Source organism: Arachis stenosperma, chromosome 8 (assembly GCF_014773155.1).
Source record: "Arachis stenosperma cultivar V10309 chromosome 8, arast.V10309.gnm1.PFL2, whole genome shotgun sequence".
In the NCBI taxonomy this organism is placed as follows: domain Eukaryota; kingdom Viridiplantae; phylum Streptophyta; class Magnoliopsida; order Fabales; family Fabaceae; genus Arachis; species Arachis stenosperma.
The window spans coordinates 38,239,083-38,311,171 of NC_080384.1; the positions used below are offsets into that span (position 1 = coordinate 38,239,083).

The 72,089-nt window shown below is 33.9% G+C and overlaps 5 protein-coding genes and 1 long non-coding RNA gene across 7 annotated transcripts; 2 read left to right on the forward strand and 4 right to left on the reverse strand.

Annotated features, from left to right (window-relative positions):
- The first annotated feature begins 1,672 nt into the window (after positions 1-1,672).
- LOC130945949 (uncharacterized) lies at positions 1,673-2,878 on the forward strand. Its single transcript, XM_057874636.1, has one exon. The coding sequence runs from the start codon at positions 1,673-1,675 to the stop codon at positions 2,876-2,878; it is 1,206 nt and encodes a 401-aa protein (XP_057730619.1).
- Positions 2,879-22,287: 19,409 nt separating this feature from the next.
- Positions 22,288-25,650, reverse strand: LOC130944525 (G-type lectin S-receptor-like serine/threonine-protein kinase At4g27290). Its single transcript, XM_057872874.1, has 7 exons — positions 24,316-25,650; positions 24,118-24,240; positions 23,899-24,029; positions 23,601-23,811; positions 23,262-23,499; positions 23,019-23,169; positions 22,288-22,923 (listed from the first exon to the last, which is right to left on the reverse strand). Exons 1-7 carry the CDS (start codon positions 25,586-25,588, stop codon positions 22,633-22,635), a joined length of 2,418 nt encoding a protein of 805 aa, XP_057728857.1. The 5' UTR covers positions 25,589-25,650; the 3' UTR covers positions 22,288-22,632.
- Positions 25,651-41,438: 15,788 nt separating this feature from the next.
- Positions 41,439-45,269, reverse strand: LOC130946762 (BURP domain protein RD22-like). Its single transcript, XM_057875607.1, has 4 exons — positions 45,022-45,269; positions 44,278-44,374; positions 42,977-43,205; positions 41,439-42,228 (listed from the first exon to the last, which is right to left on the reverse strand). Exons 1-4 carry the CDS (start codon positions 45,061-45,063, stop codon positions 41,709-41,711), a joined length of 888 nt encoding a protein of 295 aa, XP_057731590.1. The 5' UTR covers positions 45,064-45,269; the 3' UTR covers positions 41,439-41,708.
- A 923-nt stretch (positions 45,270-46,192) lies between these two features.
- LOC130945229 (uncharacterized) lies at positions 46,193-48,982 on the reverse strand. Its single transcript, XR_009072196.1, has 7 exons — positions 48,673-48,982; positions 48,199-48,260; positions 47,993-48,100; positions 47,828-47,889; positions 47,240-47,277; positions 47,026-47,150; positions 46,193-46,377 (listed from the first exon to the last, which is right to left on the reverse strand). It is a non-coding gene; the product is annotated as an uncharacterized LOC130945229 (long non-coding RNA).
- Positions 48,983-56,553: 7,571 nt separating this feature from the next.
- LOC130943582 (cysteine-rich receptor-like protein kinase 44) lies at positions 56,554-59,977 on the forward strand. Of its 2 annotated transcripts, XM_057871513.1 has the most exons (7): positions 56,554-57,276; positions 57,354-57,485; positions 57,927-58,087; positions 58,191-58,401; positions 58,689-58,926; positions 59,029-59,179; positions 59,480-59,977. In XM_057871513.1, the coding sequence occupies exons 1-7, from the start codon at positions 56,694-56,696 to the stop codon at positions 59,765-59,767; spliced, it is 1,764 nt and encodes a 587-aa protein (XP_057727496.1). In that variant the 5' UTR covers positions 56,554-56,693; the 3' UTR covers positions 59,768-59,977. The 2 variants fall into 2 exon arrangements, with proteins under 2 accessions (XP_057727496.1, XP_057727497.1); XM_057871514.1 differs by lacking the exon at positions 59,029-59,179 and having other exon boundaries at positions 58,689-58,810.
- A 10,147-nt stretch (positions 59,978-70,124) lies between these two features.
- On the reverse strand, positions 70,125-71,849 carry LOC130944326 (G-type lectin S-receptor-like serine/threonine-protein kinase SD1-1). The gene is made up of 4 exons (XM_057872604.1): positions 71,230-71,849; positions 70,869-71,005; positions 70,486-70,605; positions 70,125-70,392 (listed from the first exon to the last, which is right to left on the reverse strand). The coding sequence occupies exons 1-4, from the start codon at positions 71,348-71,350 to the stop codon at positions 70,306-70,308; spliced, it is 465 nt and encodes a 154-aa protein (XP_057728587.1). The 5' UTR covers positions 71,351-71,849; the 3' UTR covers positions 70,125-70,305.
- Positions 71,850-72,089: the final 240 nt, after the last annotated feature.

Consider the following 72,089-nt stretch of genomic DNA (forward strand, 5'->3'; position numbering starts at 1 on the left):
AGTAGATATCGGTAAACCAAAGCATAACTCGGAACGCAGGGACAAGGGATCGTGGCGAGACCCAGTCGAAACCCCAACCGCCAAAGGAGTCATAAACTACATTTCAGGAGGGTTCGCAGGGGGAGGAATGACGAACACAGCAAGGAAGCGAAGTTACAGGACCATGCTGACGATGGAAGGAACCCGACAAAACTTCCAAAAGCCAACACCCTCAGCCGCCATCAACTTCGGCGCCAGTGACTTCAAATCAAGAGCGCCTAACCTAGATGACCCAGTCGTAATCTCGGTTAGCATGAGACCATTAACCGTGAAGAAAGTGTTGCTCGACCCAGGAAGCAGCGCCGATGTCCTGTTCTATTCCACATTCAAGAAGATACAGCTGAGCGACAACTCACTACAACCATCAGGAGGGGAGCTGGCAGGTTTTTCGGGTGAAAGAGTCCCCATATCAGGCTATGTCTGGATAAGAACAACATTAGGCGAGCCACCAAACTCCAAATCCCTAGACATTCAATTCCTAGTAGTCGACTGCGCCAGCCCCTACAACATCATTTTGGGACGCCCCTCTTTGAACTCCTTCGGAGCCATCGTCTCCACTGTTCACTTGTGCGTCAAATTTTCCTTGCAGGATAACACAATATCAACGGTTCATGCCGATCACAAAGAAGCCAGGCAATGCTACAATGCAAGTTTGCTGAGGCCCGCAAAAGACACAATCCCGAGAATAAACTTGGTGTATAATTCAGAAAATATCCCGCGACTGACCGACATGGATCCGAGAGATGACTACGACCGGCCTTCCCCGACGGACGATTTGGAAAAGGTAGAACTACATACAGATAATCAATACACTAACATTGGATCAGCTTTTTCTGCAGGAAGAAAGCAACTTTTGAAGGACATTCTGAAAGACAACGCTGACTTATTTGCTTGGACACCAGCCGACATGCCTGTGATCGATCCAAACTTCATCTGCCACAAGCTAGCAATTAATCCGAACGCCCGACCTATACGGCAGAAAAAACGAAACTTGGGAACTGAAAGAAGGACCGCAGCAGCAATAGAAACCCAGAAACTTCTCGATGCAGGTTTTATCAGAGAAGTCCGATTCTCTTCGTGACTGGCCAACGTGGTCATGGTAAAGAAGAACACGGGAAGCTGGCGAATGTGTGTAGATTTTACAGACCTGAACAAAGCTTGCCCAAAGGACTCATATCCTCTGCCAAACATTGACAGACTCGTGGATGATACCTCAGGATACAAAGTGCTAAGCTTTATGGACGCCTACTCAGGATATAATCAGATCCAAATGCACCCAGACGACGAAGATAAAACAACATTCATAACCGACCAAGGTAATTTCTGCTATAAGGTAATGCCTTTTAGACTGAAAAATGCAGGTGCCACTTATCAGAGACTAATGGACAAAGTATTCAAAGACCAAATCGGAAGAAATATTGAGATCTATGTCGATGACATGGTCGTCAAATCCAGCTCGGAAGAACAGCACGAAGCTGACTTAAAAGAAGTTTTCCAACAACTACGAACACATAACATGAGGCTCAATCCCGAAAAATGCGCGTTTGGAGTAAAACAAGGAAAATTCCTCGATTTTCTATTAACAAAACGAGGTATAGAAGCCAACCCCGAAAAATGCTGAGCCATATTAAACATGCGGTCACCAACAACAATTAAGGAGGTCCAGCGACTAACAGGACGCTTGGCCGCGTTATCAAGATTCCTACCAGCTGCAGCAACAAGATCTTATCATTTCTTCAAAAAAATAAAGAAGTCGGAAAAGTTCACATGGACTACTGATTGCGAAAGAGCATTTTCCGAGTTCAAACAAATACTCGCATCACCACCTATATTACAGAAACCCGAGCAAGGTAAACCTCTGCTACTTTTTCTTTCAATTTCAGCTAACACTATCAGCTCTGTCCTCGTAACAGATACAGGGAATGAGCAGCACCCGGTATACTTCGTGAGCAAAGTCCTACAAGGCGCCGAGCTCAGATACCCGACGATAGAGAAACTAGCACTTGGTTTGATAATGATAGCTCGTCGCCTAAGACATTACTTTCAGATGCACCCGATCATAGTACGCACGGGGCACCCTTTACGACAAATACTCTCAAAACCAGATTTGGCAGGACGGATGACGAAATGGGCGATTGAGCTCTCAGAATTTGACATATCATATCAGTCAAGAGGCTCACCTAAGGCCCAGAGACTAGCCGATTTTGTAGCCGAATTCACATGCAAGAGTGAACAAAACAAAAATTGGGAGTTATATGTAGATGGCGCGTCAAATGAAAACGGATGCGGAGTAGGAATCCTTCTAAAGGACGATGAAGGAGTACAGGCCGAGCAGTCGATCAAGTTCCTCTTCCAAACAACAAACAATCAAGCCGAATATGAAGCTTTGCTGGCTGGATTACGATTGGCCAAGGAAGTCGGAATCTCGTCTCTGACCGTGCACTGTGATTCACTGCTAGTGGTACAACAGGTAAGCGGCCAATTCCAGGTACGAGACAAACTCTTAGAAAAATATCTAAGCTCGGTGAAAACCCTAGTACAGTCTTTCCAAAAATTCGAAATACTACACATACCTAGGGAAGAAAATTGCAGAGCTGATATTCTGTCAAAACTAGCCACGCATAGGTTAACAGAACAAACGGAAAAGCTTAATCATATTACGTTAACAGAAACTAGTTTAGATACAAAATCTGTCTTTAGCATATCACAGGAAGAAGACTGGAGAAATGTATTCGTCAACTACATAAGGAGCGGAGACATACTAGAAGGAGAGGAGCCGAGGTCATTTAGATACAAAGCGGCTCAATATACTCTGCTGGGAACCGAGTTATACAAATGAGGAATTTCTAGGCCGCTTTTGAAATGTCTCGGACCGGTAGAAGCGAAAACCGTCTTAAACGAACTACACGACGGAATCTGCGGAAATCACACTGGAAGTAGAAGCCTAGTCACAAGAACCTTACGAGCCGGCTATTACTGGCCGACAATGAGGAAGGATTGTAACAACAAAGTACAACACTGCGATGCGTGCCAACGGTGCGGACCACTCATCCACAACCCAGCCGAACTACTGCACGCGTCAAACATCAGCTGGTCGTTCCACAAGTGGGGAATGGATATACTCGGCCCGTTCCCTATATCTACGGGACAGATAAAATTTTTACTAGTGGCCATCGACTATTTTATGAAATGGGTTGAAGCACAGCCCCTAGCAAAGATCACAGCCGAAAAGGTACAAAATTTCATTTGGAAAATGATAATATGCAGATTCAGTTTACCTAGGGAAATCATATCCGACAATGGCAGGCAATTCATTGATAAAAAAATTGCATCATACCTTACAGATTTGCACATTAAACATCATTTTTCCTCTGTCGAGCACCCTCAAACTAACGGGCTCGCAGAAGCTGCTAACAAAGTTATTTTGCAGGCATTAAAAAAGAAACTGACAGATGCTAAAGGTCGGTGGGCTGAGCTCATACCAGAAGTAATATGGAGCTATAACACAACGCCACATACAACGACGAATGCAAGCCCATTCCGACTAGTATATGGAGCAAAATACATGAAAAACAACATGGGCCATAAACATGCATTCCAAAAAACATACAAAAGCCGACAAACAAGGTTGGAAACGAAGTTCAAAATATCCCAACACAAAGCTACAATAAATAAGACTTAAGAGTTCTTTTTAAGGGGGAGGAACACTCTCATCCTGGTCTTCGACACCCTCATCATCGGCAAGACGGCCATTAACTACAATCTTTGCGACATTCAAACGCCCGACGTCAAACTCGGGGGCGAACAGTAAGACTTGGCTGACAGCACGGTCAAATCCAGCCAAAAACATGTCCATCTTCTCCTCTTCAAGCTCGTTAAGACGAGCAGTCATCTCACCCTTAACTCTATCATTCTCCTTAAAATCAGCCTGGAGCACCCTGATTTGCTCCTGAAGACGTCCCACTTCGTCTTCCCTTTCTTTCTTCAGCAACTTGATCTGTTCCTTCAGGTCCCCTACTTCATCTTCCATCACTTTCATCTTAGCAGTGACATCACTTACAGCTTTTTCCTTCTCTCTTAACAAAAGCTCAGACGAAGCAGCCTTATCCACCAGGACCTGCTGCTCCGAACTTAACAACTCCGTAGTACGACCAACACAAAGAAGCCGAGAAGCAACAACCTAGAAAAAGAAGAGTAATTTCAGCCAACTAACAAGTATACAACAAACAAACAGAAAAACCAAAATTACATACCTGAATGAACTTGCCCAACCCCTCTAAACCCACACGACGAGTGAGCGCCATATCCCCAGGAAACTGGGAAACGCGATCAGCAAGCTCGGCCAAGGGAAATTGATCGCTCCAAAGCGAATGAGGGTTTGCACCAGGAAGAAAGCCATGCAGCCGACGCTGACGATCAAAAACAGATTTCACAGCAACGTTTTGATCACCCTCAGAAATCACTTCCAGTGAATTCTCCGACGCAGTTTTCCTTCTCTTTGGTGATGGAGGGACCTGCGCAGAGGAGAATGCAGCATCTTCGACAACATCTTTTACCCCAGAAACATTCCCACCCCTATCACCTTTCTTCTTCAAAAAAGCTTGGAACTTGGCAGGATTCAGATTGGGCATCTTACTACCTGAAATAATACGAAAGTTAGTAGACATATCACAGGACAACACAAAAATTCGCACAAATAACAGTACCTATATATAATTTCAGCCCTTCAAAATCATTTTCCGCATCGAATTTCAATAAATCAGGAATAGGCAAACATCCCCCAGCAGCAAAATTCTCAATTAAAAACTCCAACAGACAGTCCTCTTCCTCGCTCATATCGTCAGCCTCAAGAATTTGCAAAGGCTCCGAACACCAATAGAGAGGGAACTTTTCTATCATCTCTTCATCAAGGAAAAACGGATATACAGTCTCCAGAGCACGAATTTTTACAAACATAGAGTTGAAGTTTTTAAAAGAGGACTTGTAGAGTAAAAAGAGGGAGCGACCAGGAAAACTACTTAGAAAAACCCAGAGACCCTTCCGCACCCCTTTTGATTGGAAAAGAGAAAAGAAAACATTCAGTGAAGGAACAACATTCAAGAAATTCATAACAACTTCAAACGCACGCAGGAAGGCCCACGAGTTCGGGTGTAACTGTGAAGGAGCACAGTTAAGCTGAATCAACACTTTACACTCAAAATCTGAAAATGAAAACTTCACATGAAGCTCAGATAAACACGGAACGTACATGTAAAAATAACCCCAGTCCCCCCTCCTCTCACAAACCCTATCCTGACTAAAACACGGAAGAAATTCGAAACTAACATCAGACCCAGGTCTCACAAAATTAGCAGGAACCAAACCCTGAACCGACTCTTGACTACAATAGGAGGATGCCCGAGTCTTTACGTCGTCATTAACCCAGTGATAGGGATTCTCCTTATCCTCCTCGACAACCTTCAATTTCTCTTTTTCTTTTTTCTTAACCATTTTTTCAGAAAAAAAGTTGAACTTCGAAAAGAAAAAATGCAACAAGAAGACAAGGAGACTAACCTCTTGAAGACATGGTACCTAATTCACCAAAAACCCTTTTTTGCAAAACACCTGAAGACTCGTGTTTGACAATAATCAATTACAACCCACTACTTTAGTGGGAAAATATCAAATTATTCAGTTACGAGAAGGAAACGGGAAAGTTTGCACATTGGTGAACGAGCGCATTAATCACGGCCCAGTTAACCAAGTGACAAACAATCACTTTTTCCAACAAAATATAAAAGCGGGAGCTTCAGAATGCACTGTCAAAAAAAAAAAAAAACGGTTGAATTTTCATTTGTTAGCCTAAGCTTGTACGATCGTTGAGCTTGGGGGCTTGGCTATTCAGCCCTTCTGCACTGAGGTATATCTTCAGGAAAGCTCAACTTGCCGTATACACCAAGTCAAGCTTGGGGGCTGTGTACTGCACCCAAGAATCTCGGTCACGTCCGAGATATACCTGTGTACTGCACCCAAGAATCTCGGTCACGTCCGAGATATACCTCGACGCAACAGCAAGATATCGAAAACCGCCCATATACTCGAATCACGGGGCCAACGTATTTACCAGCAAGTCCGGATCAATCCACTCACGGAGATCTCGAAAAAGGCTGACCGAAAAGGCTCCGCACTGGGCCTATAAATCCGAAAAGGAGACGTTGAGCAAACACAACACATTCTCCTATCTTATAAGAATTACTCGACCTCGTCCTGTGCTACTCATCTCCAATTTACATCTATAGTTTTAGTAGTACTTTATTTATCACTGACTTGGGCGTCGGAGTCCTTTTTGCAGGTACCACGCTCGGGTCCGGGTTCGCAAGAGTAACGTTGGCTCGGAGTTAACGTCGGCTCAGGAACTCCTATAGTGATACCAGACCGACGTATAGATCAAGCGCAATATCCTTGCCAGAACAGTATACATATTTATATATTATTGAGATATAAATATTTATAAGTGTTTTAAATTTTTACTTCGCAAATTTTGAGATAGAAACTAATTTTAAAATTAGAGCGATCTGCATTTTTCTAAATTTTTTTACTTTTGTCGTTAAATTGTGGTACAAGCAATTTAGTAATTTGTTTCTCCACTTGAGTTTAGAAAAGTTAATACTTGTACAGATAAATTAATAATATTTGGTCATAATCTACAATTAAGATGTCATTTATTTTTTCTCTTTTTTCTTGTATTGTTTTATATTTTTATGCTGATTTATCTTATTATTTATATAATAACTAATTTAAATAACTAATTTTTTATATGTATATAATATTTTTATTTTTAATGATGATACTATTTGGTTCTCCTAAAATTTTGATCAAAATTAAAAACTATATTTAAAATTAAGGGCTGGCTATATCAAATAATTTTAATTAGGTTTTTTAAAAAGTGAAGACTCTCGGATGCGTTATTTTTATGTAAAATTATTAGTCGAGAATTATTAGATGATTTAACATGTTTGATAAAATTATTATTTAATAATTTTCAACTAACAACTTCACATGAAAACAAATGTATATAAATTTTCACCTTTTCAAGAATTGTCAAACTTTTATAGCCGTCATATTGCTATAATGATTTTTTCTTAAGACATGCCGCTATAATGAAGCTGTGTTCCATTCGAATTGGATCAATGTATATGTGGGTCTCTAAAACTCATATCCGTTTCAATTTTAAGAGTAACCTAACCGCTCTCCTCTGCTCGGTTATCGCCTTTAAGTGATAACAACCCTAACAATAAAGACTAATTCTCCACTTTACAAGAGAAATAAGTGATATGCATATTATATTATTAATAAAAGTAAAATACCACCATAGTAAAGAACAGTGACAAAACCACCTTGTCCAGTGACATCACGACAGTAACTACCACACATGATAGTATTACAACAATGTAAACCACCAAACACTGTGATTCTCATAGTGATGAGAACTATTAATAGTAGGGTGTCATTGAGGTCCTATACACAATGTACGCATTTTGCACAAACATTTAACATAAACAAGGTACTACAATGCAAAAATAAAGAAAAAGCAAGGAGAAAAATGCTAACCAAAGATAAAATAGGTAAGAAAACTAGTGAAGTGACGAAAAGTAGACGGCAGAAGCAAAGGTTGCGATAAAAGTTTAGGAGATAAAAAGCAAAGTTTGCAAAGTAAAGAAATTTGGAAAAAATGCGAGGGAGAAAAAGAAGAAACGAGGGAAAAGACTATTTATAAAACTAAATAAGCTAAGGAGAGGGAGGGACATTAAGGTAAAATCTTTGTTGTAAATAGTTTTAAATGTTGACATAATAACTAATTAAAATCGAAAAGACATGGGAGACACTAAAGCGACATACGTCTCTTTAAAATCACGTAGAGTCTTAGCTTGATCACATCTCTGACAATACGAACTCATCGACGGCATACATATCGCTACTTGACCAACTTGCTACCCCGAGCTCTTACCTAAAGATCAAAATTCGAGTAAGGACAGTATTCATAACTGAATCTACACAACACTGATTCAGTTCATTCTCTCTTCGACATGTAGGATACAGTTATGATTGGGCCTACCTAAGTATGTCCAACAGCGCCAAATACACTATAGAAATTCTGTTTCACTCGAATCGAATCAACATAGATGCGGGTCCCAAAACCCGTATCCGGCCTACTTTGGGGAGTAAGCTAAGCGCTCATTCTCCTTAAACATAGTGGATAACTCCTCACTTTGCAGGAGAGTAACCGTCCATGATATTCAATAGTTATCTATTGGGTTGGATACGCAAGATTCTCATTCTCAAGTTCCACTCAACATAGAAATTAGAGTATTCGGTACCTCTTCTAGCTAATAGCTAGTAAGCCCATTTTGACCAAATTTCTTTTGATTTAACACAATGAAAGATGCAATGATTGATTGTTTCTGAAAATTGTAGACACATCTTCAGCAGGTAGGTTGAATCGATGGGATGCGATGATGAAGCTTTTGTAGCACTGGAAATTTTTCATGGAAGCCCTTCTAGAGAAAAATCTTAATTTTTGCTGGAATTTTCAGCTTCCACAATTCTTGCCACAAATTTCGTTGCCTCATAATCTCTGGGCAAAATTCAATGGGAGGATGCGCGTGAACCCATAAGTCACATAGTATCCAGTACTCACTTCATACAAACCACTTTTATTAAGGGCTGAATAAATTTTATCTTCTCCACCCCTAATTGTTGTTAGCATACGCTGACTAGTGCCCTAAGAAAAAATACTTCTAATTAGAGTTTGATTCCACTGACCATTAGAAAGTATTAAATCTTTGACTATTAATAGTGGTTGATTCTGTAGATTAGAATTTTCAGATGAAAAAACAACATAAGGATGTGGAGGAGCAAGCCAAGGATCACTAAAGATTCGGATACTGGACCCATCACCAATTCGCCAAATCAGACTTTTCTCAATAACTTTACGCCCATCCAATATGCTACGCCATCCCCACGAAAGTATTGTTCCGATATCTGCATTAATTATAGAACTGTATCGAAAATATTTATTTTTGAGGAGTCTAGATAGGAGTTATTGTGGCTGAGAGACAACTTTCCAACATTGTTTTGCTAATAGTATCAAATTTTGAGCCCCTAGATCTTTAAAACTTAGTCCATCTTCCAATTTTGGTCGTATCATAATATCCCAATTAACCTATGTCATTTTTCACTCTATACCTTTTTTACTCCATCAAAATTAAAAGAATATATTGTGAATCTCCTCGATTAAAATATCAGGAAGACGAAAAATATAGATGTTAAATTTTCTATTTTTTAATCAATTTACACATACCTCCTTGAAAAGGTAAAGATAATTTTTTTACTATGATCAATTTCTTTCAAAGATAAAATTTTATTAATTAATTTTAATAAAAAATAAGATAATTTTTTTAATACAGATATAAAAATATAATAATATATTAACTATTAATCTTTTTTAGTCTTATCTTTTAATAATAGATTCATATAAATACAATTAATTATTTTAAAATAATAATTTATTTTATTTTTGATATTGTACTTAATAAATAAATTAAATAACTAAAATCATATATTTAATAAAAAATATAATTTTATATTTAAAATATTAAAAATATATTTTAAAAATAAACCAACTAAATATATTTCTATTATTTTCAACGTTTAAAAATTATTCCTCTTTTCATAAACTAATTGCATATTTTAAGACGTGAAAAATTGAAAATAAAAATTATTTTAAAAAAATAAAAATAAAAAACAAAAATAAAAAATATTTTCGCAAACTAATTATTAAGATATTTATCAAGTAAGAAGTTTAATGATTAATATTTTGAATATAAAGTGAATGATTCTTCTGAGCAAGCAAATTTTATTTCGATCTTCCAATATCAAATTCGGAAGAGATGCTTAAGAAAACAGATCCTCTTCCATCTGTTACGTTGATATTAATCAGGCACCCTTAACCATCGTTATTTGTTTGTGAGTCTCCTTGTCCACATTGAAGCCAGGTAAGAAATGATGAAAACACTCAACTATAAACTATTAAATGCTTACTGATTTTTGTTAGGGTCCCGACGAATGCTTGATGTTGATGGAACCGCTTGGAAGTCTCTACTGCGTGACTTTTGTATTTGAATTGTGGTTTTGCATTTGTCCACGAAGTCACAGATCGTGATCGACGGATTTAACTGGGAACACTATCCCACACCATAGACCAATCTTCTTTCTTCTTTTTTGACTGCTTCAAACTTCAAACCATACACATTCTTCCTTCTAACAATTTTTTGACTCGTTCAAACTATTCGCATGGGGTTCTCAGGTTATAATAAATACTAGTATAGAGAAATTTATATCAAATGATAATGGTACTTTCATATTTTAAAAAAAAATTTAAATGCATTTGTTAATATAAAATAATTATATATATATATATTTAATTACGTAAATATTTGTACAAAAGAACATATGTAATAATAAATACTAAATGAATTCTTACTATTGACGTGATATCTTTATCCATCGAAAGAAAACATACATTTCAATGTATTTTGAAAACATTTACAATTTTTTATTATATACTTTTGTCTCAAAAAATTTTTAAATTTAGGTGATGGAATTATTATGAAGGTGATGGCATATGTATATAAAATTGTTATAATTAATAGACTGCACTTTTTTGGTATCTAAATGTCAATAATAATAAATATAGAAATATATTTTACCAATTTGCTACTATTCTAGTATTCTCTTCTATCTGTGTTGTAATTTTTGTCTGCTAATTATAGCCAAAATAAAAAAAATACAAATGGTTATATCATTTAAAGCGTAACTTTTTCTTTAATTTTTCTCTTGTTAATAAATGATTGCTAAAGATATCAAGTTTAAAGTTTTACATGGGTAGAGAATAGTTTAAATGAGAAGTATATAATATAGAAGAGCTATATTTACCTATTATTATTACATTAAGAAAAAGAAATTTTAAAAGTAAAAAAAATATAAGTTTAATTACTATTAGTCTTTTGATTTTTATTTTTATTGTGTATGAATTACACTATCTTTAATTAGGGTGAATGTTCTTCCCAATCATCTAATTTTTATTAAAGAACAGATTATAAGACAAGAAAGATAACATGACATACATGTCCCCTTATGAAAACTTAAAAAGGAAGGCTAAGTAGGGAACCCTCTCTCTCTCTTTGATCACATCACATGGTGAGATATAATAATAATAACGGAAAAGCTCTGCATACAAGCCATTAGGGCTTGTATGCTTTACAAGTTTATTAAACAATAAATTTAAAATACGCGCTCCTCCACGTACGTTGATTACACGCGCTATATAATATGCCGCGTATATCTAACTTCCAAATTTAAAATATTTGTTTCCTTCTTCGTTTTCGTTATTTTGAGATTTGGTTGTTCTTCTTCTCGCGCGTCTTCCCTCATTCTTCTCCATCGATCTTTTCCTCTTCTTTTCTCACTGGTATGTTCTTCGTTTACGTTATCTTTTTCTCTCTCTGCAACTCGAGCTTCGTTTTCTCTTTTTTGTTGTTTTCTGAAATCAAAGTTCGAACTCGTTTTGAAGATAATGGATCCTTCAAGCTCAGATTTTGTACTGAATCCAGGCGATGTGGATTATGAATTTGAATCTAACGAAGTTCCTGAGGTTTGATTTACAGTAATTTGTATAGCATTGTGTAGTTTAAAAATTGCTGAACATTGTTTAATTACCTGGAATTTATAGCAGACGCTCGGGTGTAGATCAATTCTTCTTTGGGTGTATTTTAGCTATAAGTGTGGGTGTATATACACTTTACTGGTTTTTTGTTATTTTTAATTGAGTTGTTGTTGTTCAGGTGTATTATATCAGACATGATTGGGTGTTTTTAGTTTTTGATATGGTGTATTCTGCAGCCTGTGTATTGACAGTTTATGGCTTTAAAGGTCATTCTGTAGTTGAGTTGTTTCGGTTTGGGTGTATCATATTAGACATGATTGGGTGTATTTGTATCATATCTATGGGTGTATTCACAGTTCTGACACGGTGTATTGTGCAGCCTCTCTCGGTTGTTGATGACGAGCTTGTTCCGAAGGTCGGAATGACCTTTACGACCCTTGAAGATGCCGGAAAATTTTACAGGAACTACGCCAGGCTGCAGGTTTCTCTACAAGAGTTCGGTGCCAAAATAGGAAGGGAAACGAGATTAAGAATTAACTGATTACATGTAGCAGAGAGGAAAAATGGAAATCTAAAATATCTCCAACCGAGAAGACCAATCCGACAGCCGGTTTAAACTGTCCTGCAAGAATTTATATACACACATTGAAGGATGTCGGTGCTTGGATCATTTCAAAGGTTGTGCTGGATCATTCACACCCCTGCTGTCCAAGCAAAGCAGAAATGCTCAAACAGCACAGGGAACTAAGCATGTCCATTCGTCGTACGATAGAGAATAACGACGAGGCCGGTATCAGACCAAGCAAAACCTACCAATCATTTGCTGCGGCTGCCGGGGGTCACCGCGAGTTAAATTTTATCAAAAAGGACGTGAGGAATTACATTACCAGGGAAGTGCGGAATGTTTTCGAACAAGAAGATGCAAAGGAATTCGGGAAATATTTCTTAAGAATGAAAGAGAAGAATCCGAATTTCTTTTTTGAGCTCTCGAGAGGATCAATCGATTAAGCTGGCTTTTTGGACCGACGCAAGAAGCAGAGCCGCCTTTGAGTATTTCGGAGACGTCATTTCATTCGACACCACCTACAATACAAACAGGTAACAAAATGTCCCTGTTTATGATGCTAAATTAATTTATTTTTACGAATCCGCAGCAGAGGTGTATATTGGCCGTTTCATTGGGTGTATTCGAAGCATTTGTTGGGGTGTACCTAATGATTTTGTATTCTGGACCATGGTAATTCGTTTCAGGTATAATTTGGTCTATGGTTCTTTTGTCGGGGTGAATCACCACGGTCAGTCAACACTTCTCGGATGCTCTTTGATGAAGAACGAAAAAATTGATTCATTCAAATGGTTATTTCAATGCTGGCTTCGTTGCATGGGAGGAAACGCTCCGAAAGCTTTTCTCACCGATCAGTGCGCATCAATGAAAAGGGCTCTAGAGGCCTGTATGCCAACAACAGTTCACCGCTGGTGTATTTGGCACATCATGAAGAAGATTCCAAGCAAATTAAACGGGTACAAGGGACATGCCGATATCGAACAACAAATGAGCCATGTTGTTTGGAACTCTCACAACAAAGACTCATTCGATAGGAATTGGAACGATTTTCTGGTGAATTTTGGTCTTGCGGACAACAAGTGGCTTTCAGGTAATGTGTTTTAAAATCTGCAGCAGAGGTGTAATTGTACGATCTCTCGGGTGTATTTTACTGTGTGTGTTTGGGTATTATGCAGATCTGTACGAAGACCGTCACATATGGGTTCCTATCTATCTGGACCACCACTTCTGGGCAGGGATGAGAAGCACACAAAGGAGCGAGAGCATGCATTCATTTTTTAACAAGTACATCACCCGGAACAGCTCGCTCATTCAGTTCGTCAAACAGTACAATAATTGCCTCGGAAGCAGGGAGCAAGCAGAGAGAGAATCAGATGCTGCAGATTTTCATACGGTCATACCGTGTGCAACCAAATCCTCCATCGAAGCTCAGTTTCAAGATGCGTACACTCACGCAAAGTTTAGGGAAGTCCAAGCCCAATTCAGAGGAAAGGCGAATTGCATCACTAGATTAAAGAATTCCGCTCTAGGCTATTCAGTATACGAAGTCGCAGAACAAGTTTCCAGCTCAATATTCGACAAGTTCGCAGTTACCTACGACTCAGTTGCAGCCGAGGTAAAATGCCAATGCTTATTATTCGAGTCGAGAGGTATACTGTGCCGTCACGCACTAAGCGTGTTAAGCTTCGAACAAGTAAGCCAAGTGTCCCCTAGATACATACTGGAACAATGGAGCAAGAAGGTAAAGAGGCAACACACACACATCAAGAGCAGCCATGACGAGCCACTAATGGAGCCAAGAAGCAAGAGGTTCGACCAATTGGTTTTTTGTTCGCAAAATATTTGCGAATTTGCCTCCGAATTGGAGGAGCTGACTGCAATTCTGCACCGTGCGTACGATAACGTCATGGCCGAGATGGAAGCACTAAAAGGCAAAAGAAAGGGGACATCTTCTTTATCCCACGAAGACGCCAACTTGGAATCCGTTAACGAGCTTCAAAGCCCGCCAAGGATTCGAACAAGAGGACGTCCAAAAAACAGGCTAGGTTCAAAGCTGGAGAAACAGATTGCAAATGCCACAAAGAGAAGAAGACGAAAGTTTTTAAGCGAGGTAAATGTAATGTTCTTTAAATTTGTGGCGATTGAGTTTATTTTTCTAGTTAATAGTTTAGCTAATGCGTGCGTGTTATATTCAGATAAACCTGTTTGATGCTGCATCAGTGGCGCATTCAAGTTGCAGCCAATATCAGGGACAAGTTATAAATTATCAGTTCAGGGTACCAGCAGCAGGGGATAACTCTTTGGGTGTATAGTTATAAAGAGTATGGGTGTAAAATCACTGTTACTTTTGGGTGTATTTTTGTTAATTGACAATTTACATATAGACACATATATAGATACATATAGAACAAAAGCTGTAAAAATTCACAGGTTATGGGCGTATATTTCAGTTGCTGTTTTTTTTTCATATTTTAGTACATGTAATTCATTCATTTTGAATACAGCACAGACAATTGGGTGTATATTTTTATTCAACCTCGGGTGTATTATTAGACTTGCGTTGGGTGTAACAGTTTATAATATGCGTATGCCTTGATTTTTTGCTTTATGTTTTACCACCTGTAATACAGTTTTTGAATACATCACAGACAATTTACCAGCACAGATAGTTTAACTATGGGAAAAAATATACATGGAATAGAAGTTGTTGATAAATGGCAAATATTTACATCATTTGTTCAATTTACAACTACCCAGTTTTCTATATCAGCAGTTAATCTGACAAAACGGACTCAATATACAGAGGATGGCTTCGACAGCCTTATAGCACTACTCTCTAATTGCCCGATCTCTCTGTGTATTCATCTCACTGAATAGTATCCGGGAAGCATACTCCACTCTATAGTGGTCCACCTCCTCTTACAATTAAAAGTATGTTATGTTTAAACAGAAATATTAATTCAGTAAAGTAATACAGTTATATAGTTCTAAAGACAGTTACCTGTGTCCAATTATCCCATTCATACTTCCCCTTTTTAATGTTTTCCGGCTCTATTAACTCAAGCCACTTCATTACGTAGATAGCGCAGTCATAGCTGAAACGAAGAAAATAAATTACAAATCTCATTTAGGAAAGTTTAATGTTCAGAGTCACAATTTATACCTTGTTTTTTGGTCTGAAATTTTAACATATGAGGCTTTAATTCCTTCTCCTTCTCGCCTTTCTCGAGAGGTTTCCCGCCGGCATATGTTATCAATCTTGAAAATACATATCCCTTAAATACCCAAAACAAATCAGTAATACACCCGAATGAATGGACAAGATACACCCAACTGAATATGGAATATACACCCAACTCAACCTTCAAAATAGACCTATCTATTAAAGTAAAGAAGACAGAGGCAACTTACAGTGAATTTATTAATGTCCTTTCTCTCATCGCTTGGAGCTTTTTTGTGTAGCGGGTCAAGTATTTGACATTTCCGCTTTGTTGTATTTATCAGCCATAACCACCAATGTCCCGAGTGGCAAACAGGAGCAAAAATCTGAAGGATTGCCACATTTCAACAGTCTGTTATTTTATTTGGCATATAAGTGAATAAGCGTACTAACAAATTTACGAAACGAAAACTTACATATGGATGCGAACTTAATTTTTTTCTATCTATGAATTCAATGAAACTCGGGTAGGCTTCCACCCTGAATTCTTTGTTCGTTTTCGCGGATATGAATTCCCCCCTTGGGTGATTCGAAAGTGCCATGCTCTGCAAGAATTGCGATACAAGAAATGAAAAACCGAAAATACACAACATACACCCAAATCAAAGCACAAAATACACCCAAATCAAAGCATAAAATACACCCAAAGTTCGTAGAAGTAACACTTACCACAATATCAGGGGGGAGACAGTATATTTGTTCCTGAAACCTCTTTTCATTTTTCTGGTTTAGGATGAGGCAGATGGCAGATACAATCTAGAAATATATGCCGAAATCAATTTTACATTAATAAACGTCGCAGTTGACTTTGGTGTAAAAACATTAATGTTAGTCTAAAATTACCTGAGATTCTATATCACTTTTTGCCTGGAGGGATGCAAGGTGCATTCTGATCAAAATGTATTCTCCTTGGCCAATCAGAGTGCACATCTCCTCATACTCGTTAGTATTGCCATCTGCGTCTTCCTTCAATCTCGTCCCCCAGATGTAGCACTTTTGTTTCATATCATCCAGAATTTGATTTGTTCCCCCAGGAGTTTCAAACTTTGCAGAACTTTCTCCCCCAGTCTCCCTCTGAATTTGTGGACTTTCGTCTTTTCCCTTTGACGCACTGCTTGCTAACTTTTGGACCAAACTGTCCAATTGTTCTAGCATAGTTGCAGTTTCTGGAGATTTTTCCCTTTCTGTCTCCTGCAATATCGGATGATAAGCAAAGATTGATTCTAGTCTAATGAACTTACATTTTTGTTGGAGCTGGGGAAGCTTGGGTGTTGTTTCTTGAAGTTGTTGGGGGTTTCAAGAGTGCTGCACAGTTAAAATTAATCAGGAAGAATATACACCCAAACTGTTTATCAAATATACACCCAAACTCTAAATAAATTACACCCAATATTATTTTCTTACGTTTCTCTAGCCCCTTCAATCTGTAGCATAGGGGTTGGTTCGGAATCTGCGTCAGTGGTTGTTTGCTGGGATGCCGGCACAAAAAGCTGGACCGGGACTCTAAACAAGAATAAAAATGAAAGGTTAACAACGTATTTGAAAATAATAAGGTTATAAGGTTGAAATATTCTTGGAAAACTCACATTGCAAGCGCTTCCGACGGCGTTTGTTCCCTAACAACCATCATATTGGAATCATTCGGAGTCAACCTAAAATACACCCAAAGAAGGTCAAAAAATACACCCGAACAATTCAAAAAGAAGACGGGCTTTGTTTTTTGAGAACTTACATAATTGCAGTTTTTGCTTTTTTTTGCTACCTTTTTTTTCTTGAATAATATAATAAAGGGCTTTTTTTTTCTAAAAAAAATATATACAGAATTAGAAGTAGAAGTTATTAGAAGAACAAAAGTAACGGTTATTTGAAAGAGAAATTACATGCTCTGAGACGGCTGGTTTACACTACTCTGTTCTGTGCGTGCTTGAGAGGAAGGATCATCACTTCTCAAGTTCACAGCCGGTAGTCTAAACAGATTTCATGTTATTCAAACGAAATATACATCCAACTTAGTAAACAAGATACACAACTTGATCACCAAAATACACCCAAATTTATCACAGAATACATCCAAATCATGATAACAAGATTTTATTAAATAATAAAGCTTCTTACTTTTCAGAGGACACATAGCGACCTTCTGTCAATCGCAGGTCAGCTTGGTTGTCCTGCGAAACAAGATACAGTTTTAGCAAACAAAAGGACACCAAATCTCAAATACACAGCCCAGCAAGACATACCCTCTGCAGCAGATTTATGAACGTTTTCCCCTAGCCATTCATCAAGTTCGTCACTCGATATTTCATATCTCTCACTACATTCATAAAATAAGACGTTAACAAAAATAATTACGATGATAGACCGTAGTATAGCTTACGAGGTACTGTACCCGTCAAAGTATTGATCTTCTTCAGGAGGTGAATCCTCCACAACAACTTTTTTCTTTTTTTGTGGTGTTCTGGGTGGAAAAAAAAAACAGTACCAATCAGAAATAAAAAATTAATTTTATCACAGAATTTTATCCAAAGAATTGCTTACTTTTTTGGAGTTGTTTTTGTTTTTTTCTTTTTCTTCTCCTTCTTCCCATGTGATGATTCTTCGCTCCTATAAGTCAATAAAGATACTTCAGTTATACACAAAATCTTTATAAAGAAGCCAAAAGAAAGGAGTAATAATTTCAGGACATTACTCATCACTTGGTTCAGATTCAGATTCTGAGTCAGAATCTGACTCCTCTTGCCTCTGCTTTCTTTTCTTGAGTCCATTCTGGAAGGCAAACAATTGTCATTTAGAACATACTAAAAATACACCCAATGAATTCACGAGATACACCCAACTAAATATACAATATACACCCAACGCAGCAAACGAAACACACCCTGCTTAAAAGCTACATACACCCACGTGGACAAACAAAATACACCCAAACCGAAAAAGAAATTACACCCAAGTATGGTACTTACTTTTTCCCCTTTTTGCCGGGGTGTTTTCTTCCGAATCCTTTGAGTCTTCTGAGCCTCAGACTCAGAGGTAGAAGTGTCACTGTCAGTAGTTCTGTGTCCGAAGACGATGTTGGGCTCGCCTTCCTTTTTTTGTTTTTTTTATTTCTTGTTTTTTTTCTTTTTTTTTTCTTTTTTGTCATTTTTCTCTTGTCTCTGCCAACTTCACAATCCCCTGAAACAGAGATATTTTAGTTAGCACCATTCGGGTAAATAAAATACACCAACTTATTATGATTACTCACCAAAATTTCCTCTCTCTCTGCATTCATTCTTTCCACCAACTGCTCCTTAGTCCAGTTGGTAATCCATGGCTTTGGTGGTCTTTCAACCTGTTCTTGCCTTTGTTTTTGAAAGATGAAAGTAGATTATCATCAGGGCGAAGAGGCAGCCATGATTGCCTTCTTCTTCTTCTCTTGATAGTCTGTTATGCCCTTGATCATGAAGGTCAAACATGCCCCCCCAGTTTCTCCTCTATGCCGTCCATCTTAAAAATTGGGACCAGGTGCACGGGCGATATTTATTTATCGTCGGCAAAAGGAACGCCATCTGTATGTAGAGGATGAATATCCTCTTGAACATCAGGCGTTCCTCTTCGTTGCCAACGCCGATTTTCATCATTTCATCGGTAAGACTTTTAAGGGTCTTACCCTGGAATCTTCTATAAATTATTTTGTCATCATCAGAAAGTTTCTTATAGTCAACTTTCTCAGGAAATAGATCTCCTACAAAAAGGAAGACAACAAAGCATCCAAGTCGGTTCAAATACACCCAAGCATCAGGTTAATATACACCCAAGCAACAACTTAATATTCATCTATAATTTTGAGCTAATTACCTGTTGCATTGATGCCAAGCGCATCACCTATTTTTTTTGGGTTATTTGGAAAGAACCATATCCTGTCTTCAGTTTGTTCTCCCCAAGTTTGAAGTTGTTTGCCAGCTCCCTTAAGAGTTGGTGATCCACCCTCAGTGGTGGGATGTGCATCAACCCACCGAATCCAAGATCCCTCACAATCGCCTTCTTCTCCTCAGTCATGTTTCTGAACTTATCATTCAGGAGATGTGTGGCACATTTAATGTCTTTAGTTTGGTTTCTTGCTGCCATTTTCTCTGAAACTAAAAATACACCCAAAGATATCAGTAATATACACCCATATATATATGACTCAGATACACCCATTGATAACAAAAGATACATCCATTGATAACAGTAAGATACACGCATATATATGAGTCAGATACACCCAAAGATATTCGCAAGATACACCCATTGATAACAGTGAGATAAACCCATAGATATTATTCAGATACACCCAAAGATGTCAAACAAGATACACCCATTGATTACAGTGAGATATACCCATAGATATTATTCAGATACATCCATATAGATATCAGTCAGATATCACTCAACCATGCTTCAATATCAAGCCACATTACAAGGTTAAGCAGTTTACACCCCCGAATCTATGGAATAAACCCCCAAAAATCAACAAAAATAGAAGGAGAACTTAGAATAACAATGTAGAACGACGTAGAACTTAGAAGAATGACGTATAACTTAGAACAGTGTAACAAAGAAGCAAGAGTAATAGTAAACCCTAGAAGAACGATGTAGAAGAAGAAAAGTAAAATATACAGTATTTTAATGGACTTACGTTGAGTATTCTTGGTTTGTTTTTTCTTCAGATTCTTCACAGAGAGGTTGATGGTGTTTTGATGCAGTTTTCGAACTACGATTTCTATATTTTGAAACTTGATTTTCGCTCGAAAATGAGAGGGTTTCGTTGTTTTGAAAGCGCCTTGAGAAATGGAAGAAGTGGAAGAAGTGGAAGAGTCTGCCATACGTAACCGTTCGAATGTTGAGCGCGTGATTTTGACGCGCCATCTTATCTCTCTTCATGCGCGTGATTTCTGTTTGGGCTGGGCCAACTTGTTTGCTTGTAGGCTTGTATGTGTAGCAGGCCCGTAATAATAATTTGTGGGATTGGCCTAGGCGCTTTAACATAATTTGTGGGATTGCTAAGGACCTATTATATCTTCATGAAGATTCACTAGTAAGGATTATACATAGATATCTTAAAGTAAGTAATGTTCTATTAGATAGTGAGATGAATTCAAAAATTTCAGATTTTGGTTTAGCAAGAAGTTTTAGAGAAGATCAAAGTAAAGAGAATACACATAGAGTGGTGGGAACTTTGTAAGTTGAATTCTCATTTACAATTTTTTTATATTCCTTTTTAGTAAAGATCAAAAGTTACTATATAGGTTCACTAATTGATATATAATTTTTGTTTTGTCTACCTAAAGGGGATACATGGCACCTGAATATACTGTTCACGGAAATTTTTCAGTAAAATCTGATATTTTTAGTTTTGACATTTTGCACTTGAGATAATAACCGGAAAGAAAACAAAGACAATTCTATTATCCAAATTCCAAAGTCAATCTATATGGACATGTGAGTTTGATACTTATTCTTCTTATTTTATTTTGGTATTACTCAAATTAAGTTTTTAGTCCTAGTAAAATTCGTGATTTTGTATTCTAATTTCTGCAATTTTCTTTTTTCTTGTAAAGATTACATGATTTTATTTTGATCTTTACCTTTAGTTTATCTATGTTAAAGCTGACATGATGTTAAACGCAATGTATTATTTAGTCTGCTATGGGACATTTAACATTTTATATCACCATCTAATTGAAACAATTAAAGTCACGGATTTTACTAGGAAAGAAAATCTATCTAAGCCTTTTGACTATATCCAACCAAATTGATAACAAGGCTAACGTGTTTGTAATAGGCATGGGATCTGTGGAAACAAGGAATGTCATTAGAATTGGTGGATGAATGGTTGAAGGAGACATGGAATGTGTCTGAAGTGCAACGCTGCATCCACATTAGCCTCTTATGTGCACAACAGCATCCCCAAGATAGGCCAACCATGTCATCAGTGGTTCTCATGCTTGGAACTGAAATTGATTTACCTCAACCCAAACACCCTGCATTTTTCATTGCTGAATCTTCTCAAGGCACAAACTCCACCTCTTGTAAAAACGAATTGAGCGTTACAGAGTTGGAACCTCGATAACAAATTAAACGTCAGATATATATAGAAAGTTGAAAGGTTTGTATCCATTATAAACACTCTTTTTTCTTGCAGTAATGTTAGGGAGACGAAAAATACAGTCTAAACTTGTTTATTAGCATTTATTTATTGTAGGGTGCATTAAAGTTTGGCAGTTTTTGACTAATATTTTTTTGTTACCAAATATTTTTGTTTTTCTTGTTGATGACAACACATGTAAATGTGTAATACGCAACAATACACAGGCTAACAAGGAAGAAAGAAATGAAGGAAAATTACAAGATTGCCAAATTTGGCTCATCATAGTTACTACACAAAGCCATTTAATAATATGCTGTTCTTTTGCCACAATTGAAAATGGACATAATTAATTTATTGACAGAACTTAAATTACTCTTATTTGTTAAAAGAATATTTCTTATTAGAAGAAGAATACTTTCTAATAACAAATAAAACTGGTTCTTAGACATCTCTGGCTAAAATGCTGCTGCAGAAACAGAAAACTAACATGAATGCATCGCAATTGTCTCTCTTCTATCCACGACTTCCATGACTTAAAAAAAAAAGAATCAAATTATTTGTTATGTTTCATTAATTCACAATGATAGTAAGAATCTATTTATAACTAGAAGGTTAGATAGAAAAAAACGAGGCCAAACAGTATTCGTTCCCAATAATGAAACTGTAGCTAGCTTACGGGAGACTAATTATGAAAGACTCCTTTCTCTTATTACTGATACAGTCTACACAGGTAATCATCACCACATTTTACACAGCTTACACAAGCTAACATGGAAGGTGGAAACTCAAGTGCAGTCGATTTCACATGAAGTTAATAATTGAGAGCCGTCAGATGATTTGACTGATTTGACTAAATTTTCATCTAACGGTTCTTAGCTATCAACTTCACGTGAAGTCGACTGCACCTGAATTTTCACCTTTAATAATTTGCTCAATTTTATTACTACATATGTATTATATATGTTACACATTTTTAAGCAGTGCTTTCTAAATTAACGTGCTTCCAAAATGGACATACTTAATTCATTACCAGAAATTAAATTACTCTTATTTAACGAAGAATATTCTCCGACAAACAGAGCTGGTTGTTTTGGTTGAGCCAAGCCAATCTCACTCTCTAACATCATAATCACAAACGACATGCTTGGCCTGTCATGTGGATGCTGTTGAAGACACAGAAAACTAATATGGATGCAACGCAATGCTTCGGAGCCGTTGCAAGATTCTTTTAAGTCTTCACTTATCAAATCTAAAGGCCTCCCTTCAATCCACAAATTCCATGCCTGAAAACAACGCATCAAATTAAGAATCAATAATATCATCAATTCATAGTGGATAGTAGAAGTAGAAATAATAACAGTATATGTGTTCTGCTTACTTGTTCAATAAGATTTGTATTTTGGTTTTGATGTTGGTCTCCTCTATTTTTCTTTCCTGATACTATCTCCAGCAATAAAACACCAAAACTGAAAACGTCTGATTTTACTGAGAAATTTCCATCTATCGCATATTCTGGTGCTATGTATCCACTAATGAATAATATAAGATAATATTAAAAACACAATATTATAGATAATTCTACACTACACAATGGAAATTAAGAAATGGTGAGTATTCGTACTATGTTCCAACAACACAACGTGTAATTTCTGTGGTTTGGTCTCCTCCTAAAATTCGAGCTAAACCAAAATCTGAGATCTTTGGATTCATCTCATCATCAAGTAAAACATTACTTGCCTTAAGATCTCGATGAATAACTCTATATCTTGAATCTTGATGAAGATAAAGAAGTCCTTTCGCTATACCGAGAATGATATTAAATCGTGTATTCCAATCCAAAACCCTTTTTTTCGTTTGATCTAGTAAGATGTACATTCAAGTCAAAATTTGCACATATTCAAAGAAGTTTTACGGCTAATATTAACAATTTTACCATGCATAAAAAATGTAGATTTTGTACCAAATATAAAAAAATCCAAGCTTTTGTTAGGCATATATTCATATATAAGTAATTTCTCTTCATTCTGAATGCAATATCCTTGCAGCTTGACGAGATTACGGTGCTGAAGTTTGGCAATTAATGCAATTTCATTCTTAAATTCCTTGATCCCTTGTCCAGAACCGCTTGAGAGCCTCTTAACTGCTATTCTTTGTCCATTTTCTAATGTTCCCTGCCATTTATCAATTGCAAATTAGCTTAAAGGTTTTCCATTTGCTATTCTAATTTTCTTACAAAAGTAGCTTAGTACGTATGTTACCTTAAATACAGATCCAAATCCACCTTCCCCAAGCTTGTTTTTGTGCGAAAAGTTATCAGTGGAAGAAACTATAACTGATAGGTCATACAATAGGACCTTTGGATCTTCATCTTGTTCTTGCTTGGAACGATCTGTTAATGTTGCCTTAGTCTCTACATTTTACTGTTAATTTTAAAACAAGTTTCTTAATGCTCATAAAAAACAAAACAGAATTTTTACCTTTTAAAATGCTCCTTGTTCGTCCTTTACGGACCAAAAAGAAAACTAAGACCAGGCCACATAATACGCCAATTGTGACTCCCACTGCAATTCCTATCTTGATCTTGCGTCCATTCTTTGTCTCTGTTTAATGTCACAATGCAAACACAAAGATATCGTCACTCTAATATAAAAGATTAAGGGAAATGTATTACATACCTAATTCTGAAGCTGGCACTCTAATATAAAGATCTTGGCCTGCATCTGGTAGAGTCCTCAAATCATTAAGATCACCAAACCACAAAACACAACCACTGCCTTCTCCTCTGATATCCGAATTTGCATAAGCCACGCAAGAACAATTCCTCAGGCATTTGTCTCTGCACTCAACAAGGTTCATGCTCTGATTCAGGTACAAACAATTCGAAGTATCAGGAACTTTCATCTTCACATACTTAACAAACCCATCGCTTTCGCAATTCAGTGGCTTGTCGCGCAAGCAACCTCCTGTATGGTTAGGCCTAAACCCTCTCAAACAATCACAAGCGGACTTGTCCCAATCACAATTGGAATTAGGACCACAAACTCCATATCGCTCGCAAAAGACTCTTGGCAGTGAATTATAAACCAGCCATTCTTGGTCAGAATTACTCCAAACCAAATACAGACGCCTGTAGGTGGCTTGATCCAACACCATCCTCGTGGAAACTGAGTTGTTATTAAGGAGGTAGAATGAGAAGTACACTTCATCCTTGTTGGAGAAGTAAACATATTCAAAGGTCGATGGGTGCTTTCTCGTTGGTTTGCTACCATAGTCCACTCCAATCCATGGTCCAGAGCTGAACTGTTTCATTGATCCTATTCGTTGCATTGGTTCTGGCCACTTAGTCACATCCATTTCCCAATTAAAGGTTCCTGGTGAAGGATCTTTCTTGTTCTTCCACGCCGTTAAGCGCCTAACGAAACCCGTCCTCAAATCCTTACCAAGCTTCATCCCTGGCAAGAGTGTATCACCAGGGTAATCAAAGCTTTGCCATACATAATTCTTTTCTTCATTCTCATCATCATTGTTTTGTTCTCTTAGAACAAGATTCCCTGAATCCAAGAGCTGCAGAACTGGATTCGTTGGTTTTCTTGCTACGCTCACGGACCATACAACATTGTTGTTGTGACTAAGGAGAAGTGCGTTATTTGTTGTGTTGTTTATAATCAATAGAACAAAGTTTGGATTTGTGGCGGGTTTTTCACGATTTGCCACCCATACAATGGTTTGGCCTGGGATTTTTTTGTACCAAATGCCAAGGTAATAATGGTTGGTAGAGTTATCAAGAGCGAAGAAACCAAGTTCAAATTCTCCATTCTTGCAAACTAAGGTCTGGTTCTTACTTAGAGACTGGAAGTGAGTGATGGTATCAGTTTCTGCTTTGATTTTGGAGATTGGAAAGACAAAGCAGAAACATATAATTGGTATAACAATAATGAAGTTTCCCATTGTTCTTTGCAGCTTACAGTGTTGTGATGACCAAGCTAGGGTCGGTGCTGAAATCTACTTTCTATTATTTATCTATTATAATATATAAAAAGAGGGAGAAAAATAGTGTTATGGCTAATGAATCACACGTAAATTATAACTTTCATATAAAATTGTCATCACATATTTACAATAACATAAAAAATATCTATTTTAAAACATATTTTATATTACGATAGAAAATAGTATCTATATAATTAATTTAGTATTAATTTCATAATTTCATATATTAAATTATCTACTTTTAAATAAGGTATAATATAAAACTATTAATTTATATTAATAATCTAAATTCTAATATTATATATTTTATTTAAAAAATAAATCTATTATTTTACAAAAATTAATTAATAAAATTTAATTCATTCTCTCTTTTTATTCTATTTTTATTTATATTTACTATATAAATTAATATTCACTTCACACATTTTTATCTCTTCTCATATAATCATATGTCTCTCTCTTTTTTCTCTATCTTTGCTAATATTTATACAATTATTTAAAAATTTAATTGATGATCACAGCTTTTTTACTTTACTTTGCTAAACAAGTTGTCCCCTATAATTTAATATATGATGTACAATGTTTTTAATTTTTTTTCTATTTTTAATCTAATTCTGTTTATCAATTATATACTGCATTTATCATTTATATATAAATTTTTTTAATAATTTATATTTTTAATATTATTTTAGTAATAATAATAATATTTAAATATATAATTTCATGATTCATAAAAAAATAAATGTTATTTTTAATTATTAAAATATTATATTTATATTTGTATTATATTTAATAGCTTTATTTGTAGGTTAAATTTATTAAATATATGTATTAAGTGACAAACTCTTTTAAACACTAAAATATATAATGTCTTTAAAATTTTATTTAAATTTTAATATTAATTTTTAAGGGTTTTTATTAAATATTTTTTATATATAAAAATTAATTCATTTTAGTTCCACACCACGTGGGTTTAAATTTAGTTATGGTAGTAAAAATTTATAATTAATATTTAAAAATTATTAGATGTAATTTGATAAATTTGACATGTAATGTGTCAAGGGGGATATTTCTTCAACGTCACCTTTAAGGCTTTAACACGTATTATTTCTATCGTAGTAGCGACGGTAACGTATCATATTGGTTACTCTTGGGTCTCCTTATCCTCGAGTCTTATCCTCAAAGACTATATGAACTATTGACCTTGACTACTCTTCATAAATGAAAATTATTACCACAAAGTCACAAACTGTGCTTTCACGGAATTTTTTTAAATAAATACAATAAATATAATATTTACTAATTTTTTTTAAAATAGAGTATTTCTATTTTCACTTATACATTTTGTTATTATTGTAAATGAAATATGTAATAAAACTATTATTTAAAAATAAGATATATGTAATATGATTTCCTCAAGTATCTTATTTACGACAATAATATCATGCCATTAAATAGTATAACTAAAAGAAATATTTGTAATACAGTTTAAATTAATTTAAAAAATAAAATCGATATAATTTATTATTAAATTATTATATTGATTTGAATTTATCTTGTTTACTATAATAATCATTTAAAAAATTCCATACTTTTCTTGAAGTTTTAGAACTAAATAAATATTAGAAGTATGATATAAGAATTTATCTTTAAATATTATTTGCTAAGTAAAAGGTATATAACATTTTTTTTCATATAGTTTAAGATTTAGCCTTTAAAATTTAAAACACTGCATTTTTTTCCAGCACACAGGTTAACATTCATCGGATATAGTTCTGATAGGTGAATATCACTTTTCAGTTAATATGTAATCTAATTCACCTTACAAAATAAGTAAAAACTATTTAAGAAAAAAGTAGATTGCATTTCAAATAAAAATGGACATAAAGTATAATTTTATCTTTATATGTAATTTGACCATTAAAATTGTTAATGAATAATATTTCGAGATATTATCTGAAATTGAATGGCGTTTTGGACTTAGATATGAGATTCAAGCATTTTTAATGAATGTTCTGACTTATTCACCGAGAGAGAAGAATTTTTGATGTCTTCGTATGGACAATAGCAAGAAATATCCGTAAAAAACTGTGACGCTTAAGTTATTAGCAATATTTTTAGCAGCTTAAAGTAAAATTAAATTGAAAAAAAAAATATCTCAATGATAAGATATTTATAGAATTATAGATGAAATTATTCATCTCTTAAAGACAATTTTAAATTGTAGTTGGTGGCTATTCTCTTTTAAAATGAGAAGTTACCCTCATGATTGAATTCAAAGTTGTTGAGGAATATTTAGCTTAATTCCCGAGTCGGTTCGAATACGGGTTATGGTGACATGTATCTTAGTTGGTTCTATCCATGTGGACGAGGCAACACGAACTAAACCTGTTACTGTTGGGTTGAGTTGCTTAGTAATGGCCCAATCTAAAGGCTAGTTGCTGAGAGTAGATTCTTGGGTTAGACTACATTTAGTTTAGGTATGAACAAATAGTAGATATTTTAGTTACAGTTTTGCTACGCATATAATTCTTTTTGGCAAATAAATTTAAATAAGTTAATCTTAATCCAACAAAATCCACTTACATTACGCGAGCATGAAATTATGTTGTTTTTTTTTTCGCGTTCTTCCTCCAACATTTATATCCTGCGTTCCACTTCCTCTTGCTCCTCCTCCTCCTTTTTTGTGTTCTTCCTCTTTTTTTTTTCGTATTCCTTTTTCTTTGCGTGTTTTAACTTCATCGTCATTCTTTTTATTGCTATATTTTTTCCTCCTCTTTCTATTAATTTTGCAACATTATATATATATATATATTGTTTGGTTTTTCCCTTCTGTTAAGCTTAGTTTGATTTTGGATTTTATAAATGATGACAAACATTTATTGGGTTAAAGCCCAAATGTGTTTAATTGTGTACTAAGTGATGCAGGCCCAATCAAATGTTGCTTCAGCCCACTACAGCAATGCTTCAGCAAATAGAAGGCAGCTCATTTGTTTCTTAGTGCTCCAAGAATAATAGACAAGCCCAACTCTCATTATAGCACCGTTCAGTAAATACAAGGCTATGTGTTGCTAAAGAAAGAGGGAGGACAGCTGGAAAAATAAGGGAACAACAACCATGCAAGGACAGATGTGGCTCTGTGAAAGCAAGAAGGACACAAGCACATTTCCACTATCCCAAGGACATTAGCTAAGCAACATTCGGCTAGTGGGTGAGCAAAACACAAACTTGCTAATAGCAGTAGCAGCAGGAGTTACGGAGAAAAATGAAAAAGGAGTGCATGCCAAGGAAGAAAAAAAAGCAGAGGCTAACAGAGATGGTGGACGGGTTCCTCATCTAGCAGAGGTAGTGGAGTATGATGAAAAAGGACTGCATGCCAGCAGTGACAGCTCCAACGGGTAGCAAGGACAAACAAATGAAAGAGACAAAAATGTAGGCAAGTTGAAAACATATAAGAAGTCTCATTCCATCATTTCATAGCAAGAAAAAGAAAGCACAAACACAGAGCATCATCTCAAACATTGAGTTGAAATCTTTTTTTTACTCAAGCTTAATTTCTGATTTTCTTTGTTATGGCTGTCTTGTGTCATTTTCTGTCTTGAGAAAAAGGCTGATCTTGTGAGTTGAAAAGTCAAGAGAGAAAAGACAAGAGTGATGCAAAAGAACCACCGATTTCTGATGTAATTGAGTTGTTGAACTAGGATTAGTTTTCCTTGCCAAGTTGGGTTAGCACTTGGTGAGTTTGAATCTATCTAGATTCCCCTTTCAAGTTGGGACAGCACTTTGGGTAGCTAAGTTTTGGTGAAGAAAGCTTAGGGGTAGATACTAGTTGAATTAGGAAGTAATTCAATAGTATTGGTGAATGTAATCAGTGGATTATAGTGGAAATTCCACCATGATTTGTGGTGGAGACTGGACGTAGGATTCATTGCACTAAGAATCTAAACTAGGATACATGCTGGCCTTTTTCTCCTCTTCCCTACTCTCTACTTGTTCTGCATATGAGACAAAATGAAATAATCTCCTGCAACTTAAGCTTATGCTAAAACAGAGTTTAAAACTTTAAGTTTTAAGCCAACTTGATTCAACCCCACCTCCTTTCTCAAGTTCAAGTAGATCCATCACATTCCAAGAAGAATTATGAGAAAATGAAATAAGAAGATGAAGAAGAAGCAGCAGCAGAAGTTGAAGAGAAAGAAGAGGAAGAGTTTTGAATTATGCAAAACTTATCAGAATACAAATACGCGGAAAAATTTTCAAAATACACTGAAGCTAGAATGGAACAGATTCATCACAATAATAATTCAAATTCAAAACTCCTACACCAAAATTTTGCTACAAATGCACAAAAATATTTCTTTTAATGCATTTTTTTCTTCTTTTTTTTAGTTGAATGTGTAACACCCTAATATCCAAATCCTTATGCTCGAGTCATAAGTCAATGATATTACGGTGGTACGACTCTCAGGTGGATTTTTAATATATAAATATAGTTAATTTTGAAAGGAGTATTAATCAAGAAGCCTGAAAAGAGTAGAAATAAAATCGCGAAGACGTATCACTCACGTTTCGACAACGAAAAGATAAAACGTGAAGCCGAAAGCGATATACGGATAAGGCATAAAGAAGATTAAGAGATAGATAACAGATAGATATATATAACATAAGTAAATAGCCACTAGTCGCGACCCGCGAAGTTTAGGCCGGCTAGGGTACAATATGAAAGTAGTTGACAACAGTACATCCTAATCTCTCCCAAAGGAAACATAAGAGCCTCTATAGGCAAGTTCCAAAAGAGTTCAATACATAATATAATCTTTTCAAAACGAAGATGGAGAGATTCTAAGCAAAACACAAAGTAGAGAAAATAAAGATCTTCGCCGTCTCTCAGACGTACCACAGCTCACTTCTGAGCACTTGGACCTGTATCTGAAAAACAAGAGATATATACGGAATGAGAACCCCGGGCCCATGGGTTCCCAGTACGGTAAAAGTGCCAAATAAATACAATGCACTGCAATAAAAACTCACTAAGCATCCTAAACTCCTTTTCACCAAATGTCCAGCCTAGATTCTCACTAATCCATAAATAGGCATCTGTCGTATGGGGATACTAAATCTAGTTCATGTTACACATGTTTCCCAACTCGCTGATTCTTCCACGAATTAGACTCAGAATCATAAGCAAAACCATTACCAGTTGTTCTGTCTCAGCAACTTTATATCAATACATCATACCCTCGCCTGGAGCTAGTGAAATCACATCACTGCGTCTACCCAGGGGGCTCAAATGATCTCATTCAAAAATCATCATCATCATGCAATCGCATCATCAATTCATCTCATCAAGAACAGCCCTCAACATACACCGACACCAACATGTGGATCTCTCAGTTGTACAAACACAAGCAATACAGACAAGTAATACACAAATAAGGTACAAGTAGAACAAGTAGCACATAATCAGGTAACATAGCATATATGATATAGAAATCCAAAACAAATAGGCAAACCCAAACAATTCAAACATATGCAAATGATGTATGCCTGCCCTATGGCTGATGATATCATCTGTCGGTTATATAGCCAACCCGACACGTCCTGGTAGCTAACCATGGACAGAAACACCCCTCGCGGAGCAAGTAGGTTTGAGCTACAACCCCCTTGCTACTACCCGCTCAGCCCAGAGCCAGTGGAACAACCACTACTGCGGCTACTACCCAGGCGGGTGTTTAACAGCTCAACCTGGAGCCAGTGGAACAACCACTACTGCGGCTACTACCCAGGCGTCACAATCTCTGACCTGGAGCAAGTGGGACAAACCACAACCCTTGCTACTGCCCAGGTATCTCAAGCATTAACCCGGAGCAAGCGGGACGAACCACAACCCTTGCTACTGCCCAGGTATCTCAAGCACTAACCCGGAGCAAGCGGGACGAACCACAACCCTTGCTACTGCCCAGGTATCTCAAGCATATATTCATTCAATCTCAATTCATATTATCAATCCTCATTGTTATCAAATCTCAAACATTAACCTGGAGCAAGTGGGACGAACCCCAACCCTTACTACTACCCAGGTATCAGAGTTACATTCATTCTAAACTCCATAATTAACTCATTTATCATAAACATCATTTTTCGTCTCATACCCGGAGCAAGTGGACTAGCCACTGCTACTACCCAGGGAAACTCGCATCTCAGATAGTGGAAGTGCAAATCACAATTATCAATAATTCAGCATAAACATGCATGAATTCTCATCCATGGATCAACATCCATATCAGCCATCCGGCTCACGGTTAAATCCATAACCAGCCAATATTCATAGCATACACAGCTATTCCGGCTCACGGTTCAATCCAGAACCAGCCAATTCATAAACAATTACGGCCCTTCGGCCAATGGCATAACAAGCACTTCCACCACCATCCTCCACATCTCACATAATCATCAATGATCCTCATTGATTATTCATTTTCCCCCTTGCTTCACTCGCAAGTTACCTCATTCACTAGCCCTTTTCTAATAGCTAGGCATATCATAACGATTTAGGATATAAGTGGTGAGATCGGAGGCTTAGAAGTATGAGATTTGGCTTTTAAAACTCAAATATCAACTTTTGGCATGAAAACAATGCCACGCGTACGCGTACTCCACGCGCACGCGTGGATGTCCTTAAAAACTCATCGACGCGCAAGCGTCATGCACGCTAACGCGTGGATTAAAAAGTTGCCAAATCGACGCGCACGCGTCAACCACGCGTACGCGTGGATACTCTCGTGCCCCAGGCACAAAGCTGGCACAGTTCTGGCACAACTCTCTGGAAAATGGCTGGGCATTGGGTGCAGCACTATCGGCGCGCCCGCGCACATCACGCGCACGCGTGGATGGCGTTTTCTGGAAGATCGGCGCGTACGCGCCAAGTGCGCACACGCGCAAGGGATTATTCTGCTAAAAATTTTCTAAGTTAAAAACTGCAGAATTCACAACTTCAACCCCCAATCTTCCGACGGACATAACTTCCTCATTTTAAATCGTTTTTCACCCGTTCTTCGAACGGCATGGACATCCCGGATCCAATTTCATTTCTAAACAGATTTGGAACAAAACAAAGATCCGTAGTCCAAGTTATGTCCCGTCAAAGTATGCCCAAAAACCATGTTTTCATATAAAACCACAAAGTGCCATTTTCAAAACAAGCCATTTTCATCTCTTTTCAAAATCAACCAAAACATGCCAATTTCAACCCTTTTTGAAACCAATCAAAATATACCAAAATCAACATCAAGCCTCCTCAACTCATACATTAATACCTTACCACAATTCACAAACCGCCATATAACCATCTTTACCCATTTCAAACAAATGGCTAAATTACAAACATATCAACATGGCATACATCCTTCCTCATCTCAATTTCCAACAATACTATTTCCAATCAACCATCATTATACATAATCAATATCATAATCACTATCACGTGGTTTCACCCACAAATCAACCTTAATCATTTCTCAAGCATATATCACAATATATATACCTCTCATGCATCATCATACCATCAAGACATCAATAATCATAATCACCTATATGACTACATAATATTTCTCAACCCAAAACCAACATACTTCATCTACATAATTTCACCCTTCAACTCCTCAACCTTATTATTCAACAATCAACCCAATCATTCGCATATTCATTATATGAAATTCATCCAATCACTTGTGTCATCATACAATGCACACATCAACTTACCTCCCTTACCTCTTTCCGGCCTCCGGCCCAAAATTTACGGCCTCCGGCCCAATTTCACAATTTAAATGCATAAACCACAAATTAATACTCATTATCCAATACATCAAATTTTCAATACACCAAGCATACAAGGCCACACAATTCTCAACCCAATCATCAATTCACATTACATACCAACTATGCATAGTAGCATCAACCATTCACACAATCCAAACTTAATCCTAGGGGTATCTAGCCTAGGAATTCTCATCACACCACACGGTACTTAAATGAAACTTAAACCGTACCTCTTGTAGCCAAATCAATTGAGCCTCTTCTTTGGAAGTCTCCACCAACCTTAGCCCCAAGCCTCACCAAAGCTCCTCAAGCAACACCAATCTCCCAATTGTGCACCAAAACCATCAAATGCACTAACATAGCCAATATCACATACATACGTCAACCTAGGGCTCATAAAAATCACAAATCACAAGGGTTTGAGCACTTCTTACCTCAGCCCATATGAAGTAGGGATAGAACCCACTTAGAATCCATGTTGGAGTATCCCTAAACACCCAAAATCACAAGATTTCAACACTAACTTCCCAAAAACGTATAACAGTGGTGAAATTCGAAAACTGGGCAGAGATGAATGGAATACTCACCACAAAACTTAGATAGAAATGTAGAGGATGAGAAGAGCGACGCGTGGCCGCAAACGGCTCGTCAATCGGAGCTCCGTAGCTCAAGTTATGGTGGTTTGAAGATCAAAGAGAGTTAGGTTTTCTCTCTTCTCTTCCCTCTTCTCAATTTCAGCGCCCCAACCCTCTTTTAAGGTAAAAATGAGCTGAAATGCTCATAACTAATGTTTATATATGTTGGGTCTTGGGCCCACTTAGGCCCAGTTCACTTATTTTTGTCCGTTGGTCCAATTTTGGACCAAAACCTTTAAGATTAGCGCTCTAAATCGCACTTCAAATATTTCTACCTCCCCTAATTATAATTCCTCATTTCTTAATCTTATTTACTCATAATCAATTCTCTCAGCTGTAGTACCAGACAGGTCTTAGCCAGTACTGCCGGTCAAAATTCCACTGTGCACTTTTACGCAGAAAACTATGTCTTCCGACTCGGAAAAATTCACTGAATCCAAATATCATATTGAAATCATCAAATTCCAATTGCCAAATCTTCCAACCATATTCGCTCCTATTTAACTCATTATTTAATTAATTTCGGTTAGACCGGGTATTACACTGAAGCTAGAATGGAACAGATTCATCACAATAATAATTCAAATTCAAAACTCCTACACCGAGATTTTGCTACAAATGCACAAAAATATTTCTTTTAATGCATTTTTTTCTTCTTTTTTTTAGTTGAATGAATATAGGTTCATCATCTTTCAAGTAATTTTGCAGCATTATGTGTAATTTTTTTTCTTTATTTGATTTTTTGTTTTTATTTTTGTTAAGATAGTAAAACAAGAAAAAACTTGAGAAGGTAAAACAAAAAGGAAAAGATGAATAAGGAAAAAAAGATAATAATGATGATGATGAAAAAGAATAATAAGCAGTAGCAGAAAATGAGAAGGAAGAAGAGGAAGAGTTTTAAATTATGCATTATTTATTATCAGAATAAAAATACACCGAAAAATTTCTAAAATACACCAAAAGTTTTTCAAAATATACCGAAACGAGAATGGAACAGATTTATCACAATAATAATTCAGATTCAGAACTCTTACACCGAAATTTTGCTACAAATACACAAAAATATTTCCTTTAATACATTTTTCTTATTTTTTTTCTTTCTTTTAGTTGAATGAATGTAGGTTCATCATCTTTCTAGTAATTTGTAGTATTATGTGTTTCTTCTTCTTTGTTTTTTTTTGTTTTTATTAAGAGAGTAAAACAAGAAGAAACTTGAGAAGGTAAAACAAGAAAAATATGAATAAGAAAAAAAAACAGAAGACGAAGATGATGATGATGATGAAAAAGAAGAAAAAGCAGTAGCAAAAAATAAGGAGGATGAAGAAGAAAAGTTTGGAATCATGCATAACTTATCAGAATAAAATTATACCAAAATTTTTTAACAATAACATATAAGTTTCTTATTTTTTATACCAAAATTTTATTACAAATACACAGAAATATTTTTTTAATGATGCATTTTTTTCTTCTTTTTTTCTTTATTTATTTCTTTCTTTTAGTTGAATGAATGTAGGTTCATCATCAAACAAGTAATTTTGCAGCATTATGTGTTTCTTTTTCTTCTTTGTTTGATTTTTTTTAATTCATGTTAAGAGAGTAAAATAAAAAAAAAACTTGAGAAGGTAAAATAAGAAGGAAAAGATGAATAAGAAAAAAACAAGAAGATGATGGATGATGAAAAAGAAGAAAAAGCAGTAGCAAAAAATGAGGAGGAGTAAAAAGAAGAGTTTTGAATTATACAGAACTTATTAAAATAAAAGTACACTAAAAAATTTTTGACAATAACACATAAATTTCTTAGTTTTTACACCAAAATTTTGCTATAACTACACAGAAATATTTTCTTTAATGTTACGGTTTTTTCTTCTTTTTTTCCTTATTTCTTTCTTTTTTGTAGTTGAATAAATGCATGTTCATCCTCTTTTAAAGAATTTTACAGCATTATGCGTTTCTTCTTCTTCTTTGTTTGATTTTTTTATTCTTGTTAAAAGAGTAAAAACAAGAAGAAACTTGAGAAGATAAAATAAGAAGGAAAAGATGAAGATGCAGCAGCAAAAGATGAGAAGGAAGAAGAGGAAGAAGTTTGAATTATGCATAACTTATCAGAATATAAAAATACACCAAAATTTCTTAACAATAATACATAAATTTCTTTATTTTTACACCAAAATTTTGCTACAAATACATAGAAATATTTTCTTTAATGATTATAATACACAAACTGAGTTTGAAAATAACATAAAAAATGACTGAATTATCAACAAAAACACATCCAAATCAATTTTGAATCAGACAACGTCATCAATATAGAAAAAATTATATGATAATGATAATAATAACTACGATAATGATAACAATGATACATATAAGAAGAAAACGATGATGACTATAACAATAATGAACATGATGATGAAGATGATGAAGGAGAAGGAGAAAAATGAAGGAAGAGAAGAAATTCCAATGAGAAAAGAAGGAGAAAAAGGAGGTGATGTTGGTGACGACGATAACGAAAGAGAAAAATAATAAAAAATAAGGAAAAGAACGTGCGCAGCAAAGGCACAAAGAAGAACGGACACGCGTGAATATGAATGATTTGTTGAACTTGTTTAGTTAATTAACTTGTATATAGAAATTTATTCAATATTTTTTTATTATTTTTACTGATTTTGAAACATTATTTTATTTAAATCAGGGAAATATGTTTTTTCATAATCTATACCGGGTTTTTGTGAAAAACCTTCTGCTACAAGTCGAGTTTTGTAGCATACAACTTCATTTTTCTCATTTTATTTTCTCACAAATATCCATCGGTATCCAACGGGTTTTACATCTTCTGGTGTACGGACTACAGGTCCAAAGACTTCACGTTTTGCAAGTGAGTCTAACTCAGCCTTCATGGCTTCTTCCCATTTTGGCCAATCATTCCTTTGTCGACATTCTTCGACTGTTCTTGACTCAAAATCCTTACTTTCATGCATGATATTTAATGCCACATTATATGCAAATATTTCATTGACAATTGTCTTATTTCGGTCCCATTTCTCTCCTGTAAAGACATAATTTATTAAGATATAGTCATTTTCACAATTTTCAGGTACTTGAATGTCTTCTGGCGTTAAAACTATATCAGAATTTTGGACAACTGCAGGCGTCTTTACTATATCTTTTTCAACAGGAATAGAATTTACCTCTTTTCTTTTTTGAGAATTTTTGTCTTTGGAACCGATAGGCCTGCCACGTTTATGGCGTGAATTTGTTTCAATGGCTATTTTTTTCGACTGGGACATCAATTTGAATTTGGGCATTTTCTGTTGGTATATAAAATTTTGTTATCCTCTTTGTATCGAAAAATGTATCAGGCAATTCATTTGCTATTCTTTGTAAATGTATAATCTTTTGAACTTCTAGTTCACATTGTCGTGATTGATGATCTAAATGAATCAAGGATGATGCATTCCAATTAAGTTCCTTTTCAAGAAATTTATTCTCTTCCCCTAATGTTGGAAATTTTGATTCATCAAAATGACAATCTGCAAATCAGACTTTAAATATAGCTCTAGTTTGTATCTCAAGCTACCTCACTATAAAGGGCGAATCATATCCAACATATATCCCCAATTTTCTTTGGGGTCCCATTTTTGTGCGAGAAGGTGGTGCAATGGGAACATATATCGCACACCCGAATATTCTTAAATGGGAAACATTTGGCTGCTGGACAAAAGCTAATTTGCATAGGAGAGAACTGATGGTAACTTGTTGGTCTCAAATGAATGAGTGCTGTGGCATGCAAAATATATAGCATGCCCCAAACCGAGGATGGAAGATTTGTTCTCATAAGTAAGGGTCTAGCAATTAATTGGAGGCACTTAATAAGTGATTATGCTAATCCATTTTGTGTGTGAACATTAGCTACTGGATGATCAACACTTATTCTATTAGTCATACAATAAGCATAAAAAACTTGGGAAGTAAATTCTCCAGCATTATCAAGACGAATTGCTTTAATTGAATTTTCTGGTAATTGTGCTTTTAATCGAATAATTTGTGCAAGTAATCTTGCAAATGCCAGGTTGCGAGAAGACAATAAGCACACATATGACCATCTCGAAGATACGTCTATTAGGACCATAAAATATCTAAAAGATCCACATGGTGGTTGAATAGGTCCACATATATCGTTTTGAATTCTTTCTAGGAATTCAGGAGACTCAAACCCAATCTTTACTGGTGATGGCCTTAAAATTAACTTCCCTGAGAACATGCAGCACAACAAAATTTACTAAATTTAAGAATTTTCTGGTTCTTTAGTGAATGTTCATGGGAATTTTCAATAATTCTCTGCATCATAGTTGTTCCCGGATGACCCAATCGGTCGTGCCAAGTTATGAATTCATTTAGGTTAGTAAACTTCTGATTTATAATGGCATGTGATTTAATTGCACTAATTTTGGTATAATATGACCTAGATGAAAGTGAGAGTAATTTTTCTAATATAACCTTTTTATTTAAATCATGAGTTGTGATATACATAAGTACTTATGATTTCCCTCATTCATTGTTTCAATATGATATCCATTTTGGCGAATATATTTGAAACTCAACAATTTCTTCAGAGACTTAGTAGATAATAGTATATTATTTATCATAAATTTTGTTCCTTCGGGAAACAAAATTATAGCTCTTCCAGAGCCTTCTATCACATTACCCGAGCCAATAATAGTATTAACATATTCTTCTTTTGGCACAAAATTGGTAAAATATATATTACTTTTGAGAATAGTGTGCGAACTTGCACTATCCGTAAGACAAATATCTTCACTATATTTCCTTGTCATTCTCTTCAAAGACAAATAATAATAAAATGAATAGAAATATTTGCACAGTAAAACAATTTTCTTGATTGAAAATATTTTTCTAAGAAGTATAGTATATACTAAAAATTTTATTATTATTATCTTGACACATTCAGTAATTTTGAAATTCATAAATATTTTATTATACATCATACTTGAAATTTAGATGCATAGAAAATAAAACTTAACAATAAGTTTCTTACATTATATATTTACATGAGTCCTTAACAAACTCACATATTAAACTATTCCATCAATGATCAAATGACCAATATTTTCTTCAAGATCCTCAAAGAAATCAGACACATCATAATGAGTGGTGAAATTTTTAGCATCATTTGAAACAAAATTTGTTTTCTTTCCTTTGTCATCCTTTTTTCAAAGATGCATGATAAAGATCGTCTAGGTGCCTTAGGGTATGACAGGTACGCAACCAATGTCACTTTCCACCACAACGGATACATTTATCCTCTGCTGATTTATTTTGCCCACTGTTTCTTTCTTTATCCCACTTTTAGTGAGATCCTTTCTTGTGAATATAATTCTTCCTCCTTCCATAATTTTCTTGTTACCAAAACCTTGCCATTTACCTCTTATGAGGTAATGATTTGCTGCATTTGCTTCAAGAAATGGGGCGGCGCCAGCTGGACGCGTTTCATAATTTAAAAACAACTCATTGTTGCGTTCAGCAACAAGAAGGCAAGAAATTAGTTCAAAATATTTTTTTAAATCCTTTTTTTCGATATTGCTGCTGCAGGAGCACATTCGAGGCATGGAAGGTAGAGAAAGTTTTCTCTAACATATCACTATCAGTTATCTTATCCTGACATAATTTTATTCATGAGGTGATTCGAAACATTGCTGAATTATATTCATTTATGGATTTAAAATCCAGTAGACGCAAGTGCGTCTATTCATATCGGGTTTGAGGAAGTATCAACGTCTTTTTATGATTATACCTTTTTTCAAGGTCTTTTCACAGATCTGCAGGATCTTTTAATGTGAGATATTCATTTTTCAATCCTTCGTCAAGATGATGATGAAGGAAAATCATGACTTTGGCTTTATCCTTCTGGAATGCATTATTTTTAGCCTTAATGGTATCTCCAAAATATATTGAATCAAGATGGATTTTAGCATCTAGTATCCATGATAAATAATTATTTCCAAATATATCAAGAGCATTAAATTCAAGATGAGAGAGTTTCGACATAATAAAAATTTGTTACCTAGAATCTTCCTAAAATTTGATTAGAGTCTTGTGCTGATAATATATTGTAGAATAAATAAATAACTAAAGAGAAAGTATAAATAGAAAACACTAATATTAATATTTATTATAATTAATATCTTAATATAAAAATATTTCATATATAGTAGCATATATAAAAGAGAGAAAGAGAGAAAAGTGTTTTAACAATATGAAAAAAGAGAAACAAAGAGAGAAGAGTGTTTTAACAATATGAAAAAAGAGAAAGAAGATTTTATTGATTTTGTGTATTATTTTTCATATCAAACCCTCTATTTATAAACGTACAAAAATTAAAGTTTAACTTTAGTTTTCGAACCTTTCACTTGAAAAAGCATGCTTATCTTAACATTTTTTTAATTATTTAAATACAAAACGATGCTAATGTTTTAACTAAAAAACTATTAAAAAAAACTCCTCCACAAAACGGCAGTGCCGTTTTCATTTTGTAACTTTTTCTAAAATTAAAAAAAAAAAATGATTACGTCAATAACGTTTTAGTTATTTTTAATTTTTGTCATTTAAAAAATTAAAAATCATAAGAAAAGAAGCATCAAACTATGAATGACCTAATAACACTGTATTTTTTTAAATAAAATTTATTATGACCGTTATTAATAATTTTAGCATATTTTAGTGATTTTTTTTTATAATTCTCCAAAGAATAAACAGATAAAATAATTAAAGAGAATAATTATTAATAAAAATAATTCAATAAATTTATTTATTTTTATCATTTATAATTTTATTTTAAATCAAATTAAAAACGTACAAATCTACAAAAAATTTTCAAGTATTTAATCTTATTTTTTTATGATTCCTTCGCTATTATTTTCAACTTTTTTAATTAAAATATTTGAAAACAACCAAAACATCATTCACGTTTTCTATTTTCAGATTTTAAAAAAACTTTCAAAATGAAAACGGTACTGCCGTTTTGTGGAATTTCTTTTAATATTTTTTTAATTAAAACGTTGGCAGCGTTTTATATTTAAATAATTAAAAAAAATATTTTTTACACACAAAACGTAGGTCATGTTTTATGTTTTTCAAAAGTAAAAAAATTCCATATACTCACCTACACTAAAATATGGAGGCACATCACATTATTTATTACAATATTAAAAAAAAAAATTAGCCGTAAAATATTCGTCATGCAACTGGACACTACCACCGCCTAGGCGCCTGCCCATGAAAAGTGAATGCCACCAATTTGCTCTGAACAAACCCATGCTAATGGAGGAACGTTCTCATCAAACTCAATTTTTATCATCACTCCATTATTTTAACAGTACCTTAACCAACTTATATATAGAAAATAATTAATACATACAGGACCATAGCTATAAATACCAGCCAGATAACATATATATCCTACATTGATCCCCATACATCAAACCTTATTATACCTTGCTCGATCTACTAGCCAGATATGACATTCTTGCATTCCACAAATTCAACATCTCTTATTTAGATAAGTAGTTGTTTTCTTGAATGCAAGAATTTGTATTTGGTTGGTCTAGCTAGTAAGATCCGGGAACCCAGAGAAGGGTATCGGTGGCAAGAAAATGACAAACGGGAACAGTTCCAGGCTTAACATTTAGTTGCATAAAAGCAGGATTATCACTAGCCCAATGCCTAGTATTATTATGGCAAATTGCTAGAGCTTTAGCTTTTGTCCCATCTTCAATAGACACCAATGGAACATTATAAGCCCTTGATTCCACTTTGTGGCAGTAGAACACAGCATAAGGGTAATTCAGTTTGTGGCACACCACAGCTTTATCACCATTTTTTGTCACTCCCTTCAGCACACTGTATTCCTCTGCCTTTTCATTTTCCTTCTCCAACTCTGTTGAAAGTAGTTTTATGTTCTTCCCAAGCTTCAAAACCGCAAAGTTTACCAATGAGTCCAGAGAGGTGGCACAGTATTTTTCCTCCCCCTTAATGGCAGGGCTTTCGCAAAGCTCAAGTGTGCCTTTCACTGTCTTAGCATCGGTTGACTCAGCCTCTATGCCAAAACGCTTCAGAATCTCTAGGAGCCTGAAATTGGTAATGGTTAGTGCTTAGTGACATAGTCATCAGTGCTAATTAGAGAATAAAAAGTAATATTTATATACTAAAATCAATCAAGTGACCAATATATTTGTATATAAATATATATATATATAATTTAATTTATTTTTAGTATATTTATATTTTAACATGTATTTTATAGATAAATATATTGGTAATTAATTTTGGTAACTGATTTTAATGTATACGTAGTATAGTTATTAAAAAATAACACAAAGTTATCTTATTTGATTTAACATGTATAATTTTATAATTATATATTTATTATATTTAAAATCATCCATTTATTTTAATAATAATTAATAAACATAAATAAAAAAATTGAACTATTTGATTAATTTTTATCATCTTCTAAACATTTTTATATTATTAATAGCAAAAATAGTAGGAAAAAATATAAAATCAATTCAGAATAACTGAGGTTACCTTTATTTATATTAAAGTTATTTATTGTAGAATTATAAATTTTACATACATTAAGTTAAAAATATTAATTAAATAAGATAACTTTAATTTATTGTTCATTAGTATTATTGTATTAATATTTTAATAGTTAGTTGTCTTTTAATTTGTTACTAGATATATCTAAGTTTATTTATTATAAACAGTTTTAGTCTGCAACAATACAATGCAAGAAATAATAATTGATACATTTAAAATTGACAAGGGATAGAATCTTAACAATTGTTGTCAATAATAATCACTTGCTCAATACCTGGTACTGGAAAATGGGGTGATCTTTGCAAGTGAGTTTGGTAAAAAGGTGAAGTCACTAGAACGCTTAGGGAACTCAAGTTTGAGTTTCTTGCCAGGATGAAGGTCTTGTTCAAGGAAAAATGTGACATTCAGCACTGTATCTTTGAGTCCATTAGGGTCCCTCAGTTTGCCATAGACGTCAACATCTATTTTGTTGTTGCTTATCTTAAGTCCTCGATCGCCAATTCCTTATTAACACCAAAAGGCGAACAGAGATTAGATAGTGAGATTATGCTCGGCAAAAATTGAGTGAATTTCAATGTAATTTGAGAGTAGTTTCCTTTGTAACAACCACCGCCACCACCATAAAAACTTAGAGAAACTCTTTGGCATAGTAATTTTTAATTTTTATTATTATTATTTGATTAGTATAAATATTAAATTATTTTTAATAAATAAATTTTATTAATTTGTATATATAAATTTTTATAAATATAAATATAAATTATATATTTATTTTATGTAAAATTTATATAAATATAAATACAAATTTTTACTGACTAAATATTAATAAAAAATAATAATATTTATTAGTTATATAACATTGTTCAAAAATTTATTCTAAAAATAAAAATTAATTACAAAGAACAAATGATATTATTACATTCTATTACATCTACAACAGTGAGACCATGCATTTACATATTGATTTTCTTTAATCCCTTTGTGTAGGATCTTTTTAAATATTTATCTATTTTTATCATTTTCTATTTTTTATATGATCTACTCTTTTTAACTAAATGCATTATTTTTCTCCACATGTTCAAATTACCTATATGACAATATTTTATTATCTTTTGAACAATAGGCAGTGTAATATTAAATACAAGTTTTAATCAATAAAATATTAAATACTATTTATTAATAAGTAATAGTCTGAAAAAAATTTCAATGCTCATCACTCGTTGTTAAACCATTATTTATAATTTTATTAAGACAAAATGATAAATTAAAAGTTAAAAGTTTATATGTCATCTTATTATATATTTATAATTTGTCCAAACTCCAAATAGATAATTATTGAAGAATGGAAATAGTATATAAAAAATAATGATAGAATAAACTGAATGGAAATAGTATAATGCAAATTTTTTTCTGCAATTTTTTTTCGGTTCCTTCTTGTCTAGAGTACTTGTGTGTAATGCAAAGAACAATAAACGACCATAAACAACTGAAGTAGATGTAATTAAAGGTCAAATATGAGAAGTGGAAGAATTGGAATCTGGAATCTCAAATTCATACTACTACATATATACTGACCAGGCTTCGTGAGATCCCTTAATGCTTTAGGCATGTGATCAGGGTTTCCCCATAACATCTCATTTGCTTGGACATGGCTACCTAATAAGAATGCAACCTGCCAAAAGTTTCAATTATTATTATTATTATAATATCAAAAACAAACTGAGCATACATAATAAGTGATTTATCACAATCCTTTTAAAATAGAGAAATGTTAGAAAATTATCAAAATTTATTTTTTTTAATCATTAATTAGTTATTTATGTTTAAAAGTGTAGACTAAAATATGTTTGTTATATTACTAAACTAAAAAAAGTTAGATTAATAACTAAAAGTAATAGTTAGAATAATATTCTGATAGCACTCTAACATTTTTTCTATTTAAATTATGAAATCAAAGAAAAACTTTCAAATAGTGAACATAAAACATTTATTAACTATAATAAAATTATTTATCCAAAAATTTTATTATGTTAAGCAAAAGGATTTTCTTTTATTTGTCTTATATTTAAATTATTTGTTTATTTGTAAGAATAAATTAAAGATAATAAAAATTAAATCCTAAATAATTATATATCCAGGATTATCAATACTAGTCAAATTCTTTTACAATAACAATTATAATTGGAAAAAAAATGAAGTTTCAAATATATTTAATGTATTGAGCATTTTAAATATATCTAGTATTAAAAACTTGCCTTAATAAATTATAACAACTTTAAGGGCTTCACTTTTATTTTTCTGAATAGAGATAAAACTTACACAGAAAAGTGCCGAGATGAGGCCACAGTGACCAGACTCCATTTACTTCCAGGCTACGAAATACTTAGGACATACAATACCAACAATTTATAGAAATTAAATGCATCTAAATTCAATAACTACTGTGCATAATTCGGATAATATAAGTTGATCAAAAGCCTATGGATCTACTCCTTCCACGTATCTATTTTGGTCATCTATCGTTTTTCGACCTCCATTATTGAGCTTACAGGACGTAACTCTGAATTTTCTACTTTCTTTCCATCCGTTAATATATTACACATCAATCATATGCCGGGGGACGGGGACTGATGATTATTATTTTCATGTCCTATATATATTTTCCAGCTATTTTAAGATTTAATACAACAACAATAATAAAGTTTTATCTTACTCAATTATGTATATACAGTGATATCACATATGAAATTTCGTTTGATTACCTCATACTAAGAATTTCTTTTAGATCTTCTTTTATCATTATCTATTGATTTATCTCTTATTTAAGGCTCGATTGGATTGATTTAAAAAAAATATATTTATTTTTTTATCTTTTTAACAAAAATTTGTTTTTTTTAAGATGAATATTATTTTATTATTATAAAATAAAGAAAAAATAACAAATTGATCTCTGACGTTTTGGTCATGGACATTTAAGTCCCTAAAAATTTAAAAATACATTTAAATCACTACAAAGGAGGCGCAGAATACCGGCAGTTTTCTTCTTGATTAGCGGCGGTTCTAAACCGCCGCAAAATCAAAGGCTGGCGGCTAACTAAACTGCCATAGATATGGGCGCGGGGATTGGGTTTGGCGGCGGTTTCCAGCAACCGCTGGTATAACCGCCACTGAATTAGTAATTTGCGGCAATTAATTTAGCGGCGGTTTAAAACCGCCGCAATATACAAATATTAGGATTTAGTCATTTTTTACCGGCGGTTACGAACCGCCGCAACGTTAGTACGGTTTTTAATTTAGAATTTTTGCGGCGGGTATAAAACCACCGCTAATTTTAATACAAATTAAAAAATATTTTTTTTTTCTTCTAAAAAACGCTGATTTTTTTGTTTAATTTTAAAGATAAATTTTTTGGCCTTTTTGAATTTTTTAATACTATAAATGTTAATATTTTTCATCTATTGAATCTAAACTTGTGGCAAAAACAACAAAATTAACTGAAAAATAAAATAATATATTTATAAAAATATTAACATAGCAAATCTCTTGCTAAGAATTGCATAGTCAAATTCAAAAAAAATGTTTGCTTCAAATCAAAATAAGTTCAATCCTAGAATTCTATTTTTCACTCTGTCCTTCCACGGAATTCATTCATGCGATACTATTGAGTCAACAATCCTGCATAAGGATAAATAACAATGTTTTAGTCTAATTAAACAATGCACACCTCATAGGCACCAACAACATGATGAATAAGGAACACAATTAAATGCAACAATGAAAGACCATTATTTTTTGGCACAGAAATCACAACTGCATATCATATGATGCAACACATGGATACCATGTAGGGAAAATTGTCAAGTAGCTAGAACAAAATTAACTTTACACCATATTACGAAAAGCAAAAAATGTATGATACAGAACTCTTCTTTCTATATTTGAAATTAATAACTCCAACTTGCTTTTCAGCAATTTTTGAATCGGTAATATTTTGTACAAGCACCAATTTGGTTATAAGGCAGGACCATCGAAGGTGAATCCAATACTCAACTTAGAACTTCTATAGAATGCTAAGTTGATGGATTTCACATTGCATGCAACATATACACATACATATTACAATATTTCACTAATAAATTCTGACTCTTCTCAGCAGCCAACATAATATCACAAAGTGTCATTCAAATGTCCACATAAATGGCTAGACTTTTAAAGAATCCTTTTCATTTACTTTCGTCATTCCACATACAATACTAACATTCCATTTATTTAAACAAAACGGAACAGAATGCTTCATAATGCACATGGGTAATGCTTACTTACAGTTATATTTAGGGGATAGGTGCCTGTAAGCTCTCGGAACCGACACACACTGAATAGAAGATTTTCAAAGCTGTCCCGTGCATGTTTCTCTGTAAGTGCTCTTGATTTCACACTTTCTTCTTTACCTTCACACACAACCAAAAAGAATGAGATAAAATTTCTGATAAAAGGAGTTTCATATGTGAGTATCAGCAAATACACAAAAGGTAGAAACCTTCATGCCACCATCATTAACAGCAACAGCCTAATTCCCTGAGGAAACACATAAATGATGCAAAGGAAATCCATCAAACTAAGGTTACGAAGTTATAGGAAACAATTGAGCAGCAAACAGAGCAGAATTCATAGAACACACCAAGTTTAAATCATAATTCAGAAAACAAAGCAATTATAAGCAATTTTATTAAAACCATAAAATATAAAAGCAGCTCAATGAAAATGACAAGATTACTATTATTACAGGCCTCTGTAATGGTACAATGAACCTAAACTATAAACTAAATCATTGTTAACTTACGAAACTAAGGTCCATGTATCTCTTCCTTACTTTCGCTATTTTAAAGGAACATGCTCTGATTTAGATTCATTGAAAATATAAAAAGGAGAAACTTCAAAAAGGTTTCATATTAGGCACCCTCTTAATGTGTCATGACCAAGTTGTGCTCTTTCATTGTCTCCAAATAACAAATTCAAAAGCAAACTTTATTCCTAACATACAAGAGACTTCCAATAAAATAATATTATTGATTTGCAAAGCTTCTTTTCAATAACCAAATTTTTGCATCTGAAATAGTGGTTTTACCATCTAATCTTGTGCTTCAAAGATTGTCTTGACTAACTTAAAAATCTGATCAGAAGTCCTTGCTGCATCAATTAATAAGAAGCAAAATTTTATTCCATTAGTACTACAAAGCATTTAAAACTCAATTATCAACACTTGCGGTTGCAGCACCAAGATATCAAATACCTTGTGAACTTTTCCTTTCTCACCATAATAAGAAATCACAGGTGGACTAGACTCCAAGAAAACTTTAAATCGCTTCTTTATTGTTTCAATCTTGTCATCCTCTCTTGCCTTCATTATCCCAAAAAAAAGGATGAATTTGCTGATAACCATAAGAAAATTAGAAGAAATAGTTCTCTGTTTTTTTTTTCTGGAAAGACAAAACTAACTTGGTTAACTGTCAGTGCTTTTGGCAGAAGCTTCACTGTCACCTCTGAAGGAACAATTTTTCCTATCATAATGAGTTAAAAAAGAAGAATAAAGTATCAAGCACAATTTGGAAAGTATGGCTACTATCATAAGGAATCTGCAATTATCAAGCACAATTCATCAAACACCTGGAGTGCTTGAGAATTTGAAACAAGAGAAACTAAAACTCATTGATTGTTGTTATATCAAATAGCAAAGCATTCAGAATAGGCAAATGAAAGACAATAAATAAAGTGAAAAGGGAAGGAGAAAGAGAAGAGAAAAAAGATTAAAACGAAATCACCCCTTTTGTCCTATGTTCTTGGCAAGAACAAAATCAAAACAAAAGAGTAAATTGAAACCAAATCAAGAAGAAAAAGATTAATGTGAACCAAATTGAATTCTAAAACCAAAAAGAAAACAGAACAAAATTGAAAGACAGATTTTTTGGATACCTGAGCAGACCTAAGGACGGGACCAGAGGAAGCAGGGAGCAGCTTGACGATGGACCCACCAACAAGGGGAAGCGCGTAGCAACTGGTACTGACGAGCAGAGGTACACGGCGGCAAGGATTCATGCGCGGAGGTGTGTCCTTTGCCTCTGCTCCCATTTGTGTTCGTCCGAGAAACAAAAGATGGAAATTTGCTGATTCTTCACTATATATACCCAAAACGATTGAATTACAGCGATTTTACTGAACAGCCGCTATCCAATACAGTTCCGCAGCTGAAACCAAACCGCAGCTCAAAATCGACGCGATTCTACTAATTTGCGGCGAGTTTGAACACGGACACTAATTTCTGGCCGCTATCCTCCGCTTGTCTTGTAGTGAATTCCTAACCTCTTTAAGATATGGACACATCGACCTCTGTGTTTAATTTGTTCCATTTTAAAAACTCTTTCACATGTGCATCCGTATCAACCATATCAGTACAACTAGAGTCACATTTGATTTTTTCGTTAGGTCTGACAGACCTAAGTAGACATGAGGGATCAATATCACTACAAAAAAAGGTTAAAATGACGTTTTTTTTTTGGAAATTATGGCGGTTCCAACCGCCATTATTACCAAAAACGGCACCTCTAAAAAACGTCGGTATTCTGGGCGTCATTCTGGTTATTACAGCGGTTTTTAAAAAACTGCCACAATTTCCTATAGATAATACGGCGATTTTTTAGGGTTAAAATAACGGTTTTTCAAGTGTTTAAAATAGCGGTTATAACCGCCGTTTTTACCAGGATGTTGTGACATCATTTCTGTTTAAAATGGCAGTTTCTAACCGCCATTTTTACCATTATAACCGCCATTTTGATTAGGATATAATGGCATCTTTTGTGTTTAAAATGGCAGTTTCTAACCGCCGTTTTTACCAAAATATAATGGCATCATTTTCGTTTAAAATGACAGTTTTTAGCCGCCGTTTCTACCAGCGTATAATGGCATCGTTTTCATTTAAAATGGGGTTTTTAACCGCCGTTTATTCCTAATTATGATGACAATTTTATGCTTTTTAAAATAAGATTGAAACCACCAATTTAAAGTGATATTTTCGAAACTCACTTAAAAATCTCGTAATAACCAAAAGGCATAGCCATAAATCAATCATCATATATAAGACGATTTTTAATTCATACATGATCCAAAAGTCATAATCCAAGTCATAATTGAAATGTCATAATCCAAAAACAAAGTATCAAAGTAACATTTTTTAATAATATATCTTAACATATAATCCTTAATATACGTCTTAACATATCAAGTAAGGTCATGCTTCCTTGTTGTTTGCTCCAGAAAACCTACTTTCTAACTCTTTTAGTGATGAAATCTCACTCTCTTGATCCAATTTCTACAACAAAAATATAATTATTATGAGCACAAGAAATACAAGAAAAATCCTTAGTAATGGAATTCTTAAATGTTGTATCTCTGAGTGTGTAGGTTTATGATGTTATAATGGTAATGATAAACCCTTAGTTGAAATTTTAATCTGAGATGGATTAATCTATCTTTAACGTATGGTGTGGAGAGATATGAGAAAAAAATTTCATTAATTTATTTTTTACATCTAAGATAAAATAATAAAAAAGAAAATTATGCAAAATGCAAAAGCAAAACTAAAATTATTCCAAAGCTTCTTTCTGAATACATGCACAATCTTTGTTAAAATCTGAAACTTTCCTAACTTTCATCACAAACACAAACCATGATTAAAAGATTTTATGCACAAAAATATAATTGAGAATTGCTGTACAACACTTCACATTTTGATTAAAAGATTTTTGGACATTATATGTAGCTGAGCCACTAATTGAACAAAGCTTGGTTGCCGTAGGATTATAATTTCCTAATCTAACAACATTCCATTAATGAATTGAGAAAGAATTTTTTTACTATGAATTTAAGAAAAAAACTAAAGAGATAAAGCAAAGAAAAAAAAAAAGAGGATAATTTTATTTGTACCTGTGAAACGTGTTAAGTAGGAAACATTCCAGCCAATTGTATTAGAATTTTACCTCATTCCTTAGAAGCAATATAGGAGATTAGTGCTTGTAATTGTGCTTTAACGGTATCCAACTCTTCTTGTACATTTGGACCACAAGTAGATGATGTGCTAGCATCATTTGAAGAACCTAAATTCATCTGACTAATTCTTGTAGTTTTGTTCTTGAAAACAACTGTTGGAACAGCTCTCATACCTAAACCTCGAACACTACCAGGGTGCTCTTTCCCAAGAACTACTCCAAAAGCATCAAGAGGAGAATTAACAGTTGTAGTATATGTCCAAGTTTTCAAAAATTCAAAAATTTAAATATATTTTCAAATTCTCAAGGACTTAAATGTCCACGGATCAAAAAGTCAATGACCTATTTGTCCTTTTCTCTAAAATAAAAGTATTTTCTAAAGTTATATGAATTCCCTAAATCAAATTCTAAACATGAATTCTCTCTTCCTATTGTATGTAAATCGTCACAGCCTAGTTAACTTTAGGTTAGTTTGTTAACCACTAGGGCAAAAACAACTAGTTAATCGTCTCATGGTATTTAGGGTCATGGTATACACGTTAATCATCCATGAGTACCATATTCAATGCTAAAGAAGAGTAAAATATAATTGCTTGGAACGATTTATGTGTTTCTTTAACTCGCAGAGGGCAAGGATGCTTTATACGGAAAGGATAAGCTCAATAGCATTTCGCGATTAACGTCTGATCAATTGGAAGCTATTGTCACCACTGTGAAGCTTGTTGCTAACAGGAGATTGGAAGAAGAAGGAGGTAGCATGCTCATCAACGACGAGTTGTTGGCGACGTAAGTGAACAGTAGTATGCAAAAGAGGGTGGTTTGGACAATGGCGTGCACTAAAATACAGTGAAGAATAGTAGAGCTATGATCACTCAGAGATGGTTTAGAGAGGATGGCTGCCTTATGAGAGGGAGACATGTACCTGTTAGACGGTATTGTGCATGCGGCCAGATTTATCGATGAGGAGGTTAGTTTCTAATTGTTTTTCTTGTTTTACCACTTGATTTACTTAATGAAATTATTCTAATTTTGTAATGTATATGTATTAACATGATATATTAGTGACTAGCAATTGATGAGAAGTATTTTTCACGTTTTTTAGTTGTTGATGATACCATTGAATTAGTTTTATGTTTTGAAATGTCTTTAGTTGTTGTTCGAGTCATCCACCGCTCTAATAGGAGAAGTACGTAACACGGCTATAGTACCAGACATATATATTTGAACTCTGATGACCCATTTTGGAATCAGGTGGTAAGACTCTTCTCAATTTCCATATATATATGTGTGTGTGTGTGTGTGTGTGTGTGTGTGTGTGTGTGTGTGTGTGTGTGTGTGTGTGTGTGTGTGTGTGTGTGTGTGTGTGTGTGTGTGTGTGTGTGTGTGTGTGTGTGTGTGTGTGTGTGTGATCGTCTTTAGTTTAGTTATAGCTATACTTTTCTGTAACTTGGCTTGAAATCATATTTTGATACTACCACATTCTACAAAACCTTCATAGAGATTGATGCATGCATCTTCCATAACCAATCATAATATCGACGTACATATGATATGATAATCAAGCTTCCTATGATCGGTGGATATCTCTATTACTAAACATGTGCGCGACCCGTTGCATTTTTTCACTACTTTTCAATAGTCTTTCCTTTGCATCATGGTCATAGGTATCAACTAGTTATATTCATTTTCAAACTGTACACACTTTATACTCAACACCTTAGTGAATGTTATAACTTTTCACTGTGAGTACAACTTTCTCTTTGCTTTGGAATCGCTTGCCGATTTTAAACTCGTCTATGCCAAACATCCCAGGTCCATCTCCATGAATAGCAGGGAGTTGTTGATCTAGAAATGCAGATTGGTTTATTGCCTCAAGATCTAAATTAGAGAAGTGAAGAGGGTACTGTTGTGTCTGAGAGCTTAACTGGATTTGAGATCTTCCGACAGGTGTTGTGTCTCCTTCGCTGTCGCTATCATCAGCAATAATGGGTGGTTTTGAATCTGAATCATTGTCTTTTAAAGCTTTTGTAACTAGATCTCTATCTCTGACCTCCATGAATACAGGTGCACCTTCCAATACAAGTGCTACTCTCATTGTAAGTGCAAGCTCCCCAAAGGTACGCACATCAACCAAGTCATCTCCATTATCTGCCTGGGCATGCAAATATGCTGTAAATGACGAGGATGACACGTAGACACTAACCTATTGACCTGTTGGAATGACACTATAACTACCCTCTATCCCGCCAGTTGGAGAATTCGGGGCAGATCCACTTGAATTACCATCCACATCAACCATCCTCATAAACAACTCCATAGCACCCAAATATGAAAACTTAACTTGACTATGAAATATAATTCGCATGTTGTCATCGTCTTGAATTTTATAATTTTCAAATTTAACATAGTCTTGCTTACATGAGATAGAAATTCTTAAAAAAAAAACTTACTTCACACTTTTTTTGCTACACTTTCCCAATTTCTGTACTAGGTTATTTTGTAAATCCATCAAACTCGTTGATGGATTTTGATGGATTTACAAACACACCAATATGCTTTTTACTAAAGAAAGTAACATCTAGGGCTGGCAATACATACCCTATCCGGCCCAGGATAGGGTACGGATTTAGGGTGTACCTTACCCTACCCTACCCGTACCCCCATATATAACATATGCAGCAAGTAAGCAACCACTAAGCTAGCTACTTACTTTGGTAATATATTACATTTATATATTTAAGAAGTTATCATAAAATAAAAATTAAACAAAAATAAAAATCATATATAATTTATGATTCAGAAATCAGAAACGCTAAGACTAAGTGGGAGGCTGGGAGCGCCGTTTCTTCCCAAAGCCATAAGCCTCAGTGCCTCACCGCAAGAAAAATCATATATAATTTATGATTCAGAAATCAGAAACGCTAAGACTAAGTGGGAGGCTGGGAGCGCCGTTTCTTCCCAAAGCCATAAGCCTCAGTGCCTCACCGCAAGTCCCAACTCTCCTTGGGTCTTTCCTCGTTCCTCCATTGCCGCAACTCTTCTTTCTCCTCTGTGCTCTCTTCGCAACGCCGCTGATTCGTGACCTTCTCTCCTCTCTACATTGCTGCTCCGTGCTCTTCTTGGTATTTTTCAGCATGCTTATTTGTTCTTCATGTAATGTTTAGTTCTTGTAAATTTCGTGTTCATCATGTTGATTCGTTTAGTTGGTTAGATATGAAAATTGGGGCTTTACTTTGCGTTTGAATCTGTGACTTTGTTTCCCTACTGATTTATCCTTTTTAGCACACTTTTGGTTTTGATTGAAAATTTTCTCAAAGTGATCTTTGACTTGCAATATTTTGGGTTCTTTTTATAATTTATTTATTTATTAGGGATTTTTCTCCTTCTCTGTATTTAAAAGATTATAGTTCTAGTTTTAGGGTTCATGCTTTTTCTATTTCTGTTGGTATTTTTTTGGCTAGTTGGTTCCTCCTTCAATTCTGTGCCTATGAGACCATGATTGATTTTTCCCCATTTTTTTTGTTTCTATTGCATGCATATATTGCCTATTTTCTAGTCCATGCAATTAGATATCTATAGTAGCTTTTGCTATTGAGACATTTTGGATACTGCTGAATTATTTGGTCATAGTTATTTAAATTGGATATTGGTATATTAGTTGAAGAATCGTAGGCAATATCCAACCAGGAAAAAGGATACATGGTTGTTACAGCACACTACATTGATACTTTATGGAATTTGCAAATGCGAGTATTGAGGTAATACCTTAAACTGTGCTTCTAGTATATGATATGCTTTCTAATGCTTGATGTACTTGTGATATTTTTTATCTGATATATTTATAATAATTTTCAACTTTACTTATGTTCTTACTCCTCATTCAAGTGAAGTTCTCTCTAATGTATTAATGAAAATTTTGTTGGAGTGGAACTTAGATAAAAAAATTATCAACTATTACATTGGATAATTGTTCTACAAATGATGCTATGATTGATGTGTTGTTGGGACGTCTAGACTCAAATTATTTGTTGCTATGGGGTAAGTTATTGCATATGTGTTGCTGTGCTCATATTTTAAATCTAATTGTGAAGGATGGTTTCAATTTAGTTAAAGAAAGTGTGGAAAATTCGTAATAGTGTGGTGTACTGGACTTCAACTAGTAAAAGACATAAAACCTTTGTGAGTTGGTGTAGTAAGTCAGGTGTTCCCTTTACAAAAAATTATCTCTTGATTGTATGACTAGATGGAATTCCACTTATGTGATGTTAGAAACTGCATGGTTGTACAAAGATGTCTTTGCTCGACTAAAATAAAAAGATTCCAATCATAAAAGTGTGCCAAGTAACGAGAAATGGAAACTTGCAAAAAAAATTGTGGTAAATTAAAACTTTTTTATGATGTGACTCAGTTATTTTCTAGAACTCAAGTTCTAACTGTCAACATTTACTTTAATAAAGTATGTGATATACATGTTGGATTGAAAAAATAGGTTGTTTCTTCTAACCTAGTTATTAGTAGCATGGCATGTATGATGAAGAGAAAGTTTGATAAGTATTGGAAAGAAATTCATGGCATTATGAGTGTTGCTACAATTCTAGATAATAGGTATAAGCTTGATGGGTTTGAATATAAGTTTATTAGGGTATGTGAAGATCCTAATAAATGCACAAGAAAAGTTGAGAGAATCAAACAGGCATGTTATGAGTTACTTCATGAATATCAAAAGAATACATATAATTTAAGCAATATGTCAGTGAAATCTACACAAGAGCTTAGGGTTAATGCAGATGAAGATGATGATGTTGGTTATCAATTATATATTAGACAAAAGAAGAAGGAAAAATGTTTATTTGTGAAGACGAAATTTGATCACTATGTAGAGAAAGATGTTCATCCTCTAACTCCTGATTTTGATATATTAGCTTGGTGGAAGATGAATGGAGTTAGGTTTCCAACTCTTCAAAAAATTGCAAGAGACATATTTGTCATTCCTGTATCTACTGTAACACAAGTGGCCTTATAATTGCAACTCATCATGGTAATCTTCATGAAGATACGATAGAAGCTCTTATGCGCAATTAAAATTGGTTGTGGGCAGAATATTATAAAAGAGGTTATTTATGTTTTCAAGTTTTTTAATTTGTTTAGAAATTATAATTGTATTAAAATTATATATAATTGTGTTACTAACACTCTCATTTGTGTTTTCATCAATTTTTTTTTTCGATAATGAATTAACAACAACACACTCTCAAACATTTTTTCCTACACGTTTAGACACGGATTACGTCATATCCCTTAATTTATAGATTTTCTCTCCACATAAATCGTCACAAACTTTTACATTTTAGCCGTTCATACATAAATTATGCTTACTCTCTGTGTTTTACCTATTCTCAAAATATGTTTTAAGCTAAAAAAATGTTATGTTTAATATTTTGTGACGATTTAATTATATTTTTAAATACTCATTATCTTGGAACGATTTATACTCATTTTATAAAAGAAGTTTTAAACATAAATTATCCTAGATTGCATTGTTTTATATATATAGAGAAAGAGATTATTAGTGTGTTAAAATTTTTTTAGGGGATTCATGTCATTTTGGTTCCTCTTCAATTTATTTAAGTAAAACAACCTAAATCTGATATTATGTATATTTTATAGCAACAAAAAAGGGGTACATGATCACACGATGATCCAATGTGAAGAAATTAAAGAGTAAATCTTTATGGAGACTAATTACCATGAAAAAGACTTATTCACTCAACTTCATTCTCTTCGCAAGTTGTCAGCTTCCTTCAAAACAAAATGCAAGTGAAAGTGTGAAACTAGCACTTGCTAGCAATGCGGGTCAACTGCGGATCGATTTAAGTCAACCTTTTTTCTTTTTTCGGGTTGAAAAAAAAAAGAGAGAACTAGCGGACTTCCCTTCACCTTGAGTTCCAATCCATGTCCCATCCTGCGGTCTGGAATTGGAACTCATCACAACACCGAACAAATAAAACGCAGATGATGGAAGTGGTTCTGAGTTTGATGCTAATTAGCAGTGCTCATTTTCTATTAACTGAAGAAAGCCAAAACGACAGCGTATCATCCTCTTCTGGAGGAAACGAAAGCTACTGCGACTTCCCTGGAATTTGCGGACCCAATGGAAACTGCGATGTTAATAAGCCGCTAGCTTGTGGATGCTTGGATGGTTTCACACCCAAGTCTCCCACTGCCTTCGATAGCCTCGACTACACGCACGGCTGCGTCAGAAAGAAACCATTCAATTGTAGCACCGACGTCTTCGTTGCCTATGCTGTGTTCCAAGAACCCACTGGCACGTCTTATTATCATTCTTTCTTCAACCAAAGTTTGAAAGCCGAGGGTTGCAAGGAGAAATGCAAGAGTAACTGTTCTTGCATGGCGGCTTATACAGAAATTGAGAGTGGTGAATGCAAATTGTGGAGTGGTGATTTGTTTGATGTTAGGGTCATACAGGAAGGACGCCAATATCTTTATATACGAATGCCTGCTTTTGACCAAGCAGGTTTGATTTGATTTCTTTCGTTTCTTTTGTAAATTCTAATGTTATTTGTCTGCCATGACCGGGTATTAATCTATCAGAGCCCGGAGGCCGAAGTCACCGGCGCAGCGACCATAAGGTGGTGGGAATAGTTGTTGGCAGCGCTGCTGTTGTGATTTTGGGTATGATCTTGGCTTCTTGGTACATGCTCACCAAAAGAACAGAGCCACAAGGTACATTATATTCCTCCTGCTTAGTAATATTTGAGAAATTATAATTGTGCTATCTTTTTAGATAATAAAGAGAACGGTGATGATACATGACCTACTCATTCTGGTAATCAAGTTAGTCCAATAGCTTATTAGCACAACAGAAACGAATTAAAGAAAAAAAAAGAAGAGACGCATAAGAAGAAGAAAGACTTGGTTAAACTTGGGTTTATATAAATAACTTGTTCAACTAACATTTTTCTTAAACGAAATTTGAACTTGGGTGCTTATGTGCGGAATAAATTTCAGATTATCTTTTATATAAAATAAAATGTTCTGTAGTTCATAAATTCATTATATTACCCAAACTTTCACTATTTCTTCTTTTGCTCATTCTGTAGTTCACACTTCATAATAAATTTCTCTTAGACCATTATTTTCATACTATTTTCCCTTTGAGAATAGCATCAGGAGAAGTAAGGATTAATGAGATGCTTAGTCATACCAATGAACAAGAAGGAGATCTGGAGCTTCCATTACTTGACCTATCAAGAATAGCTATGGCTACTGATAACTTTTCTCTCAATAACAAGCTTGGAGAAGGTGGTTTTGGACCTGTATACAAGGTGAGGTTCTAACATTGCTAAATTACTGCTTGTAGAACATACAAGTACTGGGTATGCAACTAAGGGAATATTAATTAATTTGTATATGCCATCTGTTATTCAGGGCGTATTAGATGATGGACAACAAATTGCTGTAAAGAGACTTTCAAGAAGTTCTGGACAGGGTTTAAATGAATTTAAAACAGAGGTCAAACTAATAGCCAAACTTCGACACCGTAATCTTGTAAAACTTCTTGGTTGTTGCATTCATGAGGAAGAGAAATTGTTGGTATATGAATACATGCCTAACAGAAGTTTAGACTATTTTATTTTTGGTTAGTACCCAACAAGCTACCCTATATCTCTAGTTACATATATAGTTAGAGAAATGAAGTTAACTGATGTTTGCATTATTTTTGTATGTATATATTCTTTTGTACACTCTTTTAAAGAGAGAAAAAAAAACTACTTCTCTCACATTTTATCAATTACTTTTAATATCAAAAGTAGATGTATAAGAGAAATATACACAAAAATAATGCATATAACATTCCTCTATGTAGTTATAGTCAATTTTGACAACATTCTAATTTTGATGAAAATATTATTGCATCATGACTAGATCAAATGCGAAAGAAGACTTTGGATTGGCCTAAGCGCTTTAACATCATTTGTGGAATTGCTAGGGGCTTATTATATCTTCATCAAGATTCAAGACTAAGGATTATACATAGAGATCTTAAAGTAAGTAATGTTCTATTAGATAGTAAAATGAACCCAAAGATTTCAGATTTCGGTTTAGCTAGAAGTTTTGGAGGAGATCAAAGTAAAGGAAATACACATAGAGTAGTGGGAACTGTGTAAGTTGAACTATACATTTCTTTTATATTCTCTTATAGAAAAATTAAAACTTTTTGAGTGTTTACTAATCAATGCATAATTTTTATTTTGTCTATCTAAAGTGGATACATGGCACCTGAATATGCTGTTCATGGAAATTTTTCGGTAAAATCTGATGTCTTTAGTTTCGGTATTTTGCTACTCGAGATAATATCAGGAAGAAAAAATAGAAGATTTTATTATCCAAGTTCCAATGTCAACCTATATGGACATGTGAGTTTGATCATTTTTATTCCTCTTTTGGTATACCTCATATTAAGTTTAGTCCGGCAAAATTTGTGATTCGTATTTTGAATTTTGCAATTTTTTGTTGGAGGATCTACAAAGATTAAATTAACTATTTAATTTTGATTTTTACTGTTAATGCTCTGTCAAAGATGACATAATGTTAAATGTCAATGTGTTATTGAATCTCCTACTTGATATTTAACTTATATCACCATCTAATTGAGACATTTAAGCCTTTTGACTATATCCCAAGTTGATAACATTACTAAAATGTGTGTGTAATAGGCATGGGATCTATGGAAACAAGGAAGGTCATTAGAATTGGTGGATGAATGGTTGAAGGAGACATGGAATGTGTCTGAAGTGCAACGTTGCATCCACATCAGCCTCCTATGTGCACAACAGCATCCCCAAGATAGGCCAACCATGTCATCAGTGGTTCTCATGCTTGGAACTGAAATTGATTTACCTCAACCCAAATATCCTACGTTTTTTGTTGCTGAATCTTCTGAAGGCACAAGTTCCTCCTCTTGTAAAAACGAATTGAGCGTTACAGAATTGGAACCTCGATAACAAATTAAACATCATATATAGATTTTTTCTTTAGTAAATTATTTTTGGGCAGCATATTTACTAGCCTTAAGTTGCATTACTGATAGAAAGCTTAATGATTGTATCCATTAAACACTTTTCTTTTCTTGTTACTGACAACACATGTAATACACAGCATTACACAAGCGTAAATGGAAGAAAGAAAGAAAGGAAAATTACATATGGCATCTTTTTCTGGCCAGCTAATTATCAAAGACTCCTTTCTCTTATATTCCACAACTCCACAACTATTAGACCAAACGATCACCTTTTACTATTTGAATGCTCATCACTTTGAACTATACCCAATCGAAACTGTTGTTTAACTTGTTCACTATACTGTTAAGGACTAACATAGAGACCAATCACACTACAAATTGAAACCATTGATAAGTAAAGTTAGCACCCCTGTCCCAAAACATTCTTTCACTAGTTTTACGTGTCTTAATTTTTTAGCATCACTAACACCACCTATTGCATGCAGTCACTGTGATTAAGATATCTATATTCACTAGCCGCTCTAAGCTTCAGCCTATCTGCAATGGAGAAAAATCAACGGTGTGAGTAAATACTTACAACTTCAACTGAGCTTAAAGAAATCACATTGCAGAGGCAACTATAAAGTATGCATAAATTGGTGATGAATTTACATATAAAGTTTAGATAGGGCACAAGTTACTTTTTCTAACAAAACTGTTCAAGTTAGTGAAATGGAATTGGCATATATCAGTTACTTGAAAATTCTTGCATGTTTGAATTTTAGCCCCACAGATTTTCCCCAGTGCGCTGAAATGAATTTCGATCAATTTCCCCTGAGCCGAAATAAAGGCTTATATCAGTTAAACTTCTCAGCCGTTCAATGCAATCCACAAAGTGCTACATTGAAAGGAATGAGTTCCAGTATAATGAAAGGAAAAACAAAACTCACAAATCTGCTAGCGTTTCTCGACAAGTTCTTCAAGTCTTTGTTTCTGATCGTTACTTTCATGGCCACTACTCTTGGAGAAGATTTTTCAAGAAAACACTCCATTTTGACGAAGTTCATGGTTCTATTTCTTACTCTGCCTACTGGGAACAATGTTTTCAAAGATGCTATTCTGGATCATGTTACTAACTGCATGTGTTTCTTCAATTCTGATTTTGACCATTGTATCTCTACTCCAATCACACATGCAGTTAAGAAATTGGTTGAGAGCTACCGTACAAGAAATGAATGTGTATAAAGTTTGTTATTTATACTATAAAAAGAAGATATACAAGAAATATATGTACAAAATATAATGCAAGAAAAGTAGTAACTAATTTTCTGTGGTAGAATCATGTTTGCACTTTAATTTGGATAAAAATGGAGAAAAGGAAAACCTAAAGAGGCCTCCAATTGGTAGTAGTGTGTATTAAAAAAAATAAAAAAAGGTAATTGTCCTACTATTCAGTATTATATAACTATGGATATTTTACCAAAAAAAAAAGGATTAATTTGGCAATTAAAAAGAAGTTAATAACCAACAAATAAAGCATAATAGCTAGAAGTTACCTAATTTGATAATATTTACACGTCCAAACACATTAATTTTCTGCATGGACATTTTCATAATTCGTTGTTCGTTTATTTATAGTAATTTAAATAATAGGCTTAACACTCTAACTTTTTTTTTGCCTATACTATTACGAAATTATGAATATGAGAATGTGGTCTTTTTTTTGGATCTTATCATTATTTTTTATTGAGTTAGGAGTGTTATATTTTTTGTTAATTAAATAAATCATAACTTTTTATTTATTATATTTTAGATTAATAATTTAAATTTATAATTTAAAATTTAAGATTTAGAGTTCAGAATTTTAAAATTTATAGTGTAGGAATTAGAATTTAAGATTTAAAATTTATGGTTAAATCTAGACCTTAAATCTCAAGAAACGCTGCATTTTTTATTTTCTCTAAAATGCATTAGAATTCTTTCTGTTTTTGGACCCTAAACATTTATCAAGAAATAATTGCAAATATATCGTTATATATATTTTGGTTTTGGACATAGGATGATGTAATGGTTTTAAAATAAAAAAAATTATATTTGTAATATTTTTTATGTACAAATTTTTTTACTAAATGAAAAGCTAATTTTTTAATTTTTTATTTTTGTCAATTATTTTTAATCTAAAATATAAAAGAAATAATATACACAAAAATAAATCATATATAACATTTCTCCCTAAAAGAAATCAGAAGGCAAAATAGTACGGAAAACAAAAGTCGAATAAAACGTTGAGGCCCACCGGTTTTTTATTTCCCGTAGTAGTATAATACAGTTCGATCTTATAAGAGAATTTTTTCTTTTCCTTTTCCTTTATCTATTTTAATTTCTCAAAATCTTATTATCCTACTTCGCCAATTAATAATTATACTTCACGTACGAACCCGCCCTCTTAGTCAAAGACTCAAAGTAGTATAATACGTTTAGTACCCTAAATATAATCAATAAATAAAGAACTAACATAAGCCTAAGTGGGAAAGTTTATATAATACAAAGTTCATAAATAGCTAACTCGCCCTCTTTGTCATGGCACTATTTTCCTTTTCTAGCTGAGAGTTCCCTGATATGGATACTACACACAGAAATGGAGCTCCAATGAGGTAATTAGTTCGTATTAATTATTAAATGCTCATTGATAACACTAATTAAGTGATGAACTTCTGAATTCTTTGCTTCATTTCAGTGTTTGTCATACACTATATATTATCTTAGAACCTTTGTTTTGTCTTCTTAGGGAGGAAAACGAAGATGTGGCTGCTAAGTTAAAAGAATCATTGGAAACCATTGTTATATACCTCAACCTTCAGCTTTCTCTCGTTTCCTTCTTCAAAGGTCAAGATTTCTTCGCAACCCACCCCAATGTTGGGGTGGCTATGGTTTTCTTTGTTCAGCTCTTGTTCTTTGTGGGGCTTCTGGGAACAATGCTTGGTGGCCGGGTCTCGATGAAGATCCTACGGTGGATCATACTAGTTCTTGGAGGAGTGTCCTCTGTTTTGGTTCAGACTATGATGATATAGTCACCAATTGCTTGCTTAAGATTAAGGTTGTTGTTACCATGAGCTCTGTAAACTATTTATCTCTTCAGCTTTTGGACTTAGTGAGTGTATCGAATATGCTGTAACTTTCTCTGTGTTTATGTTTGTGTTTGTGTTTGTGTTTTTTTTTTTTTTTTAATTGTTGGTTTGTACCAATTTGCTTATCTTGAATGGATTGTATTAAACTATTAATTAATGCAAATATTCCAAAAGTGGGTTTTAGCAGCTAACGAGGAAAGAGTTTAGATTTTATTATGACCTTTTTGTAGGCAGGGCAAAAATAAATGATGAAACTTGGGAAGAAAGATCTTGTCTGAAAATTAATATATACTTTGTAGATCTTATATTTGTTCCCATTTTCTCGGTCCACAGTAAAATAATAATAATAACAGAGTCATATAATATTTGTACACAAGAAAAAAATAATGGAATTTGATAATACAAAACAAGCAACCCAAATTTTGTAAGAAGACTACAGCAAATATTGAAAACTCAAAGATACAATGTCTTGTCTTTCGTTCAACAATTACACAGTAATTATCGCTGCTAGCCATCCACATTCTTATTACTGATACAAGTAATCATCACCACATGTTACACAGCTTTACACAAGCTAACATGGAACCCAAAAAAGAAAAAAAAATTACACAACTGCAGATTTATGAAGCCATTTAATATTCTTCTCATATTTTGCTAGGAGATAAGCACTATATATGTTATATTTTTTTAAGCATTATTTTTCAAATTAGAGCGGTTTTAAAATGGACATACTTAATTCATTAACCGAAGGTAAACTACTCTGATTTAATGAAGAATGTTCTCCAACAAATAGAGGTGCTTGTTTTGGTTTTGCCAAATAAATTTGACTGCCTAACATCATAACCACAGTCTGTCCATGTAGGCTTCAGAACCACGGTAAGATTCTTTTAGGTCTTCACTTATCAAGTCTAAAGGCCTCCCCTCCATCCACAAATTCCATTTTATTATTCATATTTTTTTTTATGATTACAAGGTTCTTACCGGTATATAGATTAAGAGTATGCTAAGAGTACACTCTTTATAGAATAATATCCTAATAAATTATATTGATTTTTTTCTATTCCTCTTTGATATTTTTCTGATTTTATTCCTTAATTATGAAATTCTAATATTCCCCCTCAAAGTGAGTAGTAGAATCACCAATACTCAGCTTGATTAGAACTTTAGCAAGAACTTGTCTTGGAACTACTTTAATAAGAATGTCAACCAATTGATCTGATTTTACAAATGGAAACTCAATAATGTCATTCTCAATTTTTTTTGATAAAGTGTCGATCCACCTCAACATGTTTTGTTCGATCATGTTGTACGGGATTTTCTGAAATATTGATTGCGGCTTTGTTGTCACATTTCAACTGGTTTGGCAATTGTGGTAAAACCCAATCTCAGTCATCAATTTTCTTATCTATAATACCTTTAACAATTCCTTGAAATTTGGCCTCAGAGCTTGAGAGAGCTGCAAGAAGTATTATTTTTATTATTCATATTTTTATTCAGTGATTACAAGGTTCTTACCAATAATAACAGAGTCATGTTTTTTTTCTATGATTACAAAATTCTTACTAATATATAAATCAAAAGTATGCTAAGAATATGTTCGTTCTGAAATAATATTCTAATAAATTACATTAATTTTTTTCTAATTCTCTTTGATATTTTTCTGATTTTGTTTCTTAATTATGATATTCTAACAGGAATAAAAATAATGATAATAATATGGGAAAGTATGAGGAGCCAATGAAATATTTATATATGTGCACAATGGAAGTTTATAGAGTATTAGAGATATAATTATTAGTGTTACATTTTCCCATCAGCTGAAGTTTTTGGGATGAGTGGTATCATGACATGGTATAATTTTTCGAGAAGATGTTTATTATCCCTTGTACTTATTCTAAATAGTGTAGAGGATGTTCATTTCATAACTCAATAATCATTGTACATATTGTACAAATAGTCCATTGTCTCCCTAGCGAGATCCCAATAATATATGCTGTGCTTACTCAAATACTCTAAAATATTTGAGTTAAAAAACTAAAAAATTAATCAATTAAATAACTAATACTACATATGTTATCATCAATGATTCATTTAACATTCCAACAGTTTTAGCTATAAGCATGGAGCAATTGTGGGAGGCAAAGTCTTTCGGACTTTTTGGTGGGTTTACAAGAAGCATGAGCATCCTAGCCAATAACCCTATATATATCCATTGATTGATTGTCTTCGCTGCTCTTCTCTTCTCCTTTATTGCTAGTACATCAGGTAAATTAAGACCTCTTTAATCTTTATCCTCTTCAGTTTTATTTTAATTAGAAAAAAAAGATAAATGAGATTGAGGCATAGGAATAGAGTTGATTACAGAGTATGGTAGTGTCAAACATTTGTTCAAGAACTTTTGTCAATTCATGGTAGCCATAATAAACAAAAAGGTTGAGTTTTTTGCCAATTAAAATGCCTTCCATGTACACTTTCACAAAGAACGTATTATGATCGCTGCAATCATTTGCCAATTCAGCACCTTGTGAACTACTTGCAAGTGATGATGATGTTGATGATGATTGGATTTGCCACTGCCCCTAACATGTAACAACAACAACAACAACAGGATTCAAAGCCTCTCCATTCCTTTTGGCTTTGTCACACCTTTGTCACTGGCTGTTAACAATTATTATTATTTTTATTTTGGTGAAAATTACTATTATTTTGATTTATTATTTTAGATGTTAATTGTTGTGAATCTTTGTTTTATCTTCTCCTTCTATGTTTATACATGCTTAATCTCTGAGCATTGTGTCTTAATTTATTATGCCCAATGATATTTAACACAAAATGTAATAAGATAGTAGTTATCTATAATTAAAATTTTCAAAATCTTGTTGGAGGCTTTGATGCACACCATTGATTTAGTAGCTATTTATGAGCATTAAAATTTTCTAAGTCATGAGATTTGAGGGCACTCTATATTTTTACCTACTTATACTTAGAAGTTAGAATTTTACGTGACAGTTTATTGGTTTTGATATGATGTTGTGACTTAAATAGTACTTTAGTTATCTTAGTGACTTAAATTTGCTTTAATCTGATCTGAATTACTTAAAATGTTAAAATGCTTTTCACTTGTTTATACTTAAAAGTTGGAACCTTTTGTGACAGGCAAGGTTATTGGTTTTGATATGATGGTGTGATTTAAATAGTGCTTTAGTTATCTTAGTGGTTTAAATTTGCTTTATTCTGTTTTGAATTACTTAAAAAGTTAAAAATGCTTTTTACCTGTCTATACTTGGAAGTTGAAACTTTATGTGACAAGGTTTATTAGTTTTAATATGATGTTGTGACTTAAATAGTGCTTTAGTTATCTTAGTGGCTTAAATTTGCTTTACTCTATTCTGAATTACTTAAAAAGTTAAAATGCTTTATTGAATATTTTTTTTGGTTGAATTTCTTTTAACTAAATGGTTGAATTGTTGTTGTGGCATTGAATATAATTCTTGAATTTTTGTTATACTGGTATTTTTTGTTCAAATTGGATTGTTAAATTTTGGGATAAGTATGGTTTTGGTCCCTAAAGTTTTCAGCCAGAATCGAATTCGTCCTTCTTCCAATTTTCGATTTAGAATCGTCCTTAACATTTTTTTTCGTATTAAAATCGTCATTTTTTATTTTTTTTGAACAAAAATACCCTCACCACTACCAACACAATTACCTCCTCCACCACCACCACAAACACCAACACCACCGCCACAACTTCCACAAATAGCACCACCACCAGCACCACGACCACCACCAACACCGCCGCCATCCCCCTCCCCCTTTTTCCCTTCCCCTTCCCCCTCCCCCTCCCCGCCTCCCCTTCCCCTTCCCCCCACCCCGCGCGTCTTCTCTTTCACCACACCCCGCGTCCCCTCCCCCTCCCTGTCTCCCCTTCCCCCCACTCCACCCCCACTTCCACACAGAGAAGCAGAAACAGAAAATCAACAAATTCAAGCACAAATTTAACACAAGCAGAAACAGAAAGCAACAAATCAACAAAGAAGCAGATGGAGGTTCCTCAGAAATTCAAAGCACAAAGAAGCAGATGCAGAAGGCAGAGATAGCGGCGGACGGTAGTTCCTCATGTGGCGGCAGCGAGGAGAGTAGAAGAAGAAGAAGAAGGTGGTGGTGGTACGGTGGTGCGGTGCGGTGCCGGAGGGCGGCAAGGCGGCGACGGGACGGCGAGACTGCGGCTGCGGGACGACGGCTTCCCTTCCCCCTTCATCGTCATCATCATTAGAGTTCTGGAGGAGGCGGCGGCGATGAAGAGGTCACGGCGGCGACGACGGAGGCTCCCCGGCGCTGTCCCCCTCCCCCTCTTCCCTTCCCCCTCCCCTCCCCTCCCCCTTCGTATACCCTTTTTTTTCCCCATCCCCCAACGCGTAAAAACGCGTTTTTTTATTTTATAATTTTTATTATTAAAATGGGAATATGGGTAGTTTAGGAATAAAACAAAAAATTTTATTAAAAATGACAATTTTAATACGAAAAAAATGTTAAGGACGATTTTATATCGAAAATTAGATGAGGAACGGTTTCGATTCTGGATGAAAACTTTAGGGACCAAACCATACTTATCCCTTAAATTTTTGTTGTTGAACTTGAATGGTTGTAATTGGAATTGATCACAATTCTATAATTTTTGTTAAATTATTGAATTTTTGCTGTGATATTAAACTGATTCGTTGAATATTTATTGTTTTAATTTTTTTCTGAACAGAAATGGTATCGAGTCAAGCTAGTGCAAGTAAAAATCCGACTAATATTCCAACTTCTCAGTCATGAAGTACAGCTGGAATTGCTAGTAAAAGAAAAGTTGCTAAGAATGCTCTTGGAAGTAGAACTGATGTAGGATAGGAGCACGGGATATTTGTTGAAAAAAATAGAAAGAAGATATAATGTGAATACTGTTATAAAATTTTTTTAGGTGGAGTTTATAGATTGAAACACCACTTAGCAGGAACTAAAAAAGATGTTTTGGCTTGTACAGCTGTTAGTGATAAAGTTAAGAAGCAAATGTGGGATGTTGTGAGCAGGATGCAAGTGAATTTGATGAAAAAAACAAGCATGGGTGGGGCAAGCCTAGGTGAAGCTACTAAAGAAGTTGACACTACCAGTGAAAAAAAAAAAAAAAAGAACTAGATGGCAACATATTCAAGAAAATACGCATTAGTACTCAAACAACAATCAACAATATATTTAAGAAGAATTTGAGAGAGAAAGTATGTTTAGAAATTAGTGCTTTTTTCTACAATAATGGTATCCCCTTTAACATATCAAGGAGCGAGGAATACAGTAGAATGTTTGAGAAAGCTATGAGATATGGACAAGGATTCAAGCCACCATCTTACCATAAATTAAGGGTGCCTCTTTTGAAAAAACATGTGGAGCTTGTTCAACAATCACTAGAGGAACATAGAGCATATTGAAAGTAGGTTGGTTGCACAATAATGACTGATAATTGGACAGATAAGAAAAGACGGACCATCCTAAATTTTTGGTTAATAGTCCTAAAGGGACTGTTTTTTTTAAATCTATTGATGCCTCTCATATTACTAAGACAGTTGACAAAATCTTTAAAATGATAGATGATATGGTTGAAGAGGTTGGAGAAGAAAATGTCATCCAAGTTATCACCGACAATGCGACTAACTACAAAGCTGCAAGAGAAATGCTAGTGAAAAAGAAAAAAATTGTTTTAGATGCCTTGTGCAGCACATTGCATTGATTTAATGTTAGAAGACTTGGAAAAAAAAGTAACACTTCACAATGATACAATTTGTAAAGGTAGAAAGATTACTACTTACATATATGCTAGAACTACTCTTATTACACTACTACACATCCACATCAAAGAAAAAGATTTGGTGAAGTCGGGTATGACCTGTTTTGCAACTTCTTACCTTACTTTGGGATGTCTCAATAACAACAAATGTTCTTTAATAAGAATATTTCTTTCTGATCAATGGACTTCTAGTAAATTTGCAAAGACAAAAGATGGAAAGATAATTGCAAGTGTGGTGTTGGATAAGATGTTTTGGAAAGAAGTGGTAATTTTGCTTGAGGGCTGCCTACCCTCTTCTTCATGTGCTTCGTATGGTGGATTTAGAAGAAAAGCCGGCAATGAGATTTATTTACGAAGAAATAAAAAGTGCAAAGAAAAAAATATGAGATGCATTTCAAAGAGTTGAGACAAGGTAAATTGTCTAACTATTTTTTTTAATTATTGCATGAAAATATTTTTTTATTTTGTAACTAATTTATTAATTTTTCTATGTTTTAGTTATATACCTATTTGGGACATTATTGATGAAAGATGGGGCAACTAATTTTATAGGCCATTGCATGCTGCATGTTATTATTTGAATTCTCAAATTCATTATAGCTCTGGTTTTAAAATTGCTTATGAGCTTAAGAAGCAGTTTTATGCTTATATAGAAAGGATGACAGGAAATTCAGATTTAATCACTAAGATGGATGTTTAACTTGAAGATTTTAAGATTTGAAATGAGTTTTTTGGTAGTAAAGTAGCTTAAAATTAAATTTCTACTAAAACTCCAGTTCAATGGTGGGATTCTTATAAAGATTAGCATCCAGAGCTCCAACAATTTGCAATTCGTGTCTTGAATTTGACATGTAACTCATTTAGATGCGAACACAATTGGAGTGCTTTTGAGATGGTTAGTAATTAAATATAATCTTCTATTTCTCTTCTCCGATACAATTTCAAGTAGTAAAATACCAAAACTAAAGACGTCAGATTTTATTGAAAAGTGTCTATTCACAATATATTCTGGAGCCATATATCCACTATAAGCATATATTATTACAAACAAAAAAGATAATTAATATAATATTACTAGGAATATTTTATGACTTTGATTAAAAGAGAAAAGAATGATAAACATTAAAGATATATATAACTTACAAAAGTTCCAACAATTCTATTTGTAGTATTTCTTTTATTTTGACCACTTTCAAAACTTCTAGCTAAATCAAAGTCTGATATTTTGGGTTTCATCTTACTGTCCAATAAAATATTACTCGTTTTAATATCTCTATGTACAATTCTCAGTCTTGAATCTTACGATTTCGCTAATAATATTAAAACGCTTAGACCAATCTAACATACTCCTTCGCACATGATCTGGTTATAATATGCATTGATATTGTCATAAGTAACATATCATGGTAAAGGAATTAAAATATAGTAGTAAAACATTTAGACTAACAAAAATGTCATCATATACATACTAACCAAAAATAAAATAGTCCAAGCTTTTATTAGGCATGTATTCATATATCAGCAATTTCTCCTCCTCTTGGATGCAACATCCAAAAAGCTTTACAAGATTACGGTGTTGAAGTTTAGATATTAGCTTTACTTCGGTTTGAATTCATTTAGACCTTGTCCAGAACTATTTGAAAGCCTCTTTACAGCAATTTGTTGTCCATCATTTAATATACCCTAAACAACGATACATTAAAAGCAAAATTTATTAGATATAGAAGTGTTAATTGTTCTATGAACCATAATTTAGTAGCATATCTAGAACTTGACCTTGTAAACAGATCCAAAACCACCTTCTCCAAGCTTATTGATGGGGGAGAAATTATCAGTGGCCACAATTATTCTTGACAGATCAAACAAAGGAAGGCCCATGTCTTCCTTTTGTAGTATCTGTACATTGGTGTCATGAGTAACGATCTCGTTAATCCTTACATGTTCCAATGCTATTTATTTATTAAGGAAATAAAAGAGAACAATTAGAATGTATTTGGTAACACTAAAAGGTTAAACTTATTTCTATAGTTTTTATTTATAATTTGCTCTAAGTGCGATGAATGAAACTCAAATATGAGTAAGCAAAGGATTGAGTATGGCACTTGCATTGTATCCTCTAAGAATTGAGAAAACAGGGTAATCAATTTTAGGCAATGTACCTTTTGAAGCAGTCTTTCCCTGAACATGTACCATGAAGCGATGATTATCATGGAAATCACAACACTGCTCCCCACAACTATTCCTACCACCATTCCCTCATTTCGCCCCTGTTTTTTCCCACCTGCCTCTGATTCCCCTGCATCATGCCAAATAAATAGTTACAGGAACTAACTTTTTCTTTAAGTTTCGCGTTTTTATTTTTAAATTTTTTAAAATTTTGTATATAAAAAAAAAACACAAGGTAAAAATAAATAACAATTTTATTATTTTTATTTTTTTATTAAATTTCAAAAACAAAAATCCTAAAAATAAAACAGAAAATATAAATGCAAACTAAACGCAAAGGAAAAAATGTAGTACCTTGTTCCTCTGAAGCTGGCATTCGAATATAAAGATCTTGTCCGCCCTGTTTGAGCAACCTAACATCAAACAAATCACCGTTCCACAATTTACATCCACCGACAATTACTTTATACGCCATACAAGAACAATCGCTCTTGCATTTTCCGAAGCAACCATGTTGGTTGGACAGAGAAGAACCACCACTTGGTTCTTTAAACGAAGAATGCCTAACAAACACATCAGTGCTACAATTCAAAGCTTTGTTTCTCACACATCCCTGTCTAAAGTTCAAGTAAGCAAAATCAGTTGGGGACTTTGGTGTGAAAGTGAAACCATCCAAGCACACACAAGTTTGTGCCTCATCAAGGTCGCAGTTCCCATTTGGTCCGCACACTCATATGCTGCTATCATTGTTATTTAACTCAGAAGAAGAAGAATCAGAAGCTGCTGCCACAGACATGTAGGTATACGGAACAAGAAGAAGAAGAAGAATTATTTCCATTAAGAGTGTAACTGTCACATAGAGGGCCAAAATATCAAAAGAAAAATTCCAAATTGAACATAGATCATAACTTCTGTATTCTATCTATCTATGGCTGGCCTTCAATTCTAACCGACAACTAATACGTGAGTTTTGGTTGTTAAATTCTTGGACATTATTTGCAGTTGACTAGAGACTATATATGGTCGTTCATTTAGTTTTCTACCATTTATGTGTTTAAATCAAAGAAAAGTCTGAGAGCTAACATAAATTCTGTCAGTCAAATCAGCTAATAATTAAGAAAAGCAACATAAGATAAAAGAAATATTCAAAACTAAAAACAATAAAAATCATTTTTTGGAAGATATATAATTTAGGATTTATTATTAAAGAAAAT

What these genes read in the sequence shown, in the direction of transcription:
- LOC130945949 (XM_057874636.1), top strand. Translation starts at nt 1,673, where the DNA reads ATGCGGTCACCAACAACAATTAAGGAGGTCCAGCGACTAACAGGACGC.
- LOC130944525 (XM_057872874.1), bottom strand. Translation starts at nt 25,588, where the DNA reads ATGGGAAACTTCATTATTGTTATACCAATTATATGTTTCTGCTTTGTC. An exon ending in AGTGCCAGCTTCAGAATTAG is followed by an intron (nt 24,241 to 24,315) that starts GTATGTAATACA and finishes GACATTAAACAG; the next exon opens with AGACAAAGAATGGACGCAAG. An exon ending in CTTGGATTTTTTTATATTTG is followed by an intron (nt 23,500 to 23,600) that starts GTACAAAATCTA and finishes ACATCTTACTAG; the next exon opens with ATCAAACGAAAAAAAGGGTT.
- LOC130946762 (XM_057875607.1), bottom strand. Translation starts at nt 45,063, where the DNA reads ATGGAGTCTGGTCACTGTGGCCTCATCTCGGCACTTTTCTGT. An exon ending in AAGGGATCTCACGAAGCCTG is followed by an intron (nt 43,206 to 44,277) that starts GTCAGTATATAT and finishes GGTGTTAATAAG; the next exon opens with GAATTGGCGATCGAGGACTT. An exon ending in ACCCCATTTTCCAGTACCAG is followed by an intron (nt 42,229 to 42,976) that starts GTATTGAGCAAG and finishes TACCAATTTCAG; the next exon opens with GCTCCTAGAGATTCTGAAGC.
- LOC130943582 (XM_057871513.1), top strand. Translation starts at nt 56,694, where the DNA reads ATGTCCCATCCTGCGGTCTGGAATTGGAACTCATCACAACACCGAACA. An exon ending in GTTTTGGACCTGTATACAAG is followed by an intron (nt 58,088 to 58,190) that starts GTGAGGTTCTAA and finishes TCTGTTATTCAG; the next exon opens with GGCGTATTAGATGATGGACA. An exon ending in TTTAGACTATTTTATTTTTG is followed by an intron (nt 58,402 to 58,688) that starts GTTAGTACCCAA and finishes CATCATGACTAG; the next exon opens with ATCAAATGCGAAAGAAGACT.
- LOC130944326 (XM_057872604.1), bottom strand. Translation starts at nt 71,350, where the DNA reads ATGGCGTATAAAGTAATTGTCGGTGGATGTAAATTGTGGAACGGTGAT. An exon ending in GCCAGCTTCAGAGGAACAAG is followed by an intron (nt 71,006 to 71,229) that starts GTACTACATTTT and finishes GGCATGATGCAG; the next exon opens with GGGAATCAGAGGCAGGTGGG. An exon ending in GTTTTGGATCTGTTTACAAG is followed by an intron (nt 70,393 to 70,485) that starts GTCAAGTTCTAG and finishes ATCGTTGTTTAG; the next exon opens with GGTATATTAAATGATGGACA.